The sequence below is a fragment of the Henckelia pumila genome, chromosome 2 (assembly GCF_033568475.1).
Source record: "Henckelia pumila isolate YLH828 chromosome 2, ASM3356847v2, whole genome shotgun sequence".
Lineage (NCBI taxonomy): Eukaryota > Viridiplantae > Streptophyta > Magnoliopsida > Lamiales > Gesneriaceae > Henckelia > Henckelia pumila.
Window position 1 is genome coordinate 76,526,312 of NC_133121.1, and position 72,089 is coordinate 76,598,400.

The 72,089-nt window shown below is 37.0% G+C and overlaps 1 protein-coding gene across 1 annotated transcript; it reads right to left on the minus strand.

Annotated features, from left to right (window-relative positions):
• Positions 1–35,096: 35,096 nt before the first annotated feature.
• LOC140879577 (uncharacterized) lies at positions 35,097–51,596 on the minus strand. Its single transcript, XM_073283339.1, has 8 exons — positions 51,469–51,596; positions 50,105–50,186; positions 49,927–49,994; positions 49,722–49,819; positions 37,653–37,789; positions 37,372–37,439; positions 36,469–36,532; positions 35,097–35,414 (listed from the first exon to the last, which is right to left on the minus strand). Exons 1-8 carry the CDS (start codon positions 51,477–51,479, stop codon positions 35,397–35,399), a joined length of 546 nt encoding a protein of 181 aa, XP_073139440.1. The 5' UTR covers positions 51,480–51,596; the 3' UTR covers positions 35,097–35,396.
• Positions 51,597–72,089: the final 20,493 nt, after the last annotated feature.

Consider the following 72,089-nt stretch of genomic DNA (forward strand, 5'->3'; position numbering starts at 1 on the left):
GCAGTTTGAGCGGTCTGCGTAAAATGACTTGTTCTCGGTCCACAGGTCGACTTTAGTCTTGGTTCCAGTTGGGTTAGAACTGAAAGACAGAGAAAAAGGTAGTACAGGTGGGCCTCCGGCCGTTGGTTGCCGGAGATGGGCGGCCGAACGGCCTGAAGTTTCTGGTCGCGTTCTGCGCATGAGCAGAAACTAGGGGTAGATTGTTTTGGTTCGTTCTCCTTCTACAGAGCTCCGTTTGAGGTAAACTTTGTTGGGTTAGAACCGTCTGGATGTTGGCTAAGTATGGGATGTGGTTTCACGGCCAAAGGTGGCCGGAGCAGGCGGCACGGGCAGTTTTTATAAAGTCGCTCAGGGCTGCCGTGAGTTAGGATTAAGGAAAGGAAAGCTAAGGTTGTGTCTAGGCTTTAGGCGGGTCGGGCTTGGTGTTTTGGGTCTGGGTCGAGTCAGTCAAGTCATGGGTCTGGTTTGGTTGGTCCGGGTCCGGGTTAGGTGGGCCGGGCTCGGGTATTTTAATTTTTAAGTGTTTATTTATTTAATTGGATTTTGGGCTTTTAAATTAATAAAAAAATTATTTGGGCGTCCAAATAATTTTATTTGGATTTAAATAATTTATTTAAGTTAGCCCAATGATTTTTATGGATTTGGGAGCCCATGAGAATTTTTGGGCCAGTCAGTGGATCTTTGGGCCAGTCTAGAGTTTTATTGGGTTTAATTAGGTTAATGGACTTAAATATTTTATTTAGGCCCGGTTAAATTTAATTAAGTTATTTGGGCTAAAATATGATTTTTGGGCTTAGCTTAAGTTAAAGGGCTTAAATATTTTTATTTAGGCCCATTTATGAATAATGACATTTAATTAAGAATTTATTTCTATTGGGCTTTTATTTAAGTTTAATGGGCTTAGAGTGAGTGACCAGCAGTCTGGACCAACCCATGAAAAATAACTATGTTCGAAATATATATTTAATTATTTTTATGCATGAAGTTTATTTTAAGTATAAGTATATTTATTATGAAAATTAATTAAATATATATTACGGACATATTTTAAGTGCATGCATACATGAAATATTTTATGATGTGTTTATGATTAAGAATTGAGCATGAAAAATATTTTTATGGAAATTGAAGTAATGTGGCGGCATAGAGATGGTTTACCATCGGCACAGAGGTAGTTCTACTACCGGCATAGAAGTGGCTTTACCACTGGCACAGAGGTAGTTTACTACCAGCATAGAGGTGGATTTATTCACCGCCACGTACGTTGGTTCTTTAGAATGATCAGTCGGCACGGTTATTAGTCACATTCATGGATATGACCATACTCAGTTTTTATGATTATGACATGCTCAATTTATGCTATGTATGATTAGTTATGATGTATGTATGATGATCATAATTATGGCTAGCAAGAATTCATGGTGCATTATTTTACGAGCATGCATGCATATTCATGATGATTATATGTATTAGTATGATTATGTGATGCATTATTTTAATCATTGTTATAAAGGTTTAGACATGTTGAGCTTCTAGGCTCACTATGCTTATATGGTGCAGGTGAGTACGATAATTCATTTGTAGCTCCTACCGGTGGTGGCGAGGATGTATGAGCAAGCATGGCAGTGATCCCGTGACCGTCACATGGAAGAGTTATTATTATATTGAGATACTTTATTAGGGTTTTTAAAACATATTTCAAATTTTTATTTATGTTTATTTTCGCATGAATGAGTTTGAATTTTTGGGTTACGGATTTTTATTAATATTGTGTGTTTCAAGATTTTTATAGTTATCATTAAAAGAATTTATTTGTTAGTATTATTTTTAATGTTTATACATATATGTATGGGCATATATGTATAGTATATTTTTTTAAAAAAAAATAAATTTTTTCCGCATTTATTAGTAGTAGATGTTTTAGATAGATACAGGTGCATCACATACATTCATTTATGAAAAATTTGCTATGTTGCATTCTTTATCGTTTGAGTCATTGCCTGCTGTTGTTGTTATTTCTTCATCTTTGGGTGAAGGAATCATATATGTCAGAATAATTAGAAACTGTGCACTACAATATAACGAGAATGTTATAGATTTGTATTGTATAGAACTTGGGTTATCAGATTTCAATTGTATTCTTGGCATAGACATGTTAACCATGTACAGGGCAACTGTAGATTGTTTTCAGAAAGTTGTTAGATTTAGCCATAAATGGCAGATGAATGAAAATTCTACGGTAAGGGTTCTAGAGCCAAGATCCCTTTGATATCTGTGTTTTCTATGACCCGTTTATTGCCGAGAGGTGCAGAAGGATTTTTGTTTAATGAAGTAGATGTGTTGAAAACGAGTCCAGCATTGACTGATATACCAGTGGTGCGAGATTTTGCTGATTTATTTCCAGATGAAATTCCTGGTTTGCCTCCAGTTCGGGAAATATACTTCAGTATCGAATTAATGTCAGGTATGCAACCAATATCTAAAGCTCTTTACAGGATGGCACCTATTGAATTAAAGGAGTTGAAAGAACAGCTTGAAGATTTACTTGCTAAAGGGTACATTGGGCCAAGTGTTTCACCTTGGGGCGCTCCGTTACTTTTTGTACAAAAAAAAGATGGTTCTATGTGGTTGTGTATGGATTATCGACAATTGAACAAGGCAACAGTAAAGAATAAGTACACATTGCCCAGAATAGATGATTTGTTTGATCAGTTGCAAGGTTCAGCTATCTATTCCAAGATCGATATGAGATCTGGATATCATCAACTGAGAGTTCGAGATGAAGATATCCCTAAAACTGCATTCAGAACAAGGTAAGGTCATTATGAATTTATTGTCATGCCTTTTGGATTAACAAACGCTCCTGCAGTATTTATGAGATTGATGAATAGGGTGTTTCAGAAATATTTGGATAACTTTGTCATTATCTTTATCGATGATATTTTATTTAATAAAAATATCTGAATGTTCATGCTGAACATCTCCAAATTATCTTACAGACTTTGAGAACTGAGAAATTATATGTCAAGTTATCAAAATGTGAATTTTTGTTGCAAAAAGTTGTGTTTCTTGGACATATTATTTTAGGTGATGGCATTTCTGTTGATCCAAGAAAGTTAGAGGCTGTAATTAATTGGCCTAGACCTACATCAGTGCCAGAAATACAAAGTTTTATGGGCTTAGCAGGATATTATCGCCGATTTATCAGAGATTTTTCCAGCATTGCCAAGCCTATTACTCAACTTACTCAAAAAAATGTACCGTATGTTTGGTCAGAAGCTTGTGAAGCTAGTTTCTTGGAGCTGAAGAAGAGATTTACAAGTGAACCAATCTTGACGATTCCTTCAGGTACTGGTGATTTTGTTGTTTATTGTGATGCTTCTCACAGGGGATTACAATGTGTGCTTATGCAGAGATTCCATGTCATTGCTTATGCCTCGAGACAGCTGAAGCCACACGAGACACGATATTGTATCAATGATTTAGAGCTTGCCGCTATCGTCTTTGCATTGAAAATATGGCGACACTATATTTACGGTGAGAAGTTTGAAATCTATTCTGATCACAAAAGTTTGAAATATCTATTTTCGCAGTCTGAATTGAATATGAGGCAACGAATATGGCTAGATTTATTGAAAGATTTCGATTGCGAGATTAAATACTTTCCAGGGAAATCTAATGCAGCTGCAGATGCCTTGAGTAGAAAGGTATCTTCCTTATCCTTGTCTACGTTAGGTGTAACTAGATTGGTAAAATATTGTTGTATTTTTTGATTAGTATTTGAAACAGATATGCAGCCTATCAGAGTTTGTGCTATTCAAGTTGAGCCAGAACTGTTGATACAAATTAAAGAAGCATGGAAAGACGATTTGGATATTCAAAAATCGATTGAGATGGTCAGATCTGGGCATATTTCTGAATATCAGGTCAGTGCTGATGATGTTTTATATGTGAACAATAGAATTGTTGTGCCAAATGTTTCAGATTTGAAACAGCAGATTTTGAAAGAGGCTCATAGCAGTAGATTCAGTATTCATCCTGGTGGTAGAAAGATCTACAATGATCTGAAGACGCAGTATTGTTGGAAACAGATGAAATTTGATGTCACAGAATTTGTGTCTCGGTGTTTGAAATGCCAACAGGTAAAAGCTGAAAAAAATAAGCCAGGTGGTCTGTTACAGAGTTTGTCCATTCCAGAATGGAAATGGAATCACATCCCATGGATTTTGTTACACAGTTACTGCGTTCATCAGAGGTTGCGATGCCATTTGGGTAATTATTGAAAGATTGACGAAATCAGCATTCTTTATTCCATACAAGATGACGTATAGACATGATCAGATGGCAGAAATTTACGTCAGAGAAGTGGTAAAATTGCATGGTGTGCCTAAATCTATCATTTTAGATCAAGACCCTAGATTTACATCACACTTTTGGCACAGTTTGCAGCAAGCTCTAGGTACTCAATTGCACCTGAGTACATCTTACCATCCTCATACAAACGGACAGTCAGAGCAGACTATCCAGACACTTGAGGATATGCTTAGAGCTGTAGTGCTATATTGGCAAGATTCTTTACCACTTGCTAAATTTTCATATAATAACAGCTATCAGACTAGTATCAAGATGGCTCTATTTGAATCACTATACGGAAAAAAATGTAGATCATCATTGTATTGGGATGAAATCTCAGAAGCACCAGATATTGGACCAGATATGACATGTTGAATGACAGAGAAAGTGAAGCTGATTCAGAAGAGAATGAAAACAGCTCAAGACAGACAAGATAAATATGCGAATATCAGACGCCGACCTCTATATTTTGAACAGGGAGACAGAGTATTTTTGAAGATTTATCCGTTCAGAGGCACATTCAGATTTGGCAAGAGAGGAAAGTTATCTCCACGTTTTATTGGTCCATATGAGATTATTAAGAAGATAGGCGATCTTGCTTATCGACTCGCACTTCCTCCATCTTTGTTTAGCATTCACGATATTTTCCATGTTTCTATGCTCCAGAAGTATCAGCCTGATGCTTCTCATATTCTTCAACCAGATGGAGCTGAACTTGACGAGACTCTTAGCTATTTTGAGCAACCTATACAAATTCTTGATCGTAAAGAAAAGAAGCTCAGAAACAAAACTATTCAGTTGGTCAAAGTTCAGTGGAGTCGACATGGTATTGAAGAAGCTACTTGGGAAACTGAAGATGACAAGAGACAAAGATTTCCAGAGTTGTTTAATTGATGTGATTTTTTATTCTGTTTTATGTTATTCATTATCTTATGTGTATAGATTGCATGCGATTTCGAGGACAAAATCATGTCTTAGAGAGGAGAAATGTAAGGCCCGAGATTATTTAATTTTAATCCGAGAATATTTAATTTGAGAATATTTAGAGTTTAGAATTAAATTATAATATTCTTAAATTATTTAGGATTGAAATTGAATTAAATTGCTTGTCTAGGGACTGATTTGCAATTAGCCAAAGTCCAGGGACTAAACTGCAATTTGGATAATATATATCAATTTATCCACTTGTTTATCATCATCACCATCGTGCAAATCAGTAAGGAAAGGAGAGATTTCAGAAACCCTCTCCACGCCATTTTCATCTTTCTTCAAGCTTCGATTTTTCGTGATCCGGCCGTCAGAATTTTGAGTTGAATATATATCTGCGATCACCGCTCTGAGAGCTACGTTTTGGTAAAAATTTTCTTAAGTTTTATCATACTAGATTTTTAAGTTAAAGACGGAATTTATTTATTATTGGTTATACATGTTCATGAGCTAGCCAAGATTATATACTCGAGATGGATCGGGAAAAAAACGTCGATTGGATTTATTGTGAATTTTTGAAGATATAGCCGAGATATACAATTACTCGAGATGGATCGGGAAAAAAACGTCGATTGGATTTATTGTGAATTTTTGAATATATAGCCAAGATATACAATTCTGAATTGTGGATTTGGATGTGTATTTATGTTTATATGGAATAGTTTTGAAGTATATTTGATTGTTGCTTTGAGTTAGATATAGTTTTGGTTGCCGGTTTTTAGCCGTTACGCCGCCGATTCGAGAATTGTCAAGATTTTCATATAGTTGATTGAACAAAGCCTGATTTGAGTTACAAAATGATATATTTAGATTGTATACACTTCATTTCAGAATTTTAATTGAATTTTTCCGAGCTCGGGATTTCCAGCTTCGAATCGGAATAGAATAGCCCAAGGATTGCAACCATTTTCACTTGACCGATTGTTATGAATTTGAGAAGCTTTTGATTAGAGTTCTTTGATATAGATTATCCAGACATGGAGTTCCTCTGATTCAAAAAAAAGGTATAAATCGACATCAATCCAGATGGGATAGAATATTTGAGATAGAAATGATTCTCGAATTCCCAATACCTGAATTCTTATGTGCTCTTATTTTCTTTAGATGTTCATGGATGTTTTGAATGTCTATTTGAGTTGTTTGTTCAAGATGTTTTACAGTATTTAATGCATCAAGATAATATTGCATTCATCTTAAACCCTACCTTGAAAATCATAGAGAGACGAATGACCTAGATTGCAAATGACGTTTGGAGGGCTATAGTTGAGTGGCGCGAAAGACAAATTTACTTCCAGAGATAGATGACTCACTATAGTTGCACAAAATTCAGGGGAATTAAGATACTTGATGTCACCTCGATTGGGTGAGTCGGTGGTATGATTCAGATTTTATTCCCTGGGATCCCAAGAACCAAGATTTTATTGATATCAGATTTCATATCCTATCCTAGAAATGTGCATTGCATTCTTGTTTATATCTTGCATGTAATGTTTTTTATACTGGGAATTATATTTCTCACCGGAGTTATCCGGCTATTGCTGTGTTTTGTATGTGTGCATGGAAATAGGTGGGCAGGATTGAGTCAGAGACGACCGGGATAGATCGAGATCGAGATTAACATGTGGTGACTCGGGTTATAGCATATGATGTACTATATGGTTTTATCAAAAATGTTAGAGGACAAGAAGTCTTGTATATATGTTGTTGTGTATGTTTTGAAATTAGCCAAACCATTTAGTGTTACATTTTCTACACGTTTAGCACTCGTTTATTCTAGATAGTGCATGTATTCTAGATAACTTGACAGGTGTTTGAATGCATGTAAATTATGTAGAATCATGTTGAGAAGTTTATATGATAGATTGTACATTTTCAGATTTGAAATGTTCTTAATTCTGATTTTGATAACAGGGCATGGACCCCGTGCATGCCCTGTGCATGGGTCCGTGTACCCTACTGATTTTAGAGGTGTGCAGAAAATGAATGGCATGGACCCCGTGCCAAACTCCGTGCAAGGGTCCGTGTGGTTGAAAGAAAAAACAGTAGCTTCAGAAATTTTTGAACCATGGGCACGGACCCAGACACGGAGGGGGCACAGGGTCCGTACCTGCGATCAAAGAAATGTGCCTATAGTTAATGCACGGACCCGAGCACGGACCTGTGCACGGAGTCCGTGTATATATAAAAAAACTTATTTGTCTTGATTTATTTATTTGATAATAATGATGATCATTATTAATTTTCCCTAAGATAAGATTAGCAACCCGAGGTCCCCACAGTATTCAACAATTAGTCACTGACAGTAGAGGAAACCATTCATGTTATCTTTGATGAAGCTACTGAATGTGCAGATCAATCTCAAGCAAGTATTAAAGATCTAGCAAATAGGCTAGAAACAACGGTACTAAATGATGAAAGTGATAGCGATGAGCCTCCCATCAGAAGAGCTGATTCAGAGATCTTGACTACTCAGCCAACCGAAAACCAAGTTGATCAAGATCATGAAGAAACAAGGATTGTAGAATAAATTATTGAACCAGAAAACACGGTCAGATCTGAGGAGGATACTCCAAGAAATCAGGATACAAATATTCTTGGACCATGTCTCCGGTGGAGTAAATATCATCCACCTGGGCTGGTTATCGGTAATCCTATTGCTCCATTACGTACTAGGAATCAAATGATTAATGAGTTACTCCATGCAACATTCATATCACAGCTAGAACCTAAGCAAATTGATGAAGCCTTACAAAATTCTAGTTGGATTGAAGCAATGCAGGAGGAACTAAATCAGTTTACCAGAAACAAAGTTTGGAATCTAGTTCCTCGATCGGATAATCAAAATATCATAGGTACCAGATGGGTATTTCGCAATAAATTGAATGATCATGGCATCGTGATAAGAAACAAAGCTAGACTGGTTGCTCAAGGATTTATACAAGAAGAAGGTATTGATTTCGATGAGTAATTCGCTCCAGTAGCAAGACATGAAGCCATTAGAATATTTCTTGCATATGCTGCCTACAAGAATTGTAAAGTCTATCAAATGGATGTGAAGTCAACCTTCCTAAGTGGATTACTCCAAGAAGAAGTTTATGTTGAACAATCACCAGGTTTTGTCAATTCATCAACTCCTAATCATGTTTTTAAACTTGACAAAGCACTTTATGGCTTGAATCAGGCACCAAGAGCTTAGTATGATACATTATCACAGTTTTTGCTAAATCATGATTTTGTTTTTGGAACAGCCGATAAGAATCTTTTTAAATTCACCAAAGGAGATCATATCTTGCTTGTTCAAATCTATGTGGATGACATTATATTTGGTTCTACTAATCCTCGACTATGTGAGAAATTCTCTAAGCTTATGCAGGAACAATTTGAAATGAGCATGAAGGGCGAGTTGAATTTCTTCCTTGTATTGCAAGTAAAACAACTTGAGAATGGTATCTTCATCAATCAAATTAATACACCAAAGAACTTATTAAAAAGTTCGGCATGGAAAATTGTTCAACAATGTCTACTCCTATGAGTGCTTCCATAAAACTTGACAAAGATGAAGCAGGATCACCAGTAGAGGTAACAATGTATCGAGGACTTATCGGTTCACTATTATATCTAACTGCAAGTAGACCTGATATTATGTTTGCAGTATGTTTATGTGCAAGATTTCAAGCAGCACCCAAACAATCTCACTATGTTGCTGCAAAACGAATAATTAAATATTTTAAGGGTACTTCAAATGTGGGTCTTTGGTATTTCAAAGACTCGGAATTTAACCTAGTTGGTTATTCATATGCAGACTATGCGGGATGAACAATTGATCAAAAAATCACTAGTGGATCTTGTCAATTTCTGGGAGATAGACTAATCTCATGGTTCAGCAATAAGCAAGCATCGATTGATACCTCAACCGCCGAAGCTGAGTACTTAGCAGCTGGCAGCTGCTGTGCACAAATACCATGGATACAACAACAGCTTCGAGACTATGGAGTACAATAAAATTAGGCTCACATATTTTGTGACAACACAAGTGCTATAGCAATCACTCAAAATTCAGTAATGCATTCAAGGACCAAACATATCGATGTACAGCATCACTTTATAAGAGAACATGTGCTGAATAAAGAGATTCAGATGATCTATATATCTACTGATCAGAAGGTAGCCGACATCTTCACCAAACTATTATCGGACGCTAAGTTCTCTTATTTTTGCAATATACTTGGGTTAATAGATTTAAATTAAAATAAGCACAAATTTAAGGGGAACACTGCATGTTTTCACAAAAATGTTCAAAACATTGAACACATACACATTCACATAGATGAATACACATTTTTTTAAGAATGACGATATTTTACATGAGCTGCAACTATTCTGCTCATCATTTCATGACTCCATTTAATCATCCACAGAGTGAGTGAGCCTGCCATTGCAGACATCATACTCAAAGCAAATGTTCTGCATCTCATCTCTCTCTGCTAAAAGCATCAAAAGTCTCACTGCAGCAGGTTTTAGCACATCACGAGTTCTTTGAGTTTGCAAAAGAAGTTTGCATCGAAGTAATCCCTCAGCATAACGAGGTTCCATGATAGCTAAACTGTAGTAGCCCGGTTCCATTTTACAAGATTAGGTGATTTTAAACATGTTAGAAAATGACATATAATTTTAAAAGTGTCAAAACATGTTTAAGGAGTCCTTATTTGGTTAAAATAAGTGGAAAATCAGATCCGAAATGTCCGAAAATGGTAGGGTAGGTCCCGGGGGTCAAAAACCAGTTCGGAAGCACCCGGAAACAGTTCGGAAGAAGCGGTTCGATCGGAGCTTCCGAACCAGTTCGGAACTTCCGATCAGTTCGGAGCTTCCGATCCCTGTCCAGTGCCAAGTGTCTTCGAGGATTGAACACGTAGCTGCAGGTGGATATCGGAGCTTCCGATCCTACGATCGGAGCTTCCGATCATGACCTATAAATAGGGGTTCGGAGGGCCACAATTTCACACCAATCTCACATCTTCTCTCTCGGTTTTAGAGTATTCTAGGTGTTTTAGGGGTGATTCTAGCCTTCCTAGGCTTGGTCCGGAGGTTGGCGATAAGAGTGGTGCCCAAGTTCTGGGGCAATCGTCATCAGTGGGCTGATGACGGACACATGTATAGCTCTGGCTCCTTATAGTAAATAGGGAGTATGCTATAGCGTAGTTAAGGCTTTTAGAATAAAGTGGTAATGCATAAGTACTTTGCATTGTAGTGCGGATTATAGGCTTGGACTTTAGAGCTGATATAGCTTGCCTAGTAAAACTAAGGTACGTAAGTACAGACTGAGATAGCCAGCTGAATATACATGTTTATGTGTTGCATTATTATCTGTCATAATATGCATGATTTACTGTTCATGATTTGTATGCGGTATTTGCATACCATGTTGAGCCTGTTATCCTTTTGAGATAACCAGTTGTTCTAGGGTCGCTCAGCCCTAGGGTTGTTGTTATTATACGATCGGGTACCATGTGACACCCACTGGATCGACGGGGCAGCGTGTACGGGTTTTACCCAGGACGGTGATAGTCCAAGATCGGGTTCAGTATGTGTGGCATCCACTGGATCTTCGGAGCAGCGTGCGCATACTGGAGGCGCCTATGAACTGAGCATGATTTTCCATATATGATCCCAGTTACCCAGATCATTCATAGTTCATGTTGCATGCATCATATAGACCTGTATATTCAATACTTTACGTACTGGGCGTTAGCGCTCACGTCCCTGCTTTTATCTCGGACACCCCATTCGACGGGGCAGGTTTTGCAGGTGGACCAGGAGCGAGATCAGTAGTTGATCGGTGACCAGGGCTTGGTAGCAAGGGTCATCAGAGGATTTCTAGATTAAGATTTTATTCGGTATATATTCGATTTGGTTGTATCAAGATTTATTTATCTTTGAATTGTTTATCTTTAAGATTTTCCGCTGTTATTTCTCTGATTATGTTTAATTAAGTTAAATGCATGCTTAAGTTCTGATTAGTAGGTGATCACGGCGTGGGTCACTACATAAACCCCGAGGAATGTTACGACTAATTGTCTCCAAGAAAAACTATATTCGCATTCCTCTTGCTATCATCCTGTCTCTATATCTATTCTTCCTTATCTCGCACTCCAACTCAATAATATTAATATTTGAATTTGAAATTTTGCTTGAACGGATTTCTTTTTTTGCTTGTTGAATTATTTATAGGTGAGAGACAAAGAAGGTGAACGGTCATTCAGGCCAACAGTCACCTATACGCCGTATCAATGCTCACTTATCTAAAAAATATCAATACAGAGATTCTGATAAGTTTATCATTTTTGGTATCTGTGTTTCACGCATTTAATAAAAGGCTGCAATGAGCTAGTTTTCAATAAGTACTATTCAAAATATTACATTAATATATTTTAACCAAAAGTAGCTTACTTGCTCATAACTAATAATATTGCTTACAACTGACATATTTCAATCTCGGAGTCACAAGATAGTGGTCTTCTCTATTTCTCCGTCTACAGAATCACTCCACTCAAGAATCCAATTTGTCACATTGAAAGGATTGGTTGCATCATTTTGATCGTCAAGGAAACATAATTGCTCCAAGATCATCTTCTCAATAAATAGCATCAAAAGAACGCAACCCGATGATTTGAATATATCTCGATTGGATTGAGTTCCCAACATTCACCTGAACCAACGAGCTCTAGCAGAAAACCTTAAGGCCTCATCAACTGAAAATGAAGGAGGACTAGAGGACATATGGTGACCAAGTGCTTGCACCTGATCATATATCTTCATCACCCTGGCCAGTACTTGATCTTGATAATACTTCTTTTGAAATTCAAAGACTTGAAACTCCATATGCTTATTATCCTCTAATATATCTGCTCCAATCTTTACACTAACCTTCGTGTGCTATTTGTAGGCAGATTAGACGAAAGATAATGCAACCTGAGAACTCAAGGGTCATCATCATGTCCAATCAGTAACTACTACACATTTATTACAGCACAGTAGCTGAGACTTACGAAATTAACTCTAATATGTTGTCTCATTATTACCATCATATATGTCACATCAATATCTATTTGCTAATATTCTATGAAAATTTGTGCTTGATAGAAAATGAAAAGTCACTAGAAACAAAAGATCAGATATCACTTTAATAAGAATTTTGTGTTCGTATGTTCTAAATAGATAAATTGTCCAAAATTTCTAGTCTCATCATTAACGTTAACTGTTGAGTTCAATGAATAGTTAAAAATCAAACCGATCAGCAGATAAAGTACAAATATTAGTAATTCTTTATAAAAAGATGTTCACTTAAAATTTCCAAGAGAGATAACATATTTATTACAGGAAGAATTAAATAGCATCTTTTACAACAAGGCATCAAAGGCTAGTTCAACCTTAGATCTTCGTCCTCTCCATTAGTCAGTTCCATAATGTCTCCCAAATTTGGATCAAGAATATATAGAAATCTCATTTCCATAAGGAGAAATTTTTGTTTGTCTTGACATCACTCGAAGTTCGTACTGTCAAACCTATCGAGTTTTAGCATGTCTTGATTTGCCAAATGTATTGTAGCCAGTGTAGTTTCAGTCCCCATTTCAACAAATATTGCTTAAGATTGTTGGGAAAAAACTCTATTGTAGGAAATGTGTCACGCCCCAGGTCCAAGCCCGCGCTTACGCGACTACAAATGGGCCCCTATAGCAACTACTTCGTATTCGTCCTCGCTTTATGAAAATGATTTACCCAAGTTGTTATAGAAGTCCATTGTATCACATTTAACTTATTTTAAAGCTTTCATTTTTTTTATGTGGGACAGTGGTCTCACAATCACCTCTCCTTCAGAACGTGACGTCCTCTCGTGACCTGACCTTAGATCCACCAATACCGAGAATCTAGATGTGGCTCCAACAGGTTCAAGAGGTGGCTCCCGTCATGTAGCACTTTGTCCCGCAGGTTCAAGAGGTGGCTCCCACACACGTAGCACTTTGTCCCAACTCCCGCATAGCACTTATTTCCCGGGATTCCTGCCGGTGAAAGTCTTTGATATCATTATGTCACGCCTCGGGCCAGGCCCGCGCAAGCGCGACTGTACAATGGGCGCCTATAGCAAATACTTTGTATTCGTCATCGCTTTACGAAAATAATTAACCCAAGTTGCTATAGAAGTCCATTTTAGCCCATTATAAATCATATTTTAAAGTTTTCATTTTTTTCATTTGGGACAAGGGTCTTACAAAGTGAAAATGAAACCATAAAAGTAAAAAAACAATATCATATGGATGATTGGTTTGAACCACAAAAATCATCCATTGTCCTTAAGCGATATTTGCACCCGTTATAAGATTATCATCGGGTTCTCAAAAGAAAATATCTTGTAGGATTTTTCCAAGCCTTACATATTCTTTGCACAGAAAATTCAAAATCAAAAAATACTGCAAAACTTGAAGAACAAATTATTATGAAATTTGAGAATTGTAGGCTTTTGTCTTTATTAATGTATTGTATTTGATCGCAAAGTATTCTCGATTATATATAGATGAAAGGAATATTTTATTCCTAAAATTTCTTAAGTTCTAAAAAGATTTTATTTAAAAGTCTTTTGCCTTTCTTGGACATGAAGTAACTTTGAGATAATTCCTTATTTAAGAAGATTGATATATTATTGAGTTTATCATATCTAGTTGATTTGTTTCTCAATATTTGTAGATTTGATATGATCAAATCTAAGGAATCCTACGCATACAAGGAAACAATGTAAAGAAGGATTATTGCCTATATATTGAAAAAGGTGTTCGCACCGAGAGAAGAAGAGACGACCGTAAGAGTTTTGTGAAAGCCTACGTACGTACATATTGTGAGAAAGCGGAAGATTTTTCTGAAGCTTATTTTGGTCGTGATCACTTGTTGCCTTGAAGAATTGAAGAACACTTGAAGATCAAAGATCGAAGAGTGTTGGATTCATCGAAGTTTTGGCATCAAAAATTTTCTCCTTTCTCTACTTTATTTATTCTATTTCATATAGAATTTTAGGAGTTGTTTTTATGATTTATTTTCTCATATGTTTGAGAAAATTGATTTTTACAATAATCCCTAGTTTTAGGGTTTGTAAAACTATTTTATTGTTTTCTAGTGAAAGTTTTGCCCTGAGACGCTGCAAGAATATTTTATACTCTTGCTTAAATATCTGAGTCTATTTTAGTGGTTGCTAGTTTATTCTATTCACGCTTTAATTATTTTCCGTTGCATATTACTCAAAGTGTTTTTGTAGGTGTTGCCAAAACTTTGTGACAACACCTAAAACTGTTTATGTGCAACCCCCATTCCCTTACAAGTGGCATCAGAGCCATATTCTTGATACACTAAGAACTGATCCTGGTTTGTTTATTTTATTACAGGGAATAATATGGACTCATCTACTACTGCGAACTCGTTTTTGAAACCTCCGGTTCTTGATGGCACGAATTATGCGTTGTGGAAGACAAGGATGCGCTATACTATCAAAGCGATGGATGTTCATGCTTGGCAAAGCATTCTAACTGGTTGGATTCCTCCAAAGATGCTAGATCAATAAGGAGAATACATTCTCAAGCCAGAAGCAACTTTGACCGCCGAGGAAACACAAAGCTCAAGCTAAAATGCTAAAGCAATTCATGCAATTTTTTCATCTGTGGACATGAGAATGTTTGGACTCATAGCTGACTGCACCGTTTCCAAGGATGCGTGGGAAGCTCTTCAAGAACACTGTGAAGGAACTGATAGTGTGAGAAGAACAAGATTGATATTTCTAAACACAAAATTTGAGAATCTCATGATGGATGAGAATGAGACTATTGCTGATTATGATAAGAGACTTAGGGAGATAGCTACAGAGGATTTTGCTCTTGGAGGACCTATTGCTAGTGAGAATATGGTGAACAAAGGTTTTTGGTTTTTGCCAAAGAGATTCAATGGGAATATTTGGGCGCTTGAGGAAGTGAAAGACACCTCAAAGATGAAATTGACAGAACTTATCAGTATCCTTCAAGTGTTTGAGATGAACTTTACAGCACAAGAGAAAGATAAAAGGAAATCAATAGCTCTTCAAGCTTCAAAGACCTCATACGAGGAGTATGTTCAATTCCACCTAGAAGTTCATTAGTCTGATTTAGAGGATTATTCGATCTCACTCATAACAAAGAAATTCAATGATTATCTGAAGAATATGAAAGAGACCAGAAATACGGACCAAAAACTGAAGGCTCCAATGTTTCCTAACAAGCCTTTGAAAATTACTGGACCAGAAAAGTCACCAAGGAAGCCTATTGATAATACTAAGCCTCGGCTTATGATAGAAGGAAAGAAAAAGCCTATTTCAAAGAAGATAGACATTGTACAGTGTCATGCATGTCATGGTTTTCGACATTATGCAAATGAGTATGCTAACACGCTTAGGAAAGGAAGGAATACATCCTTGAGTAATGAAGAGTCTAATGAAGATGAAGAACAGAAATATGAAGAAAGCCACACTGCCTTATCTGCCCTACTGGAAAGCAAAAATAAGTTTCAAGTCAATTCTTTAGGTGTTGTCGTAGGTGTTGCTACACCTGGTCGTAACACCTCCCGAAGGTCAGTCTGTTTAAATTCTTCCATTATTGATAATGTGTGTAATAATGATTCAGGTGATGAAACAATATCTATGGAAGAAGCTCGGATGATGTTTGAAGAGCTACATGCTGATTGGATTGAAAGTTATAAGATGAATATTATTCTTTCAAAAGAAAATATTGATTTGAATGCTGATGTATCAAGACTTGAAGTTATGTTGAGTAAGAAGGACCTGAAACTAAGTCAGGTAAAGAAAGAACTCGGAAAAGCAAAAGCTACATTGACCAAGTTTAATTCAAGAACTATCAAGCTTGATTCTCTACTCATGATGGGAAGAGATGTTACAGCTGGTTTAGGTTTTGAAAACATCAAATTTTAGGTTGGTGAAAGTTCAAAAGGCCCTGTGTTTGTCAAGAAAAGCATCTATATAGAAATCTCAACCAAAAAGGCCACACCAACTGATCCTCCAAAACCAAAGTCGCCGCCTACTGTTCCTTCAAATCCTAGAAGGAAAGGTAAGTATATTTGTCACTACTGTCATAGACCTGGGCATATCAAACCATACTGTTTTAAGCTGCGGGAAGATTACAGACCGAGATCTGCATCGAAGGTGTTACCAACACCCTCACACAACATCTACAGAAACAGATCTACTGATGAAAAAGGTTTGGGTACCAAAAGTTGATATTCACGGTTGTATGATTTATAATGCTTTGAGAACTAATGTTTCAGGTGCTTGGTACTTTGATAGCGGTAGTTCACGTCATATGACAGGTTCCAATAAGTTTCCACTGATTATGTTAAACATAAAAGTGGTAAAGTAACCTATGGGGTAGGTTCAAAGGGAAACATTGTTGGAAAATGAACACTGAATGTTGCTTGTTTGCCTAAGCTTCGCAATGTGCTTCATGTTGAAGGGCTTACCGCAAATCTAATAAGAATTAGTCAACTTTGAGATGATAATTTGCATGTGCAATTTGATAAAAAAAAAATATGCAAAGTATTTGATAGTTCTAATTTGTGTGTCATGACAGGTACAAGGTCATCCAACAACTGCTATCAACTTGGAGAAGAGATGGCTTGTAGACACACAAAAGTGACTGAATTTGACCTATGGCATCAAAAATTGTGTCATGCAAATTTCAAGACACTAAAGAATTTGAGTAAGTTAGATGATGTTAGAGGTATGCCTAACTTGAAATCTGGTATTCCATTTGTGTGTGAAGCATGTCAAAAAGGGAAGCAGACTAGGGTGTCACATGAGGTGTTGCCAACATCTGTGACAACACGCTGTCTTGAGCTTATACTTATGTACTTAATGGGTCCAATGGATGTTGAAAGCTTTGGTGGAAAGAAATACTCTTTTGTTTGTGTTGATGATTTTTCACGATATACTTGGGTGAATTTTTTGAGAGAAAAATCAGACACATTTGATGTCTTCAAGAAATTGCTCACTAAGATTGTAAATTTACACAACCTGAAGGTAATCAAAATTCGCACTGATCATGGTAAGGAGTTTGAAAACTCTTCTTTTGCGAGTTTGTGTGATAAGAAAGGTATTTCTCATGATTTTATGCTCCTAAAACTCCACAACAAAATGGAATTGCTGAAAGGAAAAATAGTAATTTACAAGATATGGCAAGAGTGATGTTAAATTCGAAAAACATTTCAAAACATTTTTGGGCTGAAGCCTTGAACACTGCATGTCATATTTCAAATAGAGTATATTTGAGGAATGGTACTACTATGACATCCTATGATATCCTCATGGAAAAGAGGCCAAACCTTAAATATTTTCATGTTTTTGGATATGTATGTCACGTTTTGAATGATAGGGATCATCTTGCTAAGTTTGATGCAAATAGTGATAAGTGTTTGTTCTTAGGATATTCGTCAAATACTCGAGCTTATAAGATGTATAACTTGAGAACTAGGATTATTTTTGAGTCTATTAATGTTGTATTTGATGATTTTGCAGATCTAAAGAAGAAAACAGCTGAGGATGAAGTTGATGATCTGCTTGATAATTCTGTAAATTTAGATGTTGCCCAAGGTGTTACAACACCTCCGACAACACCTCTTGTAGAAATTCCAGAAACAAAATCTGAACAGCTTACTGATGAGAATAATGATGAGGACAGTGAGGTAATTGAAGCTGGAAAGTATATTCCAAATAAAATTCAGAAGAACCATCCAACCTCACAAGTCATTGGAGATGTACATGGAAATATGCAAACTCGAAGGAAAGAGAAAGTGGATTACTGAAAGATGGCAGGTTTGATGTGCATGAGCTCTACGTATTCTCAGGTAAGATTTTCTTGCTTTGTGTCAAACATTGAACCAAAAAGGTTGAAGAATCTTTAAAAGATGAATTTTTGGTCAATGCTATGCATGAAGAATTAGAACAATTTGTTAGGAATGATGTTTTGTACTTAGTACCGTGTCCAGCTCATGGTAATGTTATAGGAACTAAATGGATCTTCAAAAATAAAACAGATGAGTCGGGATACATCATAATAAATCAAGCTAGGTTTGTATATCAAGGGTATACACAGGTTGAGAGGGAGGATTTTGATGAAACTTTTTCTCATGTAGCCCGCATTGAGTCAGTTCGACTTTTGCTTGCTATTTTATGTAATATGGGAATGAAACTTTTTCAAATGGATGTAAGAAGTGCATTTTTGAATGGGATCCTAAATGAAGAAGTTTATGTGAAACAACCTAAAGGGTTTGAGGATCCAAATCATCTTGATTATGTGTATAAGTTGAAAAAGGCATTGTATGGATTGAATCAAGCACCACGTGCATGGTATGGAAGATTAACCGAGTACTTGCTGAATATTGGCTTCAAAAGAGGTGAAGTTGATAAGACTTTATTTGTGAAAAAGTCTCAAGGTAATATTTTAATCTGCCAAGTTTATGTAGATGATATATTTTTTTGTGCTTCAACTGATAAACTTGTTGATGATTTTGTGAAGTGCATGTCTTTTACATTTGAGATGAGCATGGTTGGTGAGTTAACTTATTTCTTGGGATTGCAAGTGAAACAAATGCATGATGGTATATTTTTGTGTCAGAGCAAGTATGCTAAAAATCTGGTGAAAAAGTTTTTGAATGACAACACTAAACACATGCGTACACCTATGGGGTCAAATGAAAAATTGTCTAGGGAGGATATTGCCGAAGGTGTTGTCAACACACTCTACAGAAGCATGGTTGGTAGTCTTTTGTATTTGAGTGCTACTAGACCTGATATCATGTATAGTGTTTTTTTGTGTGCTAGATACTAGTCTAACCCAAAAGTTACTCACTTAAAGGCCGTGAAACGTATACTAAAATATGTGGCGGGTACTTTGAATTTGGGTTTGTGGTACACTAAAAAAACCAATTCTAATTTGGTAGGGTTTAGTGATGCTGATTTGGCTGGGGATTTCGATGAAAGAAAGAGCACTTTGGGAGGATGTTTCTACTTAGGAAATAACTTAGTGTCATGGTATAGTAAGAAACAAAATTGTGTCTCACTTTCTAATTCCGAGTCTGAATATGTTGATGTAGGTAGTTGTTTCTCACAACTCCTTTAGATCAATCAAATGCTGAATGATTATGGAATTAAGAGTGATACTCCTATTGTGTACTGTGATAATTCTAGTGTCATCGATATATCCAAAAATCTAGTACAACACTCTCGAACCAAACACATTGACATTAGACATCACTTCATTCGAGAGTTGGTCGAGAAAAGCATGATCTTAATTGAGTTTGTTGGAACCAATAACCAATTAGCTGATATATTCACAAAAGCTTGGGATTTCGAGAGATTCTCCAGTCTAAGAAAGTCTCTCAGTATGTGTGCCTTATATACAGATCTGAGATGTTGTCAGGACTGTTGCCAACACCCTATGACAACACCTTCTCATGCATGTGCATTTTTAGGATCTTAGGCATATTGCATTCATGCATTCATTCTGTTTTGTGAAGTATTTGATACTTTGTAACCATTGACTTGTTTTTACTCAGGATTCTTTGCAAAATGTTTTACAGTTTAATGAGATTTAATTGAAAAAGAGTTCTGACTAAATCACAAAGTAGTGAAGGGATGTTCGTGTATTCCATGATCTTGTCCCAAGTGAAAAATGATTTTGCAAAATCAGAAACTCAAATTAACAATATGGTAAAACGTAGTCAATTCAATCATCAAATTTGATTGAAGAATCAGAAGCAAATGGAAAAAGCTACCTAAAGGAGTCCGTTGAAGATTGTTCCTTTAGTGAGCAGGCTACCACTTCTGCAATAATGAATTGGATATCAAAATTTTTATGAATCCTGAAGTGTTGCTGGAAGATGTTTCCAACATCGTGAAAAACACCTCACTCGTCAACATTTATTTTTCGCATATGATTGCATTTTATTTTTATTTCACATTCTGTTTTAGACATAATTAGGACATGCATATTTTTATTTGTGAATATTTTTGACTGAAATGTTAGAAATTCTGATCAAACAAAATTTTGAATTTTTGCCCAATCCACTGAATTTTTGAATTTGAATGTGATTGGATTTTGTTTCAATGGTGTTAAACTTCGATGAGGAGTTTAATTTGAAAATTTTTGGTGAAATTTTTGGGCCTAGATTATTGTCAAGAATCAAAGATTTATTGCCTAATTTAAATCGGATTAGTTACCGATTTGGATTGTTACCGTTGAGGATTTTGTTACCGTTAGGGGCTGTAAATCCGAGAGAGAATAGGAAAGGTTGAGTGTTGTGATATATATATACTGGGTAATTATTTCATTCCATATTACTTTGTGTGCCCTCGATTCTTTTCTGATTACTCATCGCCCCTTCTTACATATTGCCCTAAATAATTCTCTGTTTTTCACTATCGTAAATCTTAATGGCTGGAAAGGGTTTTGATCCTCAAGACATCCGTTTTGAAATGGGTTTTACAGAGTATGCTGCTGAAGGTTTCACAACATCTCCGTCACCACACCCTCTGATCGAGCAAGCTATCATTCTAGTTGCTGAGGAACCTGTGCCCCTGGACTCCATTGTTCTAGGAGAGCCTGGTAATGAAATTGATGTGGAGGATATGCCATACATGACCGTATTGAACAAAGTGTTTCCTGCGAAACCCTTGAATCGCCGATCCAAGCGTTAGGTAGGTTACAATCCCTATTATACTTCTTCGAAGAGATTATGTGGGAAGGGTCAATCTTCAAGACCTTCTCTGGTGGACACGGAGTTCTCCTCTGGTGATGCAAGCTCTGATGAGGATTTCATGCTCGTACATCAAAAAAGGGGAAAAGAGTCTATGACGGAACCAACTTGGGATGCCATTCCGGTTCCGTTTGCTGCTGAAATCAAATCAGCAGGTGATTCGTCTGATGATAGTGATGATTCAACAGAGTCAGAGACTCCTTCGTCTGTTGCTATAGAGAAAAATGCTTCGGCCTCTATTCATGTCGAAGTGGAAACGTCTATTGTTGCTCCTCTTGCATTTTCTGATGATGAGGTAGGGTCTATTGCAAAATTCCTGGCTGTAATGAAGAAATCCAAAGGAGAGAAGCCTTTTGTTACTGCTTCAGGTTCTAATGATGAACCAGACGAGGAAATGTTGCAGGAATTTGCTGATAATCATCCAAATCAATCTGATAGCTCCAGCTCTGATTCGAGTGAATATTCAGATGCTGAGAAAGACCTGGAAGAAGAGTCTGACTCTGAAGAAGATGATGAAGATGTTGAGAAAGGTGTTTCCGACACTTTGGACAACACCGTGGGAGAAGATTACAATTTGAGTGAAGCCTACTCTCCATTTTTCTATTCCAAGGATATTGCAGATACCTGGAATATGTACATTGACCGAGAGTTTCTGGAAGAGCACAACATTGATTTTGAGAGCTATGGAGCTCAGAATATGGTGAAATTTTTTGAGGTAAAAAACCTGCTCTCCACTGTTACTAATGTTGGTCTGTATAGTGAGAAGATTATCCGAGAGTTCTACTGCAATCTTACTGAAAATTGAGGGATCCAAGATATGTGATATACGGAAAAGTGTGCATGAGAGGCCAGGTTTTTCAGTTTAGTCTAGCCATTATTAATGGTTTTCTGAGGACTTCTTCTGTTGAGGATGCTGAGCTGCCAACTTTGGATGTGATGACTTCTGTCATCACTGGTGGACTGGTCACAAGCTTTCCAGCTCATCCTCACAAGCTAGCTGCTGCCAAGCTCACTTCTTTCTACTATGTCTGGCATAAGACAGATGTGAGGACTTGGACTGCTTCTGGGAATTCTACTGTGGTCACCAAGCATCAAGCTCATGTCTTGTATGCTATTGGAACTGGAGTTGCATTCAACTATGGCAGACTGGTGTTTAACACAGTCATGGCCTTTGCGGATTTTTCTCAACCTGCATTGAAGCTACCATATCCCTCTCTGATCTATTCAAGGCTCAAGTCTCAAGGGATCGAGAAGAACGATGATAACCCACTCACTGATGTTGGTGAAGTGCTGAAGATTGCACCTGCACTGCTGCGAGGAAACATGAAGATAGACCTACCTTGGTATGAATCAAGTGTTGCTGCAGGTGTTGTGGCAGATGTTGCAACACCTCACGTGCCCCAGAAGTTTTTGTTCCTCTCACTACTACAAAGAATCTAGATACAGCCTTTATTCAAGCTCACTACGAGAATTTACTTTCTGGAGCTTCCTCTTCTGGACAAAAAAGGGGAGATGATGATGGTGGTGAAGAAGCTGAACATAAAGAAGAAGCTGCTGCTAACGATGGCTCGTCTGATAGCAATCAATTTTAGTTGCTTGGTTTAAGTTTTGCTTGGTTTTAAGTTTTTTTAGTTTTTTTTAAGTTTTTGATCTGCTCCTAATCAAAATTGTTTTCCTTGGTTTATGCTCTGATGTGTTATTTGTTTCTCTTTTTGCTTATTGATCTGGAGTGTTGTAGACAGATGTTGCCAACATCCTGTGCCAACACCTATGCTTATACTTAGGGGGAGAGTTTGTTCTTACATTCAGGGAGATTTTTGATCAAGGGGGAGTTGAGTTGAATTATTGAATTAAAGGTGTTTTGTCCAGAAAGGCAAAAAGGGGGAGATTGAAAGGAATATTTTATTCCTAAAATTTCTTAAGTTCTAAAAAGATTTTATTTAAAAGTCTTTTGTCTTTCTTAGACATGAAGTAACTTTGAGATAATTCCTTATTTAAGAAGATTGATATATTATTGAGTTTATCATATCTAATTGATTTGTTTCTCAATCTTTATAGATTTGATATGATTAAATCTAAGGAATCCTACGCATACAAGGAAACATTAATGTAAAGAAAGATTCTTACCTATATATTGAAGAAGGCGTGCACACCGAGAGAAGAAGAGACGACCGTGAGAGTTTTGTGAAAGCCTACGTATGTACATATTGTGAAAAAGCTGAAGATTTTTCTAAAGCTTATTTTGGTCGTGATCACTTGTTGCCTTGAAGAATTGAAGAACACTTGAAGATCAAAGATCGAAGAGTGTTGGATTCATCGAAGTTTTGGCATCAAAAATTTTCTCCTTGCTCTACTTTATTTATTCTATTTCATATAGAATTTTAGGAGTTGTTTTTATGGTTTATTTTCTCATATGTTTGAGAAAATTAATTTTTACAATAATCACTAGTTTTAGGGTTTGTAAAACTCTTTGATTATTTTTTAGTGAAAATTTTGCTCTGAGGCGCTGCAAGAGTATTTTATACTCTTGCTTAAATATTTGAGTATATTTTAGTGGTTGCTAGTTTATTCTATTCACACTTTAATTATTTTTCGCTGCATATTACTCAAAGTGTTTTTGTAAGTGTTGCCAATACTTTGTGACAATACCTAAAACTGTTTATGTGCATCTCTCATTCTCTTACAATAGATATTGAAATACCTTTTCAATACAACTTTTCGATCAAAATATAACCAATGAAACTTGAATTTAGTCGCAACTTTTGAATTCAAAGATACAACTTTTGAATTTAAAGAAACAGAATAGCCAAATAGAATATCTTAAAAAATAGAATAGTCAAAACGTGACCAATTTGGTTACAGAAGCATTTTTCTTTAAAAAAATATTTATTTTAAGTTGGTTTTTAAAAATACTTTTTTAAGTTAAAACTCTAGTAATTTTGTGTTTTTTTTTATTTTGAAGACCAAAAAAAACATTTGAAAAGGTATAAATATGGGCTTTTAAACAAACACATATTTCGGCTTAAATAAGTGCTTTTAAAAGCACTAAAGATCTATCCAAACACATTTGGAACAATAAAAGCACTTTTATTTTTTATCTAGCTTCTTAATCCAAACACACTCCAACCAACTTGGGTATAACTCTGCTTTTTGCTGTTATTATTTTCTTCTTTTATTTGTAATTTTGAACAACTTTCAACACCGATTAGCTCGCGTTAACAGTTTTTCAGGTTATCAAGATATCAGAGTGACTGTTAAATAATATTATTATTATTTTTAATCACAAATGGTTAAATTTGGTGCGAAAATACATTGAATTCGGTATCTCCTATAATTTTTGATTTGGATATATTTTAGAGGATTATAAATGTGTATTCATCACATCCAATAGTTGAATGACACCTCATGGTGGGCACATTAGGTGGGAACGGTAAGTGGGCATGATAGAAAAACTCTAGAAGTGAGAGTTTTGATATCCTGCCCACCCACCGTACCCACATAATGTGCTCACCATGAGGTGGCACTCAACTATTAGACGCACAATTCATCACATCCAATAGTTGAGTGCCACCTCATGGTGGGCACGGTGAGTGGGCATAATAGCAAAACTCTTAGAAGTGAATCACAAGAGGCCCAGCATTGGTGGTTGAGACTTGAGAGCTACGAAAAATGTAACACCCGGTATTTTAAATACGTAAATTCGCATGCATAATTAGGAAATTTATTTATTTAAAATTTTAGATTATGGGTTAAATTATTATGTGAATTATTTGTGTATGATTTAAATTATTTTCAAGCATTTAACCCATAATTAGTGATTTTCATGAATTATTGGTATTTGAATTATTTTATCGCGTAGACGGGACCGTGGACGGACGAGATGACAACTTTCTATCCAATTTATTTCATGAGCCTTTTAAGAGCCCAAAAATATTATTTTGAGTTTTATTTCTTCAAAATTTTTAGTATTTTATTTTATATAATTTTAGGAGTCCGTTTTTATTCAAAATAAGCCAAAATATTGACTTTTTAGTATCTTTAAAATTTCCTTAAATTTTAATTTCGGGATTTTTAAATTTAGTTATCAGATTTTAAGTATTATTTGGAGCTTTTAAGTTATATTTTTCATTATTAAAATCCTTATTAAAATTTTAATATCCTAAAACCTATTTTTAATTAAATTATAACCCTAAATCTACCCAAACCCATCGACCAAAACCCTCAGCCGACACCCCACCCTCCTTCATCTTCTTCTTCGACCGAGCAGCCCCCAAGGAAGACTCCATAGCCACGTTTTTGAAGGTCCAAAGCTTGTCGTCGTCGTCCCGTCGTCCCGAAATCGTCATCTACGTTTACTTCTCTTCAACCGACGGTGCAAGGCATGTTTTTATTCCTATTTTTCGCACCATATCAGTGAATATTATGTGTGTGTCGTGTATGCGTCGATTTGTTCTTGAATTTTTCAGAAATCTAATTGGTTTTGTTCTTGGTGCTCGATCGTGTGTGTTCTTCATTCATGCTCACGTTTTTCTTCCTCCATGGCGTGCCTAGCTGCTGGTCAGGGCTACCTAGGATGTGTGAGGGTGGTCTAGACTCGAGTGGCTCGAGTGGTTCGAGCCAATCGAGCCCAGAAAAGCTGCAAGAGGAGATCGGGTCTAGGGGGCGCAGATTAGGGTTTGATGGAAGTGGGTGCTGGGCTCTGTGCGTGGGCTGCATGGGGTCAGGGCTAGGGTCAGGTTTGGACCGCCCAGACGTGGGCTACGTTTGGGCGGCGGGGCTTCGGCCAGGGGCGGCCGGAGCAGGGCGGCAGTAGCCCTAGATGGGCTGCTGCTCGCGGCCGAGAGCTGCAGGGAAGAAGGGCGTCGGGTTTTAGGGTTTGGAGTGATCCGGGGCGGGTTTTTGGGTCCAGGTCGGGTCAGGAAAGTCATGGGTTATGTTAGTTGGGTTCGGGTCCGGATTAAGTTAGTTGGGCTCGGGTATTTTTATTTTTAAGTTTTAAGTTTAATTAAGTGTTTAATGGGCCTAATTAAATCTCAAAATTTATTTGGGCTCCATTTAATTATTTTGGGTTAAATTTAATTATTTTTGGGCTTAACAAAATTAATTAAGTGAGTCCACTAATTTTTATGGGCCTTGGGGCCCATGAAAGTTATTGGGCCAGTCTTTGGGATTTTGGGCCCATTGGTCCAGAATAGATTGTTATTGGGCCATGAATGTCTTAATGGGCTTTAATTAATTAATTGGGCTTAGAATAAGCATTATTGGGCTAAAGTATGTTAATGGGCCAGTTTCAGTGTTAATGGGCCAGAATTTAAGAAATTGGGCTTGAGTGTTAGGGCCAGCAGTTCAGTACAAACCATGAGAAATTGCATGTGTCCTAAATATATATTTAATTATTTTATGCATGAATGTTATTTTAGTATTTATATGTTAGTACAAAAATTAAATTAAATATATATGAAGGACACACATTTTATTTAAGTACATGCATTCATGAAATAATTTTTATGCATGATTTAATGTTTAAGGTTGAGCAAAAGAAAATATTTTATGTTGGAAGTTGAAGTAGTGTGACAATTTGAGGGGGATTCGTCCCCATATGTGAACTATTGAAGGGCAGTTTACTGCCAATTTAAGAGGTGATTCGTCACCGCCACGTAAGTTGGTTTCCACGCTGATCAGTATTTAATGTATGATTTAAGGTTACACTATGGATACAACCATGCGATGTTAGAAAATAATGTGCTCAACAATGTTTATGTACTATGTATGATTATGATATTTAAGTTTAATTTAAGTTATGTTATGTCATGATACTTTTAAGCATGCTCATTCATGTATATGTTATGTATTAGTATTAAAGTGATTTAAATTATTTTAAACTCTTGTTATGTTAGCATGTTGGGCCTCTAGGCTCACTACACTGGTATGATGCAGGTGAGTACGTAGAGGAGGATGTGGTACCCACCGGCGGCGAGGACATATGAGCGGACATGCAGTGACCCCGTGACCGTGATAGTCGTCTGAGTCTTTATGCATGTTTTGAATATTTTAGCATGTTATACATTTATTTATTTATTTTCAGTGGTTGACAGTATGGGATATTTTACTTAAATATTTTCAGTGCATGAAATTTTTATTTGTTTTTGCTTATGTCAATATTTTATTAAATGTTTGACTCAGATATTCAATTTATTAAAGGTTGCATTTTTATTTTATTTATTTATTTTTAAATCTATTTATTCTGTGCATATATGTATGGGCATGTATGTACATATTTTTATTTAGTAAGTAAATAAAAAAAAAATTTCCGCATATTTATTTATAATTAGAGAGTTAGGGTCGTTTCAGTTGGTATCAAAGCACGGTCCTTGGAGGGGTCATCACTGCTATGCGAGCTCAGAAATCCACGCTACCGGTTTGTAAGTTTTAAGTGTTTATAGCATGATTTACTTTTAAGAATTTAAGTTAGCATTAATGTTATAACACTTAGTTATGCATGGCGATTTACGTAAAGAAATATGTGGTGGTGCAGAATGCCTCCCAGACCGATGAACAGACGTGGGGAATCTCCACCTCCACCTCCACCTCCACCTCCGCAGAACCCACTTGCAGCATTGGAGCAGGCCAATGCTACTTTGATGGCAGGGATTACTGCTCTGTTAGAGCAGCAGGCTTCACGTCCTAGACTATCCCATGAGGAGGACGTAGCTGAGCGGTTCCAGAAGAAGGGACCCAAGGAGTTCACTGGTACCACCGATCCTTTGGTGGCTGAGGGGTGGATTCACTCTTTGGAGTCCATCTTTGCTTATATGGGGATCACAGATGCCGACAGGGTGAATTGTGCGACGTATATGATGAGGGGAGATGCAGCTTTGTGGTGGGAGGGTGCTGCCAGGGGAGTTCACCTTCCTACACTGACGTGGGCAGAGTTCAGGCGTATCTTCTACGCCAAGTATTTCACGGAGGATGTGCGCAGTCGCATGATTCGGGAGTTTATGAGTCTCCGACAGGGGGACAGATCTGTGGTATGTGAGACAGTTCGAGAGGGGCTGTCACTTTGTGCCTCTGATTTCAGACAGTCCACAGGAGAAGATGAGGCAGTTTGTGGAGGGTCTGAAGGCGGATATCAGGCATGACGTTCGCATGGCGGACGTCCCTACTTATGAGACTGCAGTCAGTAGAGCCTTGCGTTTCGAGGAGGGCAGGAGAGAGATCCAGAGGGAGCAGCAGGGTAAGAGGCAGTTTCAGTCTGGGTATCAGCGACCATCTTCGCAGCCTCCAGCGAAGAAGCAGTTTACTGGGCCGGCTAAGGGCCCGAATCCGCAGCAGCAGAGGCCACAGCAGCAGAGGGGTGGGGCCCCTAATGCTATAGGTTTTCCTACTTGCCCGAAGTGTCAGAAGATGCATTCGGGACCTTGTCTGTTGGGAGCAGGAGTTTGTTACCACTGCAGGGAGCCAGGGCATCAGATAGCTAACTGCCCGAGGAAGAAGAACACGGCTGGTAGAGTGTTCGTCATGCAGGCAGAGGAGGCAGACCCAGACACCTCCTTGATCACCGGTATATCTTATCCCTAGTATTTTATAATTTTTCCTTTGGTTAGGAATCTCGTTTTCTTGCGAAATTGTTATTATTTGGGTTATCTATCTGCATGTTAGAATAAGAAGCATGTTTTACTTGTGATTAGAATTAAGGGTTATTAGTGTCTCGTTGGGGGAAAGTTTAGTAGTGGCATGAAGTTGTTGGCTACGCATTCGTTTATCTCCCTGGAGTTTATCAGGCGGATAGGCATCACACCTGAGATTATTGACAGTGGGTATGATGTTACTATGCCGTCAAGGCAGATTATTTCTACCTCGAAGGTCATTCGAGAACTGGAGTTGGAGCTTCAGGGACACTCCATTCGAGCAGATGTGGTGGTTTTGCCATTGAGTGGTTTTGATTTGATTTTGGGTATGGACTGGTTGACAGTCAATGGAGCTTCGATTGACTTTCGTCGGAGATCAGTGTCAGTGAAACCATCAGAAGGCGACCCGTTTACTTTCCATGCATCTCAGAGCAGTGATTTTCCTCAGGTGATATCTCTTATTCAGGCGAGGAAGTTGTTGAGACGGGGTTTCCAGGGGTTTCTAGCAAGTATTGTCACGGCCTCAGAACCATCTAGCAGATCATTATCAGAGATAGAGGTGGTTCGTGACTTTCCGGATGTCTTTTCGGAGGATGTTGCAGGAATTCCACCAGTGAGAGATGTGGAGTTCAGCATCGACTTAGTGCCAGACACCGTGCCTATCTCTAAGGCACCGTACAGACTTGCTCCTACCGAGATGAAAGAGTTGAAAGAGCAGATTCAGGAGTTATTAGAGAAAGGCTTTGTTCGTCCTAGCTTTTCTCCATGGGGAGCTCCGGTGTTATTTGTGAAGAAGAAGGATGGCAGTATGAGACTGTGCATCGATTATCGAGAGCTCAATAGGGTCACAGTGAAGAATAAGTACCCACTGCCGAGGATAGAGGACTTATTTGATCAGTTGCAGGGAGCTTCGGTGTTCTCCAAGATCGACCTGCGATCTGGTTACCATCAGCTGCGAGTTAGAGAGGCAGATGTGTCCAAGACTGCTTTCCGGACACGTTATGGGCATTACGAGTTCTTGGTGATGCCATTTGGGTTGACCAATGCTCCAGCGGTTTTCATGGATCTCATGAACTGGGTATTTCAGCCGTATCTCGATCAGTTCATCATAGTCTTCATTGATGATATCTTGATCTACTCTAGGAGCATTGAGGAGCATAGGCAGCATCTACAGACAGCCTTGCGGACTTTGAGGGAGCATCGTTTGTATGCCCAGTTCAGCAAGTGCGAGTTTTGGCTTGAGCAGGTGGCATTTCTTGGCCACATTATTTCGAGAGATGGGATTGCAGTTGATCAGTCGAAGGTTGAGGCAGTGCAGAATTGGGGTATTCCGAAGAATGCTTCAGAGATTCGCAGTTTCTTGGGTTTGGCAGGATACTATCGAAAGTTCATCAAGGGTTTTTCCTCTATTGCAGTACCCTTGACTTCCTTAACCAAGAAGAATGCGAAGTTTATTTGGAGTCCAGACTGTCAGAGGAGCTTCGATCAGCTGAAGGAAGCACTCACTACCGCACCGGTTTTGGCAATGATAGTATCACACGAGGAGTTAGTGGTGTACACTGACGCGTCTAAGCTAGGTTTAGGTGCAGTACTTATGCAGTGTGGTAAGGTTATTGCTTATGCGTCGAGGCAGTTGAAGATTCACGAGCAGAACTACCCGACACATGATTTGGAGTTAGCAGCAGTGGTCTTCGCTTTGAAAATATGGAGGCACTATCTGTATGGTGAGAAGTGCAAGATTTTCACTGACCACAAGAGTCTCAAGTATTTCTTCACTCAGAAGGAATTGAACATGAGACAACGCCGATGGTTGGAGTTAGTAAAGGATTATGACTGTGACATTAGCTACCATCCAGGTAAAGCTAATGTAGTGGCCGATGCTTTGAGTCGGAAGTAGTCAGTGGTATCGGGTTTGACAGTGCAGTTACCACTGCAGAGCGAGATTCAGAGGTTTGATTTGGAGTTGTACTCGAGTGGTCATGCAGCGAGCTTGTCAGTGTTGACGGTGCAGCCGATTCTGCGAGATCGGATCAGAGTTGGACAGACTACTGATGAGGAGTTACAGCGTTGGAGGCAGAGAGATGAGGCCAAGGGTGGTCGTCTTTATACAGTTGTGGATGGCATTGTTCAGTACCGTGGTAGGATGTGGGTACTGAACGTCGATCAGTTGAGAGCTGAGATTTTAGCAGAGGCTCACACATCCCCGTAATCCATTCACCCCGGAAGTACGAAGATGTACAGAGATTTGCAGCTATTGTATTGCTGGCCCGGGATGAAGAGAGACATCGGGAGAGTTGTGTCAGAGTGCTTGACTTGTCAGCAGGTCAAGGCAGAGCATCAGCGTCCAGCAGGAATTCTTAGACCTCTTCCTATTCCGGAATGGAAATGGGAGAATATTACGATGGACTTTGTAGTTGGCTTACCGAGGAGTGCCAGAGGTTGCACAGCTATTTGGGTGATCGTGGATAGACTCACCAAGTCAGCTCATTTCTTACCGATGAGGACTACTTACTCGTTGACACAGTATGCAGAGCTTTACATCAAGGAGATTGTTAGACTGCATGGCATACCAGTGTCGATAGTATCAGACAGAGATCCGAGATTTACGTCTGCGTTTTGGAGGAGTTTGCATACTGCATTGGGGACTAGACTTTTGTTCAGTACAGCGTTCCATCCCCAGACAGATGGTCAGTCTGAGAGAGTGATCCAGGTTCTCGAGGATCTACTGAGAGCTTGTGTCATCGACTTTCAGGGCTCGTGGGAGACTAGACTGCCATTAGTGGAGTTTACCTATAACAACAGTTTTCAGTCGTCTATAGGTATGGCTCCTTATGCAGCATTGTACGGGAGGAGGTGCAGATCTCCTGTGCATTGGGATGAGGTCGGTGAGAGGATTTTACTCGGACCTGAGATTGTGCAGCAGACAGCTGATATTGTGACACAGATTCGGGATCGCATGAGGACTGCTCAGAGTCGTCAGAAGAGTTATGCAGATACTCGACGACGAGATTTGGAGTTCGCTGTAGGTGATCATGTATTCCTGAAGGTGTCACCTATGAAGGGAGTAGTGCGATTTGGCCGGAGAGGCAAGCTTAATCCGAGATATATAGGGCCATTCGAGATCTTGGAGAGAGTTGGCACGTTGGCCTACCGTTTAGCTCTACCACCAGGGCTAGCGGCAGTGCACAATGTATTCCATGTATCCATGCTTCGGAGATACATCTCAAACCCGTCACATGTGTTGGATTTTGAGCCTCTTCAGTTGACATCGGAGTTAGCATTTGAGGAGAGGCCTATACGGATCTTGGCTAGGGAGGAGCGCAGATTGAGGACACGGGTTATACCGATGGTCAGAGTCCAGTGGCTGAATCACTCGGAGAAGGAAGCTACTTGGGAGACCGAGGCAGATATGAGGACTCGCTACCCGGAGTTGTTCGGGTAATTACTTTAATTTCGAGGACGAAATCCAATTTAAGGGGGGGAGAATTGTAACACCCGGTATTTTAAATACGTAAATTCGCATGCATAATTAGGAAATTTATTTATTTAAAATTTTAGATTATGGGTTAAATTATTATGTGAATTATTTGTGTATGATTTAAATTATTTTCAAGCATTTAACCTATAATTAGTGATTTTTATGAATTATTGGTATTTGAATTATTTTATCGCGTAGACGGGACCGTGGACGGACGAGATGACAACTTTCTATCCAATTTATTTCATGAGCCTTTTAAGAGCCCAAAAATATTATTTTGAGTTTTATTTCTTCAAAATTTTTAGTATTTAATTTTATATAATTTTAGGAGTCCGTTTTTATTCAAAATAAGCCAAAATATTGACTTTTTAGTATCTTTAAAATTTCCTTAAATTTTAATTTCGGGATTTTTAAATTTAGTTATCAGATTTTAAGTATTAGTTGGAGCTTTTAAGTTATATTTTTCATTATTAAAATCCTTATTAAAATTTTAATATCCTAAAACCTATTTTTAATTAAATTATAACCCTAAATCTACCCAAACCAATCGACCAAAACCCTCAGCCGACACCCCACCCTCCTTCATCTTCTTCTTCGACCGAGCAGCCCCCAAGGAAGACTCCATAGCCACGTTTTTGAAGGTCCAAAGCTTGTCGTCGTCGTCCCGGAATCGTCATCTACGTTTACTTCTCTTCAACCGACGGTGCAAGGCATGTTTTTATTCCTCTTTTTCGCACCATATCAGTGAATATTATGTGTGTGTCGTGTATGCGTCGATTTTTTCTTGAATTTTTCAGAAATCTAATTGGTTTTGTTCTTGGTGCTCGATCGTGTGTGTTCTTCATTCATGCTCACGTTTTTCTTCCTCCATGGCTTGCCTAGCTGCTGGTCAGGGATACCTAGGATGTGTGAGGGTGGTCTAGACTCGAGTGGCTCGAGTGGTTCGAGCCAATCGAGCCCAGAAAAGCTACAAGAGGAGATCGGGTCTAGGGGGCGCAGATTAGGGTTTGATGGAAGTGGGTGCTGGGCTCTGTGCGTGGGCTGCATGGGGTCAGGGCTAGGGTCAGGTTTGGACCGCCCAGACGTGGGCTACGTCTGGGTGGCGGGGCTCCGGCCAGGGGCGGCCGGAGCAGGGCGGCAGCAGCCCTAGATGGGCTGTTGCTCGCGGCCGAGAGCTGCAGGGAAGAAGGGCGTCGGGTTTTAGGGTTTGGAGTGATCCGGGTCGGGTTTTTGGGTCCGGATCGGGTCAGGAAAGTCATGGGTTATGTTAGTTGGGTCCGGGTCCGGATTAAGTTAGTTGGGCTCGGGTATTTTTATTTTTAAGTTTTAAGTTTAATTAAGTGTTTAATGGGCCTAATTAAATCTCAAAATTTATTTGGGCTCCATTTAATTATTTTGGGTTTAATTTAATTATTTTTGGGCTTAACAAAATTAATTAAGTGAGTCCACTAATTTTTATGGGCCTTGGGGCCCATGGAAGTTATTGGGTCAGTCTTTGGGCTTTTGGGCCCATTGGGCCAGAATAGGTTGTTATTGAGCCAGGAATGTCTTAATGGGCTTTAATTAATTAATTGGGCTTAGAATAAGAATTATTGGGCTAAAGTATGTTAATGGGCCAGTCTCAGTGTTAATGGGCCAGAATTTAAGAAATTGGGCTTGAGTGTTAGGGTCAGCAGTTCAGTACAAACCATGAGAAATTGCATGTGTCCTAAATATATATTTAATTATTTTATGCATGAATGTTATTTTAGTATTTATATGTTAGTACAAAAATTAAATTAAATATATATGAAGGACACACATTTTATTTAAGTACATGCATTCATGAAATAATTTTTATGCATGATTTAATGTTTAAGGTTGAGCAAAAGAAAATATTTTATGTTGGAAGTTGAAGTAGTGTGACAATTTGAGGGGGATTCGTCCCCATATGTGAACTATTGAAGGGCAGTTTACTGTCAATTTAAGAGGTGATTCTTCACCGCCACGTACGTTGATTTCCACGCTGATCAGTATTTAATGTATGATTTAAGGTTACACTATGGATACAACCATGCGATGTTAGAAAATAATGTGCTCAACAATGTTTATGTACTATGTATGATTATGATATTTAAGTTTAATTTAAGTTATGTTATGTCATGATACTTTTAAGCATGTTCATTCATGTATATGTTATGTATTAGTATTAAAGTGATTTAAATTATTTTAAACCCTTGTTATGTTAGCATGTTGGGCCTCTACGCTCACTACACTGGTATGGTGCAGGTGAGTACGTAGAGGAGGATGTGGTACCCACCGGCGGCGAGGACATATGAGCGAACATGTAGTGACCCCGTGACCGTGATAGTCGTCTGATTCTTTATGCATGTTTTGAATATTTTACATGTTATACATTTATTTATTTATTTTCAGTGGTTGACAGTATGAGATATTTTACTTAAATATTTTCAGTGCATGAAATTTTTATTTGTTTTTACTTATGTCAATATTTTATTAAATGTTTGACTCAGATATTCAATTTATTAAAGGTTGCATTTTTATTTAATTTATTTATTTTTAAATCTATTTATTCTGTGCATATATGTATTGGCATGTATGTACATATTTTTATTTAGTAAGTAAATAAAAAAAAAAAAATTCGCATATTTATTTATAATTAGAGAGTTAGGATCGTTTCAAAAAAAGAGGGAGGATAAAATTTCACCAAAAATCAGATCAAATTTTGTACATTAAAAAAAACGTGGAAAACTCTTGTGAGACGATTTCTCCATGAGACAAATCAATTTGGTTCATACTTAATGTTGAAAGTAATATTAGAGTAATATTTTTTCGTAGATCGAATAGAAGATTGTCTTACAATCTCATTAATTTTTTTAAAAAAATAGATTAACAAAAAAATACTAGATTAATTATGCCTAAAAAAGTCAGATGTAAAAGCACGAAGAGCATTTTGAACTGCCAGATACAAAAAATCAACAGCCTCGATTTTTTAAAAAAAAAATACAAGAGGAAGGAGACAGAAGAAAATACTCATAAGTCTGATACAAAAGGCATTTAATTTATAGTCCTTGAGTTTCCTCCTCGGCAATGCAGCATCTTTAATTAGGCAAAACTTAATCCAGGCGTTCCATCTGTAAAATGAGAAGCAAGAATATTTCACACAAAGAGAAAGATGACAGCGTGCCTCAGAGATAGAAACATGCACTTCAGAGTAACTTATATGTGCATGTATTATGTACACATGCAAGTGTATGTGTATTTATACATAAATATTGATATCGTCTTTCATACATCATGCTTAAGCATCAACTCATGATCAAAATTATCACGGTCATGTCAAAAGCTATAGTTGACACTAAAAATTCAAGTCAAATCTTTCAGATGGTAGAATAATCCCAGCGTCACATTCTGATCATAAAACTATTTCAAAAAAACTAACATCTACTTAGTATTCACGTGTGGAGTCCCGTGTAAAAAAAATGACGGCATGCCATGTAAAAAAATGACAGTATTTTCATATAAAATTTCATAAACTGCTATTTTACTTTGAACGTAACAAACAAGATTCAATTTACTTTCACGAATTTTCAGAGCTCTATTAACAACCTAACTCTTTAATAGCATCGATCTGACATCTTTCATCGCATCTTGGAAAGTAAAAGTCCATGCAGAGAGCCACATTGAATCGCATAACAGCGGGGAAAGCATTGTCTAAATTATTGGACAAAGTGGTGACAGGAATAATACAGAGGTCAAGCGTAGTGGATTTCAAGACTGAACTCATAGCCCCATAGGCGTGCCTTGTTCCGGTTATGGAAGGAAATTTTTCCCCAAATCTTTAACGGTGTCACTGTAAATGTTAAACATATATTATCACAGCTTCCAAATCTTTCATCACACCAACATCGCTCGGTAAATCTTTCCAAAACTATTTGAAAATCGCTGATGTTCTAAATAATTTGAAGCCAACCAAATGTCAGTATAACTGATTATTATTTACTTTAACTACATCAAAGTTGCGAGAGTGGTTAGTTTGGAAAAGTAATAGATGGCCTGCCTGTTCAGACTCATTTCTAACACTTTCCAAAAAGAATGGAGCATGCAACTATTATAAGACACAAATTAAAACAAGCAACAGGCTCCATGGAATGCATTTAGAAAAGAATAGCACGGTGGGAGAATTACCTTCCAGAGGCCATCATTAAGATAATGCATATTATCTACACCAATCCCCTTGTTAATTGCTCGTCTGCATTTGAGAAAACCATGGCGCATAATAAAAGGCAAATAAATTTTTTTTTTTGGGTAAATGAAAATATTAATGTTTCATATAGACACCTAAAACTGATTGAGCCAAAGGCCTGCCATGCATGGGCCAGAACTGACCCAGCAGTAACGAGCAGTAAACCTCACCCAGGCCTAGCTAGCCCGACTGAACTTTTCTGACTCTCAAATAGTATCTAACAGGTAAGTTCAAGCTATCATATAATAACCAGCAGTTTTCATTTTGAGTATTCAGTTCAGTTCCAGCTAGAAAGGGAAATAGGTGAAGTAAAAGATGTGGACACAACACGGTTCAGAGGCAGATGTGATAGCTCAGATTCAAATTCATATATGGTGAATTAATTAGGAAATGGGAGATAAGAGTTCAGTTGAACCGTATTGAGACACAACAGAAACTGTGACGGTTGAGATCCATAAAAGAGAAACTAAATCAATGGAACAAACACACAGAAAATCAAAAGGTGTAGCATGCCTTTGAGGAACAATATATACCAACAGGGTGTCATCTGCCTTAATTTTCATGTAGCTCTCCCCCAGTAAGTGGGGAGGAAAGTAAATGCAGACATTTTTATGCTAACCCCAAGAGAAGTACACATTCAAAAAAATATGTGTTCACAGCTCCTGATACTAAGTAGTTGACATAGATTAAAAAAATCAGCTTCCACAAAATAAGAAAAACATAAAACGTTTTAAACATATTTGAAGGCAAAAAATTTAAACAGATAGTTGACATTTGATCTTTAATTTCCACAAAATATGTAACCAAAAAACATTTTCACATATTCCAAAACAAAATCAACTTACATGTCTTTGGCCGACATTTTTGTAAATCCAATAGCAAGAGCATGTTGTTTGCCTTCTGCCATTATAGCCTGATTGACATGAACAATAAAACGATGATTGTTATTACTTCAACAGTGATGGAGCAAGTCCCACTAAGGCATGAGAAAAACAGATTATAATATCCACGCAACAAGCAGTTGAGGACAAACAGTAGTTGTTCCACACACTGACACACACACATAAATGTGTGTATATATACATCAAGAAATCAATGACAGAATAATTTCAATGTTAAGACTAACCACCGGAGTTTCAGCATCGACTTTATCATCCAAGGCACCCCCAGGAGAAGTAAGCCCCGGACACATTATATTCGCACCAGAAAGTACAAATTTTATGGCTCCCCTGTCAACTTGCAACTTCTTCATTATATTTGGGTCTGGAAAAAAGAAATATGCAGTCAACAAAATCTGAAAGCTAAGCTGACTCAAAAATCATTACTAGAAACTTACTCAAAATCATGCATCTATTTGACAAACTAAATATTTTTGCATGGTGAATTGCATGAAAAAAGGAAATTTGCAGCTCTTCCTCAGTTTCATCAAGGATTTTCTTTCTTTAAACTTTATCTTACTCTATCGAGCTAAATTAAAGCAATAAGCAGATTAGGTGAAAGGAGAAAGCTCATTGTGTACGTGACAACAATGCTGTTATGTTCGCCTGGGAAAGAGTTCACATGGTATGAACCATCCTTTTATAAATGAGTACATGATATTTTAATACCAGCGGATTAGTGTTATGTCCCCACACGAACCCACACAACGGGTATACAAGAGGTTCACGCATGGGCGGTTCAAGCAGCCGCAGTTGGGCTAGTCTATCCTTGCATACAGATTGGAGTCTTCTATTTTTTGGATTACTTTATCCTTGTTTTATTTTATATTTATTTGAATTCTGCAGATTAGGATTATTGGTGGTTGTTTTTCTTTTGAATTTAAAAATAGGGATAAGATCGTATTTGGCTTAGGTTGGAGTTTTTGAGTCTGACTTAAATTTACTCGTCACAATTGGGCGCCAAGGTCGAAGATCGAACAAGAAGGAATTATATTCTGACTTGGACGATTTTATTCCCCAACGTCCCGTAACGAGATCCCAAACAAAGCAACGTAACAAATCGGCATCAGAGACAGGCGTTATGGGTGAATCGTCTGCGTCTCAGAAACAATTCGAGGCCTTCATGAAAATGTATATGGACGATAGACGATAGAAAGGCACAGGAACAGGACCGGCAGGAGCTTCGTGCAAAAATGGAGACATTATCACTAGAAATGGCCGCTATACGCACTGAAACTGTTGGTAACCGCGACAATAACTCCAATTTAGACACCAACAGACACAAGGAGAGGGATAACGGGGACTCCACTTCGAATTTTCCAAAATTTTCGAAACTGGTTATTCCCAAATTTGATGGTCTCACCGACCCATTGGGGTGGCTCAGTCGCTGCGAACACTTTTTCCGCCACCACAACACAGCGGAGAATGCAAAGGTGGGTATGGCCTCTTACCACCTTGAGGGGGATGCGCAACTGTGGTTTTTGAAGGTGGAACGTGATGCACCAGTTTTGAGTTGGGCAGATTTCAAGGATCACTGTAACCAACGCTTTGGTCCAGCCTTGCGATGCACCAAATTGGGTGAGTTAGCGAGTTTACGCCAAACTGGGACGGTGTTATGAATCCAAATTCAATGGCTAAAAACATGGAACCAGGAGGCCCAGGGACTTCAAGCCCAGAAAGCCCAAATGAAGATAGACATTGGAAGCCCAAGATTATTAACGTGTATGTTAGGAAATCAAAGAAAAACACACGTGAAGGGGGTGGTAGTATACAAGCGAGAGGAATTGTATGGGAGGGTATTCAGTTAGAATCATTTACACGTGAAGAGTGACTAGCTCTTAGCTAGGGAAAAAGATTGTAACAGAGATTTTACTCTGGGTTTTTTATTGTAATACCCTTGTGTTCTTCGTGTTGATCTTGCATTTTATGGAGAACACAACATTGGTCCGACCTGCCGGATCCGAGGAGCGTTGATTCACGATGGCCAGCACACGAGCAGAAGCGAAATTTGAAGCCATGGAGAGATCGGTGAGTGGGTTACAGGAAAATATGTTACAGGTACAGGGACGATTGGAGAAGATGGACAGAGCTCTCGAAGGCTTTGTAGATTTGAAAACGTTGATGGAACAGTTGATCAAGGGGCAGAGAGGGGAGAATGTCAATAACATCCGAATGGAGGAAGTACATGGCGAAGGAGGAGGAGGTATGCAGGAGAAGGGAGAGAGTGCCGCGGGTATCGGAGGGAGTAGTAGTGATGGTATTTCTGCGGAGATGAAAACTGCACTGAAGAAGGTGGAATTGCCGGCGTTCGAGGGCGAGGATCCGATGGGATGGTTGGGAAAGATGGAACAATATTTTGCTGTGCACGATACGCCCATGGATTGTAGGCTCAAGTTGGCCTACATCTGTATGAAAGGTTCTACAGTGCACTGGTATCGGTGGATGAAAGCAAGAATTTCAAATATGAATTGGGATAGGTTCGCGGAAGAAATCATCAAACGATATAGTGGGTTCCATGCGAATCCATTTGAGTTGATGGCTTCGTTGAAACAAGGACAACAATCGATTGATGCCTATATTGAGAAATTCGAAATGTTGGTGGCACAGGTGGGCGACATTCAGGAAGACCAATGTCTGGGCTATTTTATGAGTGGCTTGAGGAAGGAGATACGCCGACGGATGATCGTCCATAATCCCCGCACAGTAGATCGTGCTATGATGTTGGCGAGAGGCTTGGAGATGGAGTTATTTGGAGCGGTGATGGATCGGGGAAGATACAGATCTGGTTTTGGTTTGGGCCAGGAGCATAAAACAGTAACTGGAACGGGTTGGGCTTCACAGATCAAGTCTATGGCAGCGGACAAAATAAAAATTATTCACCGTCTTTTGGGAACGATAAGACGACGAGCCCAGGTGAGCCGGCTATACGCGGCTATACGCAAATCTTTCACCCCACCACTTACAGGCGGACGGGCTACCCATGGTGGAACTAGCGGCGCTGAATGGGGTAGCAGTGCGGCTAGGGTTCCGATGGCTAGTGCTCGCGACGGCAGAATCGTTTCTCATCAAGAGTTTCTTCACAGGCGCGCAAAGAGCCTCTGTTTTAAATGTGGAGAACCCTACAACCCGATGCATATGTGTGCAAACAAGAGTCTGAGAGTCACTATTATGGCAGAGGAAGAAGGGGAAGGCGATGAGTGTGAGCCAGGAAAGGGGGAGGAGGAGTTATCACAGCAGTTGGGGGACGACGGGCTTTGGGCTGTAACGCCGAAGGTGGAGTATAATACGTTGGAATTGCCATTATATTCAATCAATGGCATTGACCAACCTCAGACGCTGAAGATGAGGGCGATAATATCGGGGCGTGAAGTGGTCGCAATGGTGGATAGTGGCGCAAGCCATAACTTTGTTTCAAGAGAGCTGATTGGGGAGTTGGGATTGGTGGTTGATGAGGGGGTACGCATCGCAGTGTGCCTTGGGGATGGGGGTCGCATCACTTGCCAGGGGGTGTGCAAGAATCTGTGTGTTGGGTTGGGTCAGTGCAATGTAATGATTGATGGATATTTGTTCGATTTGGGAGGGATCGACTTGATTTTAGGAGTTGATTGGTTACGCACTCTGGGAGATGTCATATTGAATTGGAACAAAATGCAGATAAAGTTTCGTTGGGAAGGACGTATGGTGGTACTGCACGGAGACCCGTCACTCAACCGATCGGTGGTCTCTCTCAAGTCCATTGCCAAGTTGACTGATTTCGAATTTTGTGGGGCGGTGGTACTGAAATGGAAGGGAGATGCGGACAACAAGATCTCGACAGATACACAAATTCCTAACAAGGCTCTACATCGAATTCTGGAGACATATGCAGGGGTCTTTAGCGAACCCCAAGAATTACCCCCTAATCGTGGCCAAGATCATGCGATAGTCATCAGGGAAGGTTATGGACCAGTTTCAGTTCGACCATATAGATACGCTCACCGGCAGAAAGATGAAATTGAGCGCATGGTAGGGGACATGCTGAAGTCAGGGGTGATACAACCAAGTAATAGTCCATACTCGAGCCCCGTTATATTAGTTAAGAAGAAGGATGGTAGCTGGCGATTTTGTGTCGATTACAGAGCATTGAACGAAATTACAGTAGCCGATAAATACCCGATTCCCGTGATAGAGGAGTTGTTTGATGAGTTACATGGGGCGAGGCATTTTTCCAAACTGGACCTCAAATCGGGGTATCATCAAATTAGGGTCCAAGCCAAAGATATGCCATAAACAGCGTTTAGAACACACGAAGGCCACTACGAGTTCTTGGTTATGCTCTTTGGGCTAAAGAATGCGCCAGCCACATTCCAAGCGACTATGAACGAGATATTCCGACCCTATTTGCGGAAATTTGTTCTGGTATTTTTTGATGATATTTTGATATATAGCAGAGATTGGGATGAGCATTTAGTGCATGTGGAAGTTGTGTTGGGAGTGTTGAAGGCAAATGCACTAGTTCTGAATCAAAGAAAATGTCATTTCGGCCTGGATCAGGTGGGGTATCTAGGGCACATCATCTCGGGCCAGGGGGTTCAAGTGGATCCGGAGAAAATTGTGAGTGTCACTAACTGGCCGAGACCTCAGAGTATAAAAGCTTTGCGAGGGTTTCTTGGACTGACAGGGTATTACAGAAAATTCATTCGGGATTATGGGAAGATAGCACGGCCACTCACTGATTTATTAAAGAAGAATAGTTTTGTTTGGAATGACCAAGCAGAGATGGCGTTTGAGGGATTGAAGCTAGTTCTTCGCACGGCACCGGTTCTGCGAATGCCTGATTTTTGTCAAGAATTTGTGGTGGAATGCGATGCTTCGGGTCGAGGCGTGGGGGCTGTGTTGGTTCAAGAGGGCAGGCATCTTGCTTATTACAGCAAAGCATTGGCCGATAAGGCCTTAACTAAGTCAGCTTATGAGAGGGAACTAATGGCGTTGGTATTGGCTGTTCAACACTGGCGTCACTATCTATTGGGACGCAAATTTGTTGTGATCACTAAGCATAAGCCGTTACGTAGTCTATTACAGCAGAGGATCGCAACTCCAAACCAGCAATATTGGTTGGCCAAACTACTCGGGTATGAGTTTGAGATTAAACACAAAGCTGGGGCTGAGAATGGGGCAGCGGATGCGCTGTCTCGAAGGGAAGAAGCTGGAGAATTAGCTGCACTCACAAAAGTTGAATGGGTGGAAATAGAAGAAGTCAAGAAAGCAGTTCTGGAGGATCAAGATTTGAGTGACATAATCGACAAAGTAAAATTGGGAGAAACGGGCAGCAAGCATTATTCCATGGTCAATGACTCTCTGCTGCATCGAGGAAGATTATCCGAGGGGGTCATTGTGGGTACCCAAACTGTTGAAAGAATTCCATGACACACCAGTAGGGGGTCATTCTGGGGCACTCAGGACTTATAAACGTGTGGCAAACAATTTCTTTTGGAAGGGAATGAAGCAGGATGTGAGTAAGTTTGTAGCCGAATGTGAAGTTTGCCAGAAAAATAAACATGAAGCTACATCTCCGGCGGGGCTGTTGCAACCTCTAGGTATTCCAGAAGTGATTTGGGAAGATTTGGCCATGGATTTTATCACTGGACTTCCCAAATCAAAGGGGTACGATGTCATCTTGGTGGTGGTTGACAGATTGTCCAAATACGGACATTTTATTTTGCTAAAACACCCCTACACAGCAAGTACAGTGGCTGACATTTTTATTAAGAATGTGGTGAAGCTACACGGAGTACCAAAAACGATTGTGAGTGACAGGGATCCAGTGTTTATGAGTTTCTTTTGATCAGAACTCTTTCGACTACAAGGCACTCAACTGAAAATGAGTACAGCGTACCACCCTGAAACCGACGGCCAAAGTGAAGCGTTGAATAAGTGTGTTGAAACGTATTTGCGATGCTTCTGTTCGGAACAACCGAAGAATTGGGCACAGTGGCTGCACTGGGCAGAATTTTGGTATAATACATCTTACCAGACTTCTGCAGGGTTGTGCCCTTTTGAAGTGGTTTATGGGAGAAAACCACCGGCTGTAATTCGTTTCCTTCCCGGGGAGACAGTGGTGGCTGCTGTATCACAGGCACTATGGGACAGAGATGAACTTTTGAGGCAACTCAAATTTAATCTTGAGAGGGCTCAACAACATATGTCGAAGTATGCAAATTTGCATCGAAAGGAGGTTCATTTTCAGGCGGGAGATATGGTTTATTTGAAATTACGCCCGCATCGTCAAGCATCAGTATGCACAAGGGTCTTTCAGAAGCTGGCCTCAAGGTTTTACGGCCCGTTTAAGATTATCAAGAAAGTGGGTTTAGTGGCATATCGCTTACAGTTGCCTGAAGGGTCTAAGGTTCACCCGGTCTTTCATGTTTCCTGTTTGAAGAAGGCCGTGGGTAAGGACTTTGGGGAGGCGAGATTGCCGCAAGAATTGGACGCTGACATGCTTATGACGTTTGAACCAGATTACGTGGTAGCAGGGCGACTTAAGGTGGTCAATGGAGAGACCACTAAGAAACTATTGGTGAAGTGGAAAGGGAGGTCGGACGAGGACGCTACATGGGAAAGCCTCAATGATTTTGCCACACAGTTCCCAGATTTTCGCCTTGAGGACAAGGCGATTTTTGAGGAGGCCAGAGATGTTATGAATCCAAATTCAATGGCTAAAAACATGGAACCAGGGGCCCAGGGACTTCAAGCCCAGAAAGCCCAAATGAAAATAGACATTAGAAGCCCAAGATTATTAACGTGTATGTTAGGAAATCAAAGAGAAACACACGTGAAGGGGGTGGTAGTATATAAGCGAGAGGAATTGTATGGGAGGGTATTCAGTTAGAATCATTTACACGTGAAGAGTGACTAGCACTTAGCTAGGGAAAAAGATTGTAACAAAGATTTTACTCTGGGTTTTTTATTGTAATACACTTGTGTTCTTCGTGTTGATCTTGCATTTTCTGGAGAACACAACAGACGGTCGATGAATATCAGCGACAATTTGAGCAATTGTCGACTCGGGCGAGTACCTTATCCCAGGATCAAGAAGTAGAACTCTTTATTACGGGTTTGAAGGAAAATATCTCAGCGGAGGTATTAGTACATCTTCCCTTGACTCTACCGAGGGCGATGCAACTTGCGTGTCTCTACGAACAAAAATCTAGACAGCGTTGGCAAGATAGTGAGATTAACAGCAAGAAACCTTTAGGTACTCTTTCAACTCAACCTTTTGTTAAACGTTTGAGTCGGGCTGAAATGGATGAGCAAAGAGCTAAGGGGTTGTGTTACAATTGTGACGAATTATATACACCGAGACACCGTTGCAAGAGGCTGTTCTAGATCGAGGCTTACGATGACCCGTCTGCGATGCAAATGACCCAGGCACCAAAGGACCCGAGATCTCCATTCAGGCGATCACGGGCACCCAAGGGGCTCAAACTATGCATCTGCATGGTATCATTAGTCACCTTCCCTTCATTGTCTTAATTGATTCCGCAGTACACACTGTTTCTTGGATGCTTCTTTGGCAGAGAAATTGACACGGATTATCGAGCCTCATGCTTCTCCATGGGTGATTGTGGCCAATGGGCGTCGCCTACAATGTTTTGGGGTGTGTCGCAAGATCTCTATCACATTGGGTGAACAACCATTCTGCATTGACTTTCTTGTGATTCCGTTACAAGGGTTTGGCGCTGTGCTGGGTGTGAATTGGATCCTGAATCTCGGGGCGATTCAGTGGGATATTTCCAAGATGTGCATGTCCTTTACCCATAACAACCAAACAACAGTTTTGCAAGGAATAACAAAGGAACGTGGCTACCATGTTGGCCAGCTTGCTGCCACTCGAGTCGTGGACTCCACGCATGAGGATTTGTCCTCTCTCTTAGAGGAATTCTCGTGCATTTTTTTGGAGCCTACTAGGCTGCCACCTTCTCGGAACTTTATGCATCGCATAATTTTGGAGCAAGGGACAAATCCAGTTGTCGTGCGACCCTACAGGTACCCCCATGCTCAAAAGGATGAAATTGAGCGACAATGTGCGGAAATGTTGGAAAAGGGCTTTATTCGCCCCAGTCATTCCCCCTTCTCATCCCCGGTGCTGTTGGTAAAAAAACCAGATGATTCTTGGAGATTCTGTGTAGATTATCGTGCGCTCAACACAAAGACAATCAAAGATAAGTTTCCGATTCCTATCATCGATGAATTATTGGATGAATTACATGGGGCTCAATTCTTCACGAAACTGAATCTCTGCGCCGAGTACCATCAAATTTCAATGGACCCCGACAGCATTCACATGACGGCATTTCGCACTCACCATGGACACTTTAAAATTCTAGTAATGCCTTTTTGGGCTTACTAATGCCCCCTCCACCTTCAAAGCGCTGATGAACTCAATATTTCGCCCATTCCTCCGGAGTTTTGTGCTCGTATTCTTCGACGACATTCTGATTTATAGCCAATATTTCTCAGGCTGACTGGTTACTACCGTAAATTTTTGTCAGGAATTATGGGTCCATTGCCGCCCCACTCACTGGTATGTTGCGTAAGAATTCATTTACTTGGACACCAGCGTCACTACATGCATTTGGGGAACTAAAGGCAGCCCTCACATCCACCCCGGTTCTTGCTTTACCTGATTTCTCACAAACATTCATTGTCGAGTGTCATGCGTCCGACTTAGGCGTAGGGGCTGTTCTACAGCGGCCTATTGCTTTTTTTAGCCAGGCCCTGGCCCAACGCCACCAAAAACTTCCAACTTATGAGTGTGAACTTATTGGATTGACTAAGGATGTGCGTCATTGGCATGATTACTTTCGGGGACAGTCATTTGTGGTCCGCACTGACCATTACAGCTTAAAATTTCTTTTGGAACAGCGTCTTGCCACCCCGGCCCAACAGCGCTGGGTCACCAAATTACTTGGTTTCAATTTTTGTGTTGAGTATAAAGAGGGACGCACAAACATTGTAGCAGATGCGCTATCACGGAGGGAACCTAGCGAAGGGCAGCTGGCCGCCCTCTCTACGGTTCACTGGGATTTTGTATCCGATATACAGAAGGAGTACTCCACTAATGAGGAATTACAACTCTTATTACAGCAAATGTCCGATGGACAACTGCAGGGCCCTTGGGAGCACAAGGGCGGGGTTCTGCTGTACAAAAACAGATTCTACATTCCATGTGACTCTCCACTTGTCGATAAAATCATTTCTTCTATCCACAATAGTTGTCACAATAGTTGTCACGAAGGGTATCAAAAGACTCTCTACCGTATTACTAGGGAATTCTTTTGGCACGGCATGCGCCGACATATTCTTAATTTTGTTGCTTTTTGTTTGGTTTGCCAACGCAATAAAGTGGAACAGCTGTGCCCCGCAGGGTTACTTCATCCACTGCCCATTCCTCATCTGATTTGGTCTTATATATCAATGGATTTTGTTGAAGGCCTACCCTCCTCTCAAAGGAAGAATGTCCTTTTTGTGGTGGTCGATCGGTTCTCTAAATACGCACACTTCTTGCCTTTGGCCCACCCGTATTCGGCTGCATCGGTCGCCCGCATTTTCTTTGATTACATTTTCAAACTCCACGGTCTGCCAGAGTCGATCATTAGCGATCGCGATGTCACCTTCACTAGTTCCTTATGGAAGGAGCTCTTTCGCCTTCAAGGTACCAAGCTTTGCTTTAGTTCTGCCTACCATCCTCAATCAGATGGTCAAACCGAGGTTGTTAACCAAGTGGTAGAAATGTACCTTCGATGTTTCACAAGCGATTATCCAAAAAATGGGTGAATTGGTTGTCTTGGGCAGAATTTTGTTACAATACGAGCTTCCATTCTTCTCTTAAAGCCACACCATTTGAAGTAGTTTATGGGCGCCCACCCCCGCGCTTACTGTCATACTGCCCAGGGCTGTCCAGGATTGCAGCAGCATTGGGCTGTGAAACTCAGCAGCTCAAATTGCAGCCTTATCGCCACCTGAGTTTGGCTGCCAGTGTCAACAGGAAGTTATCTCCACGCTTTTATGGTCCTTTCAAGGTCATCGCTCGCGTTGGCAAAGTTGCATATAAACTTGAGCTTCCGTCGTCGGCTAAAATACACCCTGTGTTCCACGTCTCTTGCTTAAAAAAATTCCGAGGGGACTTCAGCGTTTGCACTTCACTGCCTCCCCTACACTCCGAGGACTCCCGCCCACTTCCGCAGTCTGTGCTCGATACAAGATTCCACAGAGGCCGTGCAGAGGTTCTAGTTCATTGGCAAGGCCTTTCCCCAGCCGAGGCTTCGTGGGAGGATGCTGCACTTTTGGTAGAACGTTATCCTTCCTTCATGTTTGAGGGCAAACACGCGTCTCATGGTGGGGTGATGTTATGTCCCCACACGAACCCACACAACGGGTATACAAGAGGTTCACGCATGGGCGGTTCAAGCAACAGCAGTTGGGCTAGTCTATCCTTGCATATAGATTGGAGTCTTCTATTTTTTGGATTACTTTATCCTTGTTTTATTTTATATTTATTTGAATTTTGCAGATTAGGATTATTGGTGGTTGTTTTTCTTTTGAATTTAAAAATAGGGATAAGATCGTATTTGGCTTAGGTTGGAGTCTTTGAGTCTAATGTATTTATTGAACCACAGTGAATGAATAAAACATCAGAATTTTACCAAACAAAAACATCGTCAAGATCGAAAATTCTCTTTTCAACGAGCCTTAAATTTACTCGTCACAATTGGGCGCCAAGGCCGAAGATCGAACAAGAAGGAATTATATTCTGACTTGGAAGATTTTATTCCCCAACGTCCCGTAACGAGATCCCAAACAAAGCAACGTAACAATTAGCATGACATTGAAACTATTTTAGACAATAGGAATTCTTTCTTGACGTAATAACACAATTTGGTACTAGATGTGATAGCGCACCTGATTTATTGTGATATACAACAAAGATCAGTGAATAAGGTAAATAATTAATTCTTGATCCATTTCTAGTTTTGAAAAAGTAAGAATTTCATATTTGGTTCACTAGAGTCCTGTTAAAACAGTAAAACTGTATTTAGCTAGTTTTAACACACATTCAAAGTTTGCTGTTAGAGAGTAGAGGTATAAGTAGTTGAATTCAGATTTTAAACCTTGACAGCAGAAATCTTGAAATTCCCAATTCAATCCTACTATTCTATTTTTCGATACCTCAAAAGTATCCTATATACGATCTCAAAACCACCAACCTTGTGTGCGGGCTTCAAACGCAAATATTTTTAAAAAGGAAAGAAATGGATTTAAAAGCATGCCAAGGAGCTGTCTGCTGACGTCTACTTCAATTTTCCATCTTTCTTTAGATTAAAGAGGCAGCAACATTATTATATGCACTTAATGCTTGCATCAAAAGAGTATGGTCCAATCGACAAAATATCCTTTTTGAATTTTTTAGGGGTAGATTATTTTCCAAACAACAAAACAAATTATTTTCTCTTTAGAATGCATTCAGCAATAGCACTCCGTAAAATCTGAGAACTTAATTGTTCTTTACAACACGTCTCAGAAACCAACATGATGGTGCAGACCGTAAAAGGAACAAGAGCAACACAAAGAAAATATCTGATTTTCAAATTTTAAAAATACAAGCTCTTTCCAAGACATTGGGCTCAGCCCTCCATATCATCTCAATTCCCTTTAGAACAAATCTAGAGATCCATTTTCTAACTCCCCGAATCTTCAAGATTTGGCTAAGGTTTAATATTTTCCATCATCGTAGTGGGGTTACAATAAAATTGAAGGTGGTTTGATTGCCCAATCAGGAGATGCATAGAGAGCACCAATATTCCACTAAAAAATTATAAAATCCTTCAATTTGGTCTAAGAATTCAATTTAGAAAAGAAAATAGTTTCTTTAACTTTGGATTCCACGTGATGACTTGAATTTCCTGGAGCCACCCAGACTCTTCTTCTTTCTCTTTTCTTTGATTATTTTCTCCCAGTACAGTTAATCTATATCTCTAACAGCTTGCTTTCATTAGTTTCTTTAAATCTTCTAAAGACAAATGTCACTTCGTTACAACATTAACATCCTAAAGTCGGCTGTAATGAATATTGTCAATATGTGCTGGATGTATCTACGGATGATCAATTTAAATCACCTTTAACTCTCTCAGAGGCCAGCATCCGGTTTTGCAGCAGCTAAATTAATGTCTTTATACTGTATCTCAAGTATAATGCAGTGCGGAAAATGAATTGCTTACACTGATGAAGAAGCCTTAGAGTTGGCATATATGGTCCATCACGAATGTTGAAAAACAAAGGCATGTTGTTTACCAGGACCAAATTCAGATGATTTTGACTTCACAAAAGAAAAATGGAGATATTGTAACATCAGAAACAGAATCAAAAACTGTAGAGCATAAATATGGGGTACCCAGCTATAGGAGTTTTCAGAAAGAGAGAAACCATTTTGCAACAATCAGTGGAGATTTTTTTGGCAGCAAATCTTCCAACACAGGTTCAAGTCCTGGGTACTGGGGGAAAAAAAAAAGGAAATGTACAGCACTTGCAGTAGATGTAGAATCTAAATTCCAGAAATATATGTTATACATTCCATAGGTTAAAAAACGAGAATATTCCGTACCTCATCTGCAATGCTTTGCCGAATTTTTCGTTGCACAGATGCCTTCACTTGATTTTGGGCAGAAACTTCTTCAGATGAGAACCTAAAAGCCGAAACTAAGAAGCTTGTCAGATATTGATGCAATGTCAATGGACCAAATGAGGGTCATAAAGAAAGCTAGAGTATCATCATCCTTAAAAAAGGCCAAACCCAAACTAATAAGGCAGCAGAATCACAAAGGCTGCTCAAATCACAACTAAAGCAATAAATTATACACATTAGAAAGATGAAAAGTGTCTATTGACAGGAATACATTGAAATTCCTATCAGCAGCTATAGAAATTAATGGCATGGTGGAATAATTGAGTAAAAGAGGCATACAGCACTTTTTCACCAGGTTAAGCAAGTTCGGAGACCTTTGAAAACTAATGGGACAGAAACTGAAAAGACAATGAAAAATATGTAGGCAGCCTTCTGTTTTTAGAGAAACAAAGGAGGGTAGACTGTGAAGAGAATTGTCAATCAAGAAAGTTTTCACTATGAGATACGATGGGTATTTCCTTCTCCATGAATACGTCGAAAAGTAATTTCAAATGGTTTATAAGGGCTTTCAGGGGATCAAATCAAATAACAAAATGAGGATTTTGGCAATGTCTTCACCATCTACTGTATTTGGTAGGCCAGGAAAAACATGGTTTTTGTGGGTCATGTGCTCAGCATTGATTCCCTATTAGTTAAAATCAAGTCGCATATCTTAGAAGCACGTAATATATCATTTATCACCCAATGACATTTTTTAGGGGAGATAGTTGCTTAGACATCGACGTACCACGAAATCTTTAATTTTACCCATAAAAAGAATAGGAAACAAATGGATCAAGTAAAAAGTTATGCTTTCTAATAAACATGTATGGCAATTTGGCACATAATTTCCAGTCTATATAAGCTGAAGCAAACAATCTTCATGAAATAATTTCCACAGAAGTTCATACTGCAATGTCAAATGTCGCCTAATCGTTAATAATGAACATTCTAAATCCTTTTTTTTCAACAAAATGGCATTTTCCCCTTTTTCTGATCCAACCTAAGAGGTTTCAGTAGACAACAAAATCACTATCACATTAAAAATAAATATTTCCAATCTACAGCAGCACCAAAAGTCCCCAGAAAGAAAGATAAGAAACAACATACATAATTCAGCCCACCAAGCAAAACATATACATACAAGATCACCGGAGTTAAAAAGCGTAAACCGCTCGGAGTGTGAAATTAAACACAACTAAAAATCGGATCCTCCATGCGTTCATCTAGTTTTTGTAAACAATCGAGTGGAACAAAAAACATCCCAGAAGATTCAATCGGATACAAAGGGATTGAGGTCTTACTTCTTAAACATTCTTTCGGGAAGTGCGCGTAGGGTTTTAGCTAACCAGGAAGCGTTAACGGCCAAATCGAATTACAACGGTGACAGAATTGACGCCTATGATTGATTAGTTAATAACTTGAGTAATTTTTGCATAGTATAAACGATTTTTTATGTAATTTTATTTTAAATCAAAAAATGGATTGAGAGGTAGGTTATTGAGATAGTGGATAAGAAACCGAAATTATGTAATATAGAATTTTGGTGTTTTCAAAGTTAGTTAATATGTTAAGCTCAATTTTTATATAATGACTAGCGACCAAGGCACACGCGATGCGTGTGTGTAAGAAATAAATTTTGATATATACTTTAATACGACACGATGATCTTTTTATAATATATATTTTGTATGATATCTACTCATATTAAATTTATGGATAACGATTATTACACAGTGCTTTTTTAAACAATAGTTGATTTGTCATCAATATAACGTCAATATAGAAATTTAGTAAATCTAGAAATGATTGAAATTGAACACGTATTATAAAAAAAAATTAAATGACTAAAATTAAAAATATTCATTTTCACCTTGAAGCATCGTCATTCCCTAATTTTCAATTATTTTATAACAACTTATAAATACATTAATCTTTAAATGTTTCCTAACATAAATATGAGATATATTTATTTGAAACAACTATTCAAAACTTCTTTTCTTACTTGTGACAACTTGTAGAACTATAAAATGATGAAAATTTATTCAAAAAAAGCGTTGGTAAGAACTTGACGTCACTGATTTTTATTTTTTGAAACTAAATGTAGAGTGTAATTAATAATTAATATATATATTGTTGAATTTACATTTTCTTAACCGATTTTTATTGTAGGAGAAAAATTGTAGGTAACTTGAGGTTTGATTAATCTAAGTTTTTGAATATATTCCAATAAAACAAAAAACGGAAGAAGAACCATACCAAAATAATTGATGAAGATTAAAAAAGATATAAATAAGTACTATAAGGTTAAATAAATAAATGAAAACTGGATTTTAATTCACTCTTAATTTTCAAATTTTAAACCACAAATGCTGATTGAGTGGACGCCGAAAATCAACACAATTTTTTTTAAAAAAATATGAAAAATCAATTTTAGACACTAATTTTTTTAAAAAATGCTTCAAATAAAAATAATTATCACTGAAGAGAAATAGCTATGTGACTAAGGCCCCGTTTGGATTTGGTAGACATTTTTTAAAAAAAACACTTTTTTAAGCTATAATTTTTGGCTTTTAAAAAAGCTCTAATTTTGACTTTAAAAAGTGCTTATTTAAGCACTTTTTTGGTCAACCAAACACTTTATTAAATGAAAATCACTTAAAAAGTGTTTTTTTGGCCTAGCTTTTGAAACCAAACGGGGCCTAAGAATGAATAAAAAATTTTGTGGCAGCACGAATTGAACGATTAATTTAATTTATGAGGATAAAATATAAGAAGTGTAGCTGAGCATACAAAAATCGTTTTACTAAAATAAAAGAATTTGAAAATATACATCTGAGTTAAAATTTAAACTAAGTGAAAAAGAATTGGATTTTTTTTGTTCCTATCGATTCTCAATCATTAATTTCAAGTTTCAAATGTGAAATACAGTTTTCAATATATAGTATTTTTTTTAAAAAAAACAATGAATATTAAAAAGAATTAAATTTTTAAAAAAGCAATTTTAAAACACAGAGAAGCAAAAAGCTTATTTAGAAAATTTTCAGTTGACTTGAATTCTAACGCATTCCAATATTTAATATTTTGTATACATAAAAAATTGTATATATTTTAGAATATGAAATAAATATATAATTTGTTCCAATTTACATATCACATAAATTATAAATGAACAAAAATTATAAATTAGAAATAGGAATAAGTATAAGAATCACGAATATATAAATTTTTTAAATAAATTATCATATAATTAGCTATGGTGAAAGACATAAATTTACAATTTAAAAGTATTAATTTTAATGATATAATAAATCACTAATCTTTATTGGAAATAAGATTGAGAAGAAAATTTCAGATTGCTACGAAATTGAAATATTGCTAAAAAAATTCCATATTGGTACGAATCTGAAATAATATACAATTTTAAATTGCATTATATAATGCAATTTTTTGAAAATAAAAAAAAATATTCTAAAATATTTCACAAGTACAGAAAAATATCCGGAAAAAAAATTTTCTTAACTAATATAGTCTAAAATCTTTCACCTTTGTGAGAAGATGTAGAAGATCGGGTCTTCCTCTGATAAGCATCTTTTCGTTGTGCCAAATATATAATCCTTTCATCATTAGTCATTGAATGTCGTCTTTGTTTGTCTAACAGTCTTCGTTGTTCACGTCGCCGAAAAATGTCATTTTCTCCTTCTATAAATGTAAATGATTAATATAGTGAATTAATATATGAAAAAATGTAATAAATAAACGAATTAAAATAGATAATGGAAATTAAAATAGATACCATAAATAATGACTAATATAGTGAATTAATATATGGAGAAAATGGAATAAATAAAGGGTTCATTGTCAATCACTCCCTAAAATACTTTATAACTTATTTATAAATCCCTACATAAATAAAACTTACTTTCAACTCCCTGGAGAGAGAAACTTTTGTTTCTAAATATCAATTTTACCCTTATCTCGAAAAAAATAAAAAAAAATAAAAAAAAATGAGAGAATGGATAATAAAAACAAAACTAATCCAAATAGTATATATATAAAAATTCAAATTAAAATCAAAGAACATAAACCATATCATATACATGCTTATGTTGATACAGGAGCAAGTATGTGTTTAGAAAGCAAGCATATACTTCCAAATCATTATTGGAAGAAATATGATAAAGGATTAAAAGTTCGAATAGGAGATGGATCAATAATCATGCTTAATACAGTAGCAAAAAAATTAAAAATAGAAATAGAAAAAACAAAATTTGTAATACCCATTATATATCAAATAGAATCAGGAATGGACATTATAATAGGAAATAACTTTTTAAGAGAATATCTTCCCTTTACACAATTTGAAGATCACATAACTTTAAACAAAGGATCATCAATGATTTACATTCCCAAAATACGAACAGCATTTCGCGTAGGAAATGAAGGATTTACAAAAAATTTTCATAAACGAAATACAAATCCAATAGAACTAAAAATAGAAAATATTTTAACGATTAATCCTGAAAAAGAAATCATAAGGAAATTTCATGATATATGTTCTGAAAATCCTCAGGACAAAATTAAGAAAAGAAAACAATTCATTGCTTCAATAAAACTCAAAGATCCTAATATCACAATCCGTGAAGCACCAAAAAGATGTAACATGGATGATGCAAAAATATTTGAAAAAGAAGTTCAAGAATTATTAAAACTTAAGATAATCATCCCTAGTAAAAGTCCACACTCTTCACCAGCCTTTTATGTCAGTAAGAAAGATACTGATAAGAAAAGAATGGTAATTGATTATCGAAAGATGAATAAAGTAACAATTATGGATGGATATTATATCCCAAATAAGAATGATTTACTATCTTATATAGGAGAAATGAAATATTTTTCCAGTTTAGATTGTAAATCAGGATTCTGGCAAATTCAACTAGAACCACAAACACAATTACTTACAGCATTTAGTTGTCCAAAAGGACAGTATCAATGGACTGTATTACCTTTCGGACTTAAACAAGCACCAGGTATCTTTCAAAGATATATGGATGAATCTTTTAAATCATATATAGATTTTTGTTGCGTTTATATAGATGACATATTAATTTATTCAAAAACACTAGATCAACATTATAAAGATCTCATGACAGTTTTAGATATTTGTCATAAAGATGGAATTATACTTTCTGAAAAGAAAGCACAATTATTCAAAACAAAAATAAATTATTTAGGATTACAAATAGAAGATGGAAAACATTGTTTACAACCGCATATACTTAAAAAAATTCATGATTTTTTTAGTGAAATCAAGGATAAAGATCAATTAAGAAGATTTTTAGGATTATTAACTTATTCTGGAAATTACATTAAGAAACTTGCAGAAATCAGAAAACCTCTTCAGGTAAAACTTAAACAGGACTATAAGTGGAAATGGTCGAAAGAAGATACTAATTACATAGACACTATTAAAAAGAAAATAATTAGTAATCTTCCTGAATTATATTTTCCTTCAAATAAAGATATAATAATAATTGAAACAGACGCTTCAGATGAATACTGGAGAGCATGTTTAAAAGCTTATACTGGAGAAAGAAATTTAGAAGAAGCACAATTAAATTATCATTCGAATGAAAAAGAATTATTAGCTTTAATATTCACAATTAGAACTTATGAAATTTATCTTATTTCTAAACCGTTTTTAGTAAGAACAGATAATATGAATTTAACATATTTCAAAATAAGGAAAATATCAAGAAATGCAGGGAGAAATGCGGCAAGGCTAATTAGATGACAATTGGAATTGAACCATTATCAGTTCGAGATCCAACATATCAAAGGAACGGATAATTCATTACCCGACGCATTAACCAGAGAACTTCATCCAAACTATACTATTCATAGTAACGGAATAATAAAGGAGATCCTAAGTGATCCAGAAAATGACTGTGAGTCATCCGAACATGCCTCAGAAAGCATGGGGAATATAAATTGATGAAATGAGATTTATATTCAGAAACATGAATTATTTTATGACTTTCAGTCATCCGAACATGCCTCAGAAAGCATGGAGAATATAAATTGATGAAATGAGATTTATATTCAGAAACATAAATTACTCTTTGAGTAAAATAATCAATTTAAGATTGATTCAATTCTTGCAAAAGAATTTATAAATGCAATGATACGCATAATAAAACTATCCGAATTACTCACGAAAAGAGTTATTTTACTAACCATTATATATATAAATATGTTTTCTTGTGCAGAGTATAATCAAGATGGAGCAACTAAGTCAATTAAAAGAACAATTGATTGAATTGCAGGAAGAAATTCAAATTCTTCAACTAAAAGAAAGGAATTTGAGTAGAAAAATTCAAAAGACAGAAGAAAAGATGATTACTTCATCATCATCATCCTCACCAAGAATACCAATCAAAATGGCAACTCTATTTGACAAAATAATGGAGATAAAAGAGAAACAGTCAGTGGTCACAGCCAACACTGACAAAGAAAAAGAAAAGAAAAAAGAACCGGTGGACACAGCCAGCACCGAAAAAAATAAAAAAGAAGAAAGGACGTTTAAAAGTGCCCTTGAAAAGAAAGAAAGAAAGATGGTCAATCTGCGACCACAAAAACCAATTTTTGAGAAAACAAATTTTTCAGAAAAACTCAAGACTGAATTCTTTGAAACACTAAACTATTTGAGAATAGCCAAACCATCTGCAGAATCTTGGCTACAAACTTGTGACACACAGAGCATATCAAGAGCAAGAACACTGCAAGGTACTCCAGCGCATGAAGTCGCAAGATTCTTTTCAAATGGATTATTAAGTGGATTGGAAGTCAATCCCAACAATCAAGAAATAGAACTATTTCCATATCAGTTGAGAAATAGTATCATCCAGTTCAAGAAAGCAGTCTTTAAGGACGATCCAGTATTAACATTGAGTATTCACTCAACCCTTCCAGATTGGGATGATAACAAATTCTATCAACCAATGGTATATATTCAATGTCGAAAACAAAAAGACAAGTTCTTATTCGAAGGATCAAATGAAGAGAAACCAGTAATGGATATCTCAACACTTCCTGAGATAAGAATAAAGACATTGATTGATATGATCTCAAAGACAGGAAAGATTGATGGAAACTTAAAGGTTAAAATAAATTTTGCAACCAGTAAAATTTTATTAACCACTGGACACAAGGAGACAATCCAAAAGAAAGAACAAGCCATGTTAGCTCAATTCGAAGCTCCAATCTATGAAGCAAAAGTTGACATCACCCGAGAAACCCAACAAATGTTATGTCAAAAACTAAGAACAATGATATCCACTCACAAATGTGGACATTGTCAACCCATTCAGACAGAAGAAGCAGATGTCAAAGAGGACAAACCAGCTGTCAAAGAAGACAAACCAATAAAGAAATGGTCCGAATGCACCAGTGATTCAGAGAGTGACACAATGTAAAAACAAATGAAATCGTGGACCACACCACATGTTAAAGGCATCCACTCAGATGTAAAATGAGCTGTTTCCATTATATAGTATCGGGTGGTCCCCCTCTTTTCTTTTATTTTTAATTATGTATGCGTTTCTCCACGCCTATAAAAGGAGATGTTTTGTGCTGTAAAACAAAGTAAGTGAAGTTTGAGTATCTCTCTCTTCTTAAAGTTTCTTACAATCTGGTTCATACAAGACGTATGAAAACTATCAGAAACTAAGAAACATAAAATCAGAAACAAAATAAGCCTTATGGCTAATAACTAAACAAGCAGGGCGTAAGGAGGATAAGGTTGGAAACCAATCATTGAATATTCATGGTTAAGAGTAAACTTGGAGATCCATAGAGCAAGTACCGGTTGATCAAGTGATCGTTAAGGGAAAGCAAGGATTTGGCCTCTGCTCAAAACCAAGATTCATTCAAACAAGGTAACCTTCCTAAACCTCCTGCAGCCCTTAATTCAAAGAAATAGTCAAAATACATTAATCATGTCATCATCCTTTATAAGAAATGGAAGATTAATAATAAAAAACTGGTTCGAAATAGAAGATGATCATGAATATGATACATTTCGTGAATATCGTTTAAATACTTCTGATTTAACCATATTTGAATCAATTTATCAACTAAAATTTGTATTAATAATCCATGAATGGAACCAAACTAATATGAAAACATTTATCTGTTATAAATGAATCAGATCTGAAAATCCATGAATCAGATCTGTAAATCCATGAATAAGAAAATTCATAAGAATTTGAAGAATTCCGCAACCTGGTATCAGAGCTTAAATAAAGCAAATTATTAATGCCTGGATTAACTTTAGATATTGAGATTAAAAATTTATTTGATAAAATAATCTTACTAAAAGATTTACGTCAAATAGATCAATTATGAAATAAAATAAAAGATCTCCAAACCTTTTATTTCAAAAATCATAAAAAAGAACATTTTTCAAGCAACTGGAAAATGATAATTCAAATTTTTGAAAACGATGAAATTGAAGACATAACAATATGTTATGAATAAGAACAAACTTTGTTATCGAAATCCGATCAACAAAAACAAAATAATAAAAGTAACAATTTTTACTAAATGGAAAATGTATGAAAATACAAAAATGAATATCTTTAATTTATATTCTCAAAATATAAATTTTGATATAGAAAATTGTGAAAACAATTTGAAACATCTTAAAAATTGTCAATCTTCAATTGATAGTTTCGAAAATTTTCAGAATTTATTAGAACAGATAGATTCGACAAAAAGGCTTTTAATAGCCTTAAGAAAATTAAGAAGTTCTATCATCTGTTAAAATGACAGAAGTAACAATTCCAAATCAAAACAACCTGGTCGATGAATCTGAAGAATCTGAAGAAAACCAAGAGTATAATTTGAATATTATATTTAATCTAAGGAAGTTTGCTGAAATACAGAAAACAGGGTTTTCTAATTAAAAAACAAATCTAATAGACCAACCAGGAATACTAAGTAAGATTTCAAATTTTATTAATCCCAGGAAAAATTTAATTTATTATTCGATTCGTACAAAAGAACGATCTTGTAAAATAAATAACGAATTAAGGTCTAATACTCTGAAGTTATTAACAACTCAAGATATTAATACCATCATGGCAAAAACCAGTGAAAACGAACGATCTGAGCTGAAATATGTTCATATCGAAGGAATTGAAATAATAATATCAGCTCACTACCGAGAAGGAATAGATACACCAATTGAAATAACAGTTCGTGACAAAAGAATACGTAATTTCGAAGATTCTATCCTTGGAAAAATTGAAGGAAATTTATGTTACAAAAAGATGAAATTTTGTATTTATCCACAATACAATATATCTCTTTTTGATAAAAACATAAATGACGTTTTAACATTAGATTATTACTTTTATAGAAATAATCTTATGTTAACAGGAAACCATCCGATCAATATAAACTATGTTGTCGGTTTAGCAATAAGTAATAATTCTCAAACAGGAATAATTTCAACAAAACCAACTACTTCTGTTGAAAGAATGTTTGAAAATATTACAAGAATTGAACACCCTCGAAAAGTATTTATTGAAGAAATAAATCCCTATAAAAGATGGAGTTCAGATGACCTCCAAATCACAAAACAGACTGTACCAAGAAGATCATTATCATTTGCTAGAAATGATGAAGATATTCTTGATAAGATTGGAACCATGAATCAAAATATTCTTAAAATTAAACAAGCTATTGTTAATGAGTCAACCTCATCGCAATGACGTCCTTAATAAAATTAGAAAAAGATCTAGGAGATTTAGAAAATAATATTAATAAGATCAATCTATCAATACAAGAATTAGAGAAGAATTTCAAAGAATATATTGATTTAGCAACGACTAGATTAATAATTGAACAAGAAATACATAGTAATGAAATATTAAAATATCTTAAGGAAGTTCTTCCAATAGATAAAGGAAAAAAAAAATGGAAGAAGAACCACCATTCAAAATTGAATCATGGTATAGAAATCCCCTTAGTTATGGCAAACATAAGTATGGAGATGTTTAGTGAAACCGACTCATCTGATTTTGAACAAATAGGAGTAAATACAGAAGAATTATATCATTCAGAATTATATCATTCACATCAGGACTCAGAACAATACAGAGATATGGATATTTCAGAATCAGAATCTGAAGATGATTCTAGACCACGATTAAATCTACGAACGAATGTAGAAGGTAGTGGTGGAAGAGATGATGAAGAATTTAAATATAACAGAGACCAATACTCTGGATCTTATAAAGATGTTAGAGATATTCTTAGAGAATCAAAAACATTAGGATTTGTGAAACAAAATATCTTAGATTTAGGATGTTCAACAGCCAAAGAAAGAAAATCAAAGATATCTCATTGGGCAAATGAACTATCAGTACAAATTCAATTAACACCATTATTAGACAAAAGTGAGAATATTCAAGTTTTAACTCATGGGATGATAAAAATGACACTGGTAGGAGCAGTAAGAACTTGGGCTGAAAACCTAGTAATTACTAATCTACCACAAGGAATGACAGGACATCGATATTTTGAACTATTTGTTGATGCCTTGTACCAAGAATTTTTAGGAGTTCTAATAATGATGCTAATTTGGTAGCTAAGAATATAGAACAAAATAGAGCAATCTTTATATTAGATAATATTAAATTATGCAATTTATGTTACTTAGAAGAATTTATTTGTGATTATGAAACAAACTATTATCAATTAATAGATGCTGATAAAAAAGAACATTATAAACTAAGTATCTTTAATAAGATACCTAATATACCTATACACAGTAAAGATGAATTCTTAACTAGTCCTCATGTTAAAACTTTAGGAGGAGCTATTAAATTCATCAAAGACATAATAACAAAGAAATGTCATGAAGTAACACTAAATAAAAGAATCTCTAAATCCTACAAACAAAACAATAAACTTTGTTGTGACAAAATGGAATTCACAGTAAAAGAATACGGTTGCAAAACAAACATGTCACACAAATATTTAAAACGACAGAAACAGAATAAATTTAATAAACCTTATAAATCTTTTAATAAGAAATTTATTCCCTATAAGAAAAAAAAATTTAAAAAGAATTTCTTCAGAAAACCTTATAAAAGAAATTTTATAAAACGTTTGATAACAAAAAACCACCTTGCCCAAAGGGTAAAGGAAAGAATTGCACATGTTGGTTGTGCAACGAAGAAGGACATTATGCGAATGAATGTCCAAAACAAAACGAAAAGAAAAATAAAATTAAACTTCTTGAAGAAATATATACTATTGGATTCTATCCCGTAGAAACAATTGAATTTTCATCCGATGATGAAAATATTTATTATTTTGATGAATCAAGTGAATCAGATTTTGAATCTGATTCCACATTTGATAAATCAAGAAATAATAATGATTAAAATAACGACAAGGGCATTTTCGAAAAGACAAATATAGGGAGTAAATTGAAAGTTATGTTTGATTTAGGGAGTTATCTATAAGTTGCCCATAAATAAACGAATTGACCAATATGAAGCATGATTCAAGGAGCTTTGATACTCATGTGGTGTCCATCCCACTCAATCAACCAACAACAGCTTCTTCCCAACCAGAAACTTCAGAATCTCAGCCTTAAACCCCCTCCAATTCATCATCATCCTCAAATTTTCAAGAAAAACCAGCACAATCCCAATCACCAAACACAGAAACAGAAGATATATTAAAATTACATTTGTCAAAGGTGAGGCATCTAAAGATTCCATAAATCCCAACCACACAATTTTCTCCTTTTGTATTTCATTATAATGTTATCGAATGATAATGGAAATGAAAATAGATAACGTAAAAAATGACTAATATAGTGAAGTCGATACCGAGCGAATTGGAAGAAACATTAGAGACATTTAAGACTGATTCAGGAGGAGATGTTATGCGCTCATTCTCATATCTTCTTTGTTGGTAGTTTGACCGGCGGCGGGAAAGAAGTTCTTGTCGTCGTTCTTCTGTCATTGATTGTATTCTTAATCGTTGAAGCGCAGTATTTAATTGACGTCTACGATTACCGCTCGTATTAGCATAAGCAGTAGTGCGTGGGGGAGAAGAAGCCATTGAAGCTATAATGGTATAAATAAACAGAGATGAGAAGATATTTAAAAAATAAGTGAGAACGAAAATTATGGACAAAAGGTCACGAAACTTTAATAATATAGTGAAGTCAGCAAGGAACAACAAAAGAAAGCAATCCACCTAACATTCATATGCAAGAATTTAACAAAAGCACATAAAACAAACTTAAATATAAGATAGTATTAAAAAATAAATTTTAAAATATATATAGTATTTGTTTTTCACTTGCAAATGATGAATAAAACCACTTATGAAAAAAAAATAACTTAACCTTAGAATTTCGGACCATTCTTTCATTGATTGACCAATTTTCTATTTATTTATTTTTGAAACCTATCATTGAGGTATTTTCATAAATAAAAAATGACTTCTTCAAAGGTTATTCTATGTCCTGGGTATTTTTTGAATTCTTCACGTACCAAATCTCCATACTCATTAATCACATGATTAAAATAGAATGCAATTTGTAAAAATAAAAAGTTTCTTAAGTTTTGAACTAACAATCCATCACATAAAAGAGAAAATAGAAGAAGAAGGATTCTATCAGCCCAGAATAAAAATATATCAGAAAATACCTTCAAATATATTTCTAACCAAAACCCAAAGAAAATTAAGAAAAAAAGGTCCAAATTTTTTTTTTTAACAATTACCAGCATCAGGCTTACAACTTTATACCAATCAACATGCCAGTACATTTCTAAATACAAATCGGTAAACAGAGGATACACTCTACTTAAGACGCTTAAGAAAAAGACATATGTTCATTGTGAGATTTTATCAAACAGTTGACAGTACATTTTGTGGATATGATATGAAAATGATTTTTCTATGGGAAATAATATATCAACAAGAAAAGCATCAATAATACGAACATCAATTTCAGAAGGAAATCCAACAAAAACAATTGGCATCTGTAAAATCAACACAACACAGAAAATTTGAGAATTAACACATAAGGATCATGAAAAAAAAACAATCTCTACCTCGAGTATGTTGAAGCCGTTGAGAAATGAAGGGGAGGGATAAGGGTAAGAGATAGGGGAAAGAATATCGTGGGAACCGTTTGTTTGTTGAGATGGATACGTGAGGTTAGTGGGAGAAAATTAACTTATCAAAATGAACAAATAAAAATAGTTTTTAAGGGTATAAATGTAATATATCAATGGTGTCATCAATGTCGGACCAAAGAAGTTTTTAAAAGGGATAGAAGATTTATAATATAGTAAAGATAATATAGTAAAGATTTAGAAGTATTACTTGGAAAACTATAAATTTGGATTTTTAAAAATATTTATTTTAGTTTATTCAAGTGCTTTTTAAAACACTAATTCATCCAAACATAAATTATAAGGATTTTTTCCTAAAAATTTATTTTAATGTGTATTTGGGGTATATTTATAATTTCAAATGTAATATTTAACGTGTAACCTTCAATTTTTTACATATAGCATGTTTTAACTTTCTCAATATGTGTAATTGGTCAATCCGTCTCATATGTGCAACAAAAAAATAATATGTTTGATATAAAAAAAATATTTTTGAAATTTAATTTTGCAAGAGACCATGAAAGCAAATTTAAACCTAATTTTGATCCTATTACTCTAACATATTTTGGGTACAAGATCCGCATTCTTTTGGGAATCGGAGGTTATTGACAAAATGTCGCAAGAGGGGACATATTAGAGAAGCCTTGCCTTTTCTCATTGTTTGTTTTTTTATGGAAAGCTAGGAATGACTTTAAACACCGAGGGCGTTTGATTTATGCTTCTCATGTGATCAAAGAAGTTAATGTGCACATCACAAAATTGGATCAATCTGGAATTCTTCGAGCGGATCAGTGGGCTGGTTATGAGGAAGCAGCGGTATTTTTTTGTAGTGAACTCCTCCTATACTCGATCCACTACCATCTCTTTGGTGCGTTGGGTGCTTCCTCCGGTTGGGAGATTCAAACTGAATACAGATGGATGTAATAAAAGGAGATGGTCACTTGACAATTGGGGGCATCATTCGGGATCACTCGGGAAAGATTCTTTTGTCTTTTCACGAAGACATTGGCATTGGCACCAACACGTGGGCTGAATTGCTTTCCATTCTTAAAGGTCTCACATTATGTAAGGACATGAATTATTTTCCTATTTGGTTGGAGGTGGACTCAAGAGTTGCCTTGGCAATTATTGACAATGATAAAACTTGTTGGTATCTGTGTTCCATACTTACTTAAATCCAACTTATATTGTAAAATTCTCCAGTGTACAAATCCCATGTCTTCAGAGAGGCAATTATGCAGCAGCAGATGAGCTTGCCAACATAGGCCTTATGCAGAATTCGGCCACTCTTCATGATAACCAGATTCATGGCAAACTTAGAGGCATTTGCAGGATGGATAGAGCTGGGATGCCATATATTAGGATCTCCATTAAACTTTCGTAATTTGCGATGTATTTTCTCGAGAGGTCTTGGTCTAGTCCTTCTCTCTTGTAATTTTCTTTTTATTGGAATAAATGGGTAGGAGTCCGCCTAACCCCCAACACAACAGACGACTTTTTTTTTTTTTTTTTTATAAAAAAACCTAATTTTGACTATAAGTTCTTTCTTAACTTTCCATATGCCAACCATAATATTTGGTATAGTATTCTCGGATGAAGAATTTTTATAGTTTAATATATGTTTCGGCGAACATTTGTTTAAATTCGTTGTTTAGAAACTATTTTGATATAATTTGATATACCACCAATTAGAAATAACGAACGCAACCATCACAAATACCATATGCTTTACACTGGTAGTGATAAAAAAAAACTCATCCTTCCACTCCACTCGAATTTCAAAAAAAAAAAAAAACAAACAAACAAACAAACTCACCAACAGTTTTTTTAGAAATCATAATATTTTTTTATTAAAAAAAAGGAAATTATAATCTTTTTAAACCTCCATTGTGTATTCTCTCCGTAGGGTATTTCATATTTGTGAGAGTGTGTGAGTACTTCCTATTGGTTGAGCAAAGCCATATCAAAACAATTAAAACCTGATATTACAGAAACAGATAAAATATTGCCTTCAACAATCACATTATATCACAATTTATGTTAATCAACTAGCTATAGCATAGTAAAAATAAAATTAATCACCACAACATATCATTTCATTACCATCTTTATGAGCTAAGGTTGCATTTGTATTAAAAGATTTTGATTTGATGAAATATTTTGAGGAGATGATTTGAAATTGCTCCACACTAGATTAACAAATTTGGAATATGCTACAATGACTCGAAAAAGAATAATTTGAGATTTTAAATTTGTCAAGTGAATTTTCTCAAATAAACAAATAAATTTATTATAGATTTGATATCTCTAGCTTTTAAGTAGGGGTGATCAAAATTTTTTATTAACCACTCGAATCGAATTGCACCGCATCATTTTTTTCTCATATTTTCTAAAAACCGCGATTAAAAATAATAATCATAAACTGCACCGTATACATGATGCGGTTATTTTTTGAGAAAAAATCACATCAAACCGTCCCGCCTAAACCGTTTGTCATAGTAATTGACCTAGAGTTACTTACTTGTACAACAAATCATTCAACTAAAGAAATCATCATTCGTCCTAAGAAAAAGTACTCATATTCTTCCTAAATAGTAAATATTATTCAACATACTCTACTATTTATTATAGTATTTTTAAATTTTACTTCGAATATTTTGTTTGAAGTTAAAAAATTATATCATATATAGTTCAATGTCATTTATGTTGTAAAAGTCTTGTTGTAATAAAATATTAACTTCATTTTGATTCTTGATTATTCTTTTAGATAGTTTTAATTTTCTATGATTTGAACTATATTTTATATTTAAAAGACATTTTATTTTATTGTTTCCAAATCAATTTGAATATATGCTTTAATATTTTGCATTATACTTGATCATTTTAAAAAAAAAAAACCGCAAACCTGTCGCCACGGCGGCACCAATCGAAAACAGCCCAAAACCGTAATACTAATTTTACATGCGAAACCGCAATTTTTTTTGCTAGAGACTAACTGATCGTCAATGGCAGTTAGGTTTGAAAAGTTTTAAATAAACTGCAAAACCTCCCCGTGATCAGCCCTACTTTTAAGTCCATCCATTCAAATATAATGTCCGAAAATCCATAAACTCACTCATTAGAATTAATTAATTATTATGAAAAATTTATGTGTTTAAATATTTAAATTATGAATTCTTATGAAAAAGTTAGATTTTTATGTTTTTCAGGCATGTGTTTAATTCCGGCGACGAAGGGAATCAAGACAAGACTATGAGTAAAAAATTTTAAGTCAAGTATATTTTATGAAGATTTTTATTTTAAAAGTTGTTGGGGATCAAATGTGTGTGTAGAGGGGGGGGGGGGTGAATACACACTTTTAAAATATTTAACTATAATGCAATGTGATTGAGCAAATGTTAGTTTACTCAACCGATTTTCTGTTAGCTTGCTAGAAGTATAAGAGCTACTTATGATAGTGCGGAAACAACTCTTAACATGCTAGATGATAGTACTGGGATATTGTAATGCTGTAACGTAAATAAACACAGATATGTTTCTGGATGTTCGGAGCTCAATCTCCTACGTCACCCCTTCTTCCACCTCGGAAGGATTCACTAGAAGACTTTGGTTATCACAACGTCTGCAATACATGCGATCCAAGTTAGGACTTATCCAATGCCCAAAATGGAACTCCTAGATTCACAGTGATAAGATTTAAAGTTCTTATCAAAATCTTTTTTCAGTTGATGATGATAAACGTCTAAGCTTCTTGAGGACTTAGACTCTCAAATCCTTGTAGCAGATGGTGTCTTCAAACAACAGCTGGATTTAAGTGACCCTTCAAAAGATCTCCTTGTAGATCGGATATGATTTTTAGCTAAGAGTTGAATGAGCGGTAGAGTATTCAAAGTAGATTCAAGATCTCAAGTATGCAAATTCTTTGTAAATCGTGGCCTACTACTTTGTAGAAAGACTCTGATATTTATATCCATTTTTTCCAACGTCTTTCTCTTCTGTTCAACGGTAGGATAGCGTCTGATGTCAGATGCTAATAATATCCTCTGAATACCTTGTACTAGAGGCGCCTTAAATTGTCTATTCAATGTGTCGTTCACATTAAATGCTACTTATGGCTTTCTCACTTTATCAGACGGCTCCTTAAATGCTTCGTCCTTTGCATTTAAAGTTGTCTTGTTAACTTTCCAAGATCTGGGAATCTGTGACTTCTAAATGTAGCGTGTAGCTGACCATCTTCGAAGTCTAGTAGATATCTTAGCCGGTAGATATGTCTCGCTCGGTTGACAAGTAATCAGTTGATAAACTTTGATCAGTTGATACTGCTTATTCCAGTTGATATCTCTAGGCCAGCTGATGTCTTGACGTCAGTAGATTACCTATGCATACAAGTGAATGGCGGCCGTTATAAAACAACGATGTATTGTTTGTTATCATCAAAAGTCAGGATTCAACAATTTCTCCCTTTTTGGTGATGACAAAACCTAGGCCCCAAAAATCATATGTGAAGAAGGTTTACGAAATGAATTCATTGCGAAGATGAATTGCATTGATACAAATCATGTTTACAAGAAATCTTTTGATAAAATGCAATAAAAATCAATAAAAACCTTTTTACACCTACGTTGCTGGAACAGAGTAAATATACCTTATTTCCTTTGGCGTTCGGTGTCAACTGATTTTCTGGATGCTTCCCCCTTTTTGACATCACAACGGTTCAAATGAGAAATAATCTCGCCAAGTTGAGCATAGACTGTGGTTTGGAAGGATTCAATGCGGGAGTCAATGTGAGAAGTCAAATCAGCTTGAAAAACTGATATTTGAGCGGAGGTATGCTCATTTGTGCGACTAACAGTTTGTGAAACCTGTTCGGCAATGATATCCATAGCTCGAAGATTGCGTTCTTTGTAGTTTGGTAGTTCAGTAACACATCGACCGAACTCAAAAGATAGACTGTTTAGACGAGACATGATCGTGGATCTAGAGCTTGCAATACCAGCATCTTGTCCTTGGATGCGATTGCTAAGGCTCTGCGTTGTGGAGCGAAGGTCATCTATGATGCGTTCCAAAGCATAAGTTGTAGGTTCTGGTTCATCAACTGAAGCTGAAGCATGTTTGTCAGTTGAATCTCTTGTTGTATTAAGCGTAATCATGACAGGGGATGATATGAAATGCTTTGTACTTGGAGGTGTGACGGTTATTGTGTTTAAGGATGATGGTACATAGACCGTAATCTCCTGGTCAATTGGACTGACCGGACTAGTTGGCTGCGATGCTGTACCAGTCGGGTTCGGAGAGGAGTCAGCCGAGTGACTCTCAAGAATAGGAGATGTAGGCTGAACTTCGTCAAATATGGCTTTCATAACGTCTGAGACTGAGGTGAGTGGGATCTCAGGAATACAGTCATCAGCAACTGAGGTAAGTGGTTCGATCAGTTGAGATTCTGAAACATGAGCAGTACTCGATGTTGTCTGTTCGGCAAAAGAGGATGCAAAGGAGAAGTATGTCGAAGGACATTCTTCTTGTGCCGCAATGAAGTCCTGTTCCTCTTCTGTAAATATGAAGTCAGACGGTTCTGAGTTATCATGAGAATCCAGAATTGGAATTATCGCTTGAACTTCTGCTCGATATGCGCGCTTGTATTATTCGTTCGGTAAAGAAATGGAGTGCTTTAACCGATATTCCCGTAAGAAAGTGTCAGTGACATCGACTGACTGCTTAAGACGTAAGATGACTTCACTATCATCCTTGGCAGTCTTTCTCAACAGTTGATATTTCGCTTCTCTTTGATAAAGAATGTTTCGGGCGAGGCTATCACGGAGCTGGACTTCAACCAATTTGTATCGGCTGAGTGCGTTCTCAAGATTTGAGGTAGCTGTAAGAATGAACATTTTGTCCTCTAACTTGGAGAGGTATTCCAGCTTTTTCTCATGCAGAATCTGAGAATATGAGGCGTTGATGCGATAGTTCATCCATTCATCAAATTCCTGAAGTTTGAATTGGACAGCCCTGAGAATGTTGAAAATGACGACGTGGACCTCCACTTTGCCTACTGATTGGGCTTTGGGAGGTGGGATGAAAATTCCTTTGCCTTTTCCCTGAAGATCGGTAGAGGTTTTGTTGAGAGCTGAGGATGATGGTTCGGTGATAGTGATTCCTTTTAGTGAAGGAACTTGGGAGTTTTCAACCAGATCCTTAGTCCTTAGAATTTGCTGACTGATGATGGAGACTGCATCGAACGATGAAATGGGTAGTACCACCGAGATAGGTACAACAGTAACTATGGTGCTTTCAGCTGGCTTGAATGTCGGCTAAGGAATAGGAACTGTTTTAGTAGGAAGTGTCATAGATGCGGAGATGTCAACCGGTGTTGCGGTCAGTTGAGAAGTTGGAGTGTGAATGGTGGATAACAGCTTTATCCTCTTTGGTTTTGGTTGAGATGACTTGAAGGACATTTTTTTCTTTGGAGAGGGAGAAGAGCTAGCAAAAAGCTGAACCAGAGGAGCATTGTCACTGACTTCATCATCAAGGTCAGAATCCACATGTATAGTGCGTCTAGTAGGTCGAGGAAGTTTAAGTTGAAGAGCTGCAATACTCATAGCAGCTTGTTGTTCTGCTCCGATCTCCCGTTTGATAGTCCTTAACTGATCAGTGGTCACTTGATTCTTTTGCAAGAATAAAGGGATAGTGACTGCATTGAGCCATTTAGAGACGTGTAGGGCTTCAAAAGCTGAGGAGTCTACACCTAATGCTGCAAGAAGATGACAAATCTGTAGTGCAAAACCTTTGGATTGTTTTTTGCCTCGAATCATCTCGCAAAAAGTAGAGTAGAGAATGGATGACCAGTTGAAGTTCAACTGGGAGGCAATGGAGGCCATGTAATGAAGTTTTTTGAGAGTGATCTTGTCATAAGATCCAGCTTTTGCTAAGAGTGTCTTTGCGACGATGTTGGCTAACAGTCGATATGCTGGCTTCAAGCTCTGTTTGAGACCGTTGACTTTGATAGGTGCTCCATCCAACGTGAACTGAGCTGCCCAGTGATCGGTATTACCATCCGGTAGGTCTGCGCATTTCATCAAACCACTGGTGGGCAGGTCAAATGTATCACCAAAGAAATGTTGATTGAATTCTATCTTCCGTCAATTTATGATGCAAATGATGCTTCCATGATGCAATTTGGCGGATTCAAAGAATTCATTGACTACATCGTAGTTGATCGTAGATCCTGAACTGAGAAATTTGCGAAGCCCTGAAGCTTCAATCATGTTGAAAATTGCAGAAATTTCGGAGTTCTTGATGGAGTGCACTTCATCAAAGTTGATTGCCAGTCAAGTTTTTTGGATGGACATCTTGAGGGGTTCTGTAATCAAATAATATGATCAATATTTTTGGAAGAAATGCGTAAGGGTTGATACAAGATTATCTGCAAAAACATATAAGTTTGCGTTGAGTGTGAGTGACCGTGAGTATTGTACACGTCACAGAAAATTTTGAATTTCGAACAGTAAAACACAAAACGCGGTAAAATAAAGATAGATATAATATAAATATAATATAATAAATAAAAGGCGGTTAGTTCCAAATTTCAATGTCTGTAATCATTCTTGATTTTTTGAGATCAGGATTTGTGGCGTTTCGAATACGCCGTCAGGTTCAGAGTTATGATTTGACGTGTAGGCTTATCAGTGGATAAATTGTAATTGATATCTGCCGACTCTTCATCTTCCTTGGGTGCCTATAAATATGAAAACAAGAGATTATTCGGTCCATCAAAATACACTCATAATCTATAGAGCGATAAGATGCCGGGCCCTGGAGGAGATTTTGCTGAAGAGTTCAACGCTTCTTTGACCAGGGTGAGATCTCGTGAATATGAAGATATGGTGTTTGGTCAAGTCGTTGAGGAATGGGAGGCGATAGAAGATTTGCGTCTCTATATTTTGTTGTCCATCCGCAATATTTGAGGGAGCCAGAGAGAGACTTTGCTACCCAGATGTGGCGGTATGAAGAAAAGCTAGGGTCGACTGATCCGGTGAAGATCTTCAGTCCTGAGGGCGTGTTCTTGCTCTTTCTCTTTAAGGAGCTTAACAAACTGGAGCGCATTCGATCAGAAGACATCGGCTACGTTCGCTCTCCTACTAGAGAGCTTACGTTCTTCATGCTCTCATGGAAGAATGCAGTGGAGATGGAGATAGCTAAGGCGATAACAGCCTTCGAGGCTCTAATGTAATGGAAACCTCCTGTAAAAATTTCAATTTGAAGTAAAAAGTATTTTGTGCATTATCTGTTGATTATTCGAATAAGTATCGTAGAAGATATCATCATCACGCCGATTCACATAACAAAAGTCTCAAGCATTAAAAACGATATGACTAAGAAGGGGAGGATATAGATGATTATAAGTTTTAGTTGGGAAAGTCGAGAAGGGATAATAATAATCAGAAGAAGTACGATGCAAATAGTGACTATTTTAATCTTTCAATAAATGCATGGTACACAAATATCGATAAAGTATGCTTATCCAAGGTCTATGCCAATATCTTGAAAAGATATTCTTGACGATTCAGTGTAGGTAACTGTTGGCCTACTTGACCTTTGGCCTTCTGACTTCCTTGCTTATAAATACTGTGCCTTCAAGAAAGAAAATATAACTTAGTTCAAAATATAAAGAAAATATTGGTATGAGTCTGATTTTGAAAGAATAAAAGCCTTGTACAGAA

What these genes read in the sequence shown, in the direction of transcription:
- LOC140879577 (XM_073283339.1), bottom strand. An exon ending in TCTAAGGCTTCTTCATCAGT is followed by an intron (nt 37,790 to 49,721) that starts GTAAGCAATTCA and finishes TCTTTTTTCCAG; the next exon opens with ACCCAAATATAATGAAGAAG. An exon ending in AAAATGTCGGCCAAAGACAT is followed by an intron (nt 36,533 to 37,371) that starts GTAAGTTGATTT and finishes TCTCAAATGCAG; the next exon opens with ACGAGCAATTAACAAGGGGA.